Source organism: Dipodomys merriami, unplaced genomic scaffold (genome assembly GCF_024711535.1).
Source record: "Dipodomys merriami isolate MVZ:Mamm:240054 unplaced genomic scaffold, mDipMer1.0.p SCAF_82, whole genome shotgun sequence".
Classification (NCBI taxonomy): Eukaryota; Metazoa; Chordata; class Mammalia; order Rodentia; family Heteromyidae; genus Dipodomys; species Dipodomys merriami.
This window is the reverse complement of record NW_027206424.1, coordinates 556,068-628,156: the sequence shown is the minus strand read 5'-3', so window position 1 is coordinate 628,156 and position 72,089 is coordinate 556,068.

The window sequence follows — 72,089 nt, the reverse complement described above, 5'->3', positions numbered from 1 at the left end:
ATCCTCAGATCTCAGCCTCCTGTGGAGCTAGGAGTACAGGAGTAAGCCACAGGTGCCTACGTTGGAAGGTGGCTTTGCTAGGGCTGCATGGTCTCAGAAGGCTGAGTGAGGTGGCAGTGACGGCCCTGACTCTCCTGACCTGAGGGAGGCCGTCAGCTCTGGCCCTTGTGATAGTCCCATTCCCAAAGCCAGAATGCGAAGGCCTGCCACTCCCACACCCAGTGAAGCCTGGACTATAGGCCTTTGTGCCCAGATGGCTTTGCCATCCGCAGGCCCTTCCCATAGCCATCGCTACCTGCTATGCCACCCTGCCTTAAATCCAAACAGTGGTAATTGCCACTAGAGGGGCCAGGGCTGGAGCCTGTCCCCGCCGCTGGCCCTGTCTTCACACACTGTTGAGGGAGGAGGGGGCAGAGAAGAATGGTCTCCAGAGAACTGCACGGCTGATGATAGATCTAATATTACAGATGTGAGAAAGATATCATTGTCTCTTACCATGCAACGTGCTAAGGTGCTCGTGGGCGCTCAGCGTGTCAGGAGAGTAATCACGAGATAATTTTGAAGGCCAAATCATCCCATCAAAATTGGAACTTGTGAAAGGCATGGTCTGTGCTCATAAACATTTACTATTTTATACTAATTTTTACTTTATGTCTATCATAAAAGTGATGACGTGTGTTGCCTCATGTGGGAAAGGTTTGGAAACATTTACGCTTGGACTATCACGTTTCCGGCTCTGCGACACTCACCCGGAAGGAAGTCATATCTCAGTTCTCTCCTTCTTAGATCTCAGCAGTAATGACATGGTCAGAAGGAAGGCGCACCACACTCTGGGAACTTAAATCATGGAGGGCAAATTCTGGTCACGGGTTCAGATGAAACCCAAGGTGTGAGCGTGTCAGCACTTCCCAGGCTTCTGTTCCTCATCATTTATTTTGACAACAGTCACACCAGCTCCATCTCCAGGGGAAGCAGAGCTCTAGCTTGCTGGGGTATCTGAGTGCCTCCCAGATGTACAGAACATTCCAGCAACTGTCAGGTGGAGCCCTGAGGCACAGGGCAATGTTTAGATCCTACCTAAAATAGGCAGTGAAAATACAGACCATTCTCTACCTCCTCAAGCTTTTCTTTTTGTCTGGTTGGGTCAGCTTTCAATGTATTTTTAAGCTGCACGGCTGGGGGAAGGCAGGACTGGGGCAGAGCCCCCAGGATTAGGGAGGCAAGTTCGAGACTCTTAGGCCCCATCTGACCAGAAGTGATCTGCATGCTTGGGTAACTCAGACTTGAATGGCCACTGGCCTTTTGCAAATCCCAACCCAGGGACCCGCCTCCTGGCCACTGTCTTTGCTCTGGGGCCTTCCAAAAAGAACAGGGCCTCTGCTGCCGGTCTGTGTGTGCCATGCTAGAGTCCCTCTGCGCAAGTCCAAGGGGCACACGGGCAGGTGAGTGAATGAAGGAGAGAGAGCGTAAGATAGAGCCACGGGGATTAGGAAAAGAAAACCTGTGTGCCAGGCGGTACAGAGGTGGCTGACCCATGTCCTTTATCACTTCATGTCGAAGCATCCAAGCTAGTGCGAAGGGACCAGCCACCCACAGCAGCGGACCTACTCCCCGAAGTCATTGTGTCCTTAACTTGTTCTGAGATTCCTCTCCTGTTCTCTTCTCTCCTCTCCTCTCTTCTCTTCTTTCTCTTCTTGTCTCTTCTCTTCCATTCTCTGCCTTCCCTTGATTTTCCCCTCCCCTCCTCTCCTCTCCCCTCTCTTCTCCTGTCCTCGTTTCCTCTCCTCTCCTTCTCTCTTTCTCCTCTCCTCCTCTTTTCTTCCTCTTCTTTCTTTCTTTCTATGTCACTCTACCACTTCAGCCACAGCTCCACGTCCAGCTTTTTGGTGCTTAATTAGAGATCAGAGTCTCACAAACTTTCCTTCCTGGGCTGGCTTCAGGACTCATCCTCCTGAGTAGCTAGGATTACTGGCATGAGCCACTGGCACTTGGCTCTCATATGCTTCAGCAATCTCTATCTCTTGGACTCCTGGAAAGAATTAGAGAACTAGTCTCCATTACAAAATCAGCTCACAGGCACTGGGGTGGGAAATGTTTAGATAAAACCTCAAATCTTCAAGAGGAAAGAGTCTGTGTTTATCAAAGATAGAAACAGATGAGAATTCAGATAAAAACAGTGGAGAGTACTGAGTTCCATTCACCCAAGAAAACAACCAGGGCTCCTCCTGCTCTGCCTTGGGGGGCTGCGTATGGAACTGTACAATGGTGCACATGTATCCAACACAAAGCTCTGCCCTTCATCCCGAGCTCTGCTCTGTGAATTCAGATACACTGTGCTGGGTTGTGGGGTGAACCGTCTCTCTCTCTCTCTCTCTCTCTCTCTCTCTCTCTCTCTCTGTCTCTCTGTCTCTCTGTCTCTCTGTCTCTCTGTCTCTGTCTCTCTGTCTCTCTGTCTCTCTGTCCTGTCTCTGTCTCTGTCTCTGTCTCTGTCTCTGTCTCTGTCTCTGTCTCTGTCTCTCTCTCTCTCTCTCTCTCTCTCTCTCTCCTAGCAATTGCATGGAGTAGTTCTTTGGGCTTAAGTTTCATAAAACCCAGCACTGGGCCTACTCCAGCCACTCCCTTCCCTACTTACAAAAAACGAACTGGGCTGGGAGGGCAAATTAGGACCAGCCTAGGTTGGGTTTTTTTTTTTTTTTTGAACTTCTTTTGGCGACAAGCCTAAAAGGCCATTAAAACTAAAAGCCATGTAATTTTTTTCTGCTGAGCAAAGAATGGAGTGAGGGTCTGGTTCTACTTAGGAAGTAAGATTTCTGCTTTTGTGGGAAGTTTGTGGTCAAAACAAACCATGTTGTGTTTTTTAGTTTAAAAATTGTTTCCTCGGCTCTGCTAGGTGAATAAATAACTGTGCTCCATTATGACAGAAGCAGTCATTTGGTCCACATCAGAAAGCCCCAGGCAGCTTGAAACCAGCAGCCAGGAAGCACTGGTGCTGGGTATCAGGCAAGAGCCCTAACGCGTCCAAGCTTGTGTCTCTGAAGAATGTTAAGAATAAAGACTTCCGGGAAAGGTCAGATGCATGTTCTTAGTTAAGAATGGTGTTCATTTGACATTTCAGTGGAGGAAAGACAGCCTCTCGCCTGCTCAGAGAGGAAGTAAAGGTTGTTTAATGGCAGCTGCAGTACCTGTGTTAAACAAAGGCCTGATACAAATCCCTCCTGAGTTCTGAGTCACTGAGGAGAGAGGAATAGCCTCATCCTAACCAGATGCAGGAAGACCCTCCCCAAGCCCTGGAAAGACAAACACAAAAACTGTTTGAAATGAAACAATTTTTTGACAGATGTCGTTTAGCTTTAATATGCGCATGTGCACTCTCTTTCTTTCTCTGTCTCTCTCTGTCTCTTTCTGTCTCTCTCTGTCTCTCTCTGTCTCTGTCTCTCTCTCTCTCTCTCCAGAAAACCCTATTTGGGCAGCAAAAGGAAACCAAATGTTGACAGAACAAACTATAAGCCTCACAAGTGCACAGACTCACAAGGAGTCCGAGCTGGTAGCTCACGTCTGCAATCCTAGCTACTCAAGAGGCTGAGATCTAAGGCTGGAGGCCCAAAGCCAGCCAGGGCAGAAAAGTTTATGAGACTCTTACCTCCAATTAAGCAGCAAGGAGTCAGAAGCAGAGGTGTGGCTCCAGTGGTAGAATGTCAGCTTTGAGTGAAAATACCAAGTGGAAATGTGAGGCCTAGAGTTCAAGCCCCAGTACCAATGTATCACACACACAAAACAAGAATAGCAAAAACGACATGCAAAGACATTTCTGAGGCTTCAGACCACCTAACTGCATGGAGACTTGACACTGTCCTCAGAGCCCCTTAGTGAAGAATGGCCTTGCCAGCAAAGCCTGGAATTGGCTCCTGCCTCCCACTCCGGCCCCTTCCTCACTGTGGCAGTCACCAGAGGTCTGAGGGCCTGGCTGGTCACAGCAGCTCCCAGCCTCTGCTGGCCTGTGCGTGCAGTGCAACATACCAGCCATACACAATGCAAACCCCATCCGACCTGCCTGCTAGTGCCCACATTAGAATCCTCCCTGCTCTTCCCACAGTCCTGTGAGCCACACTCTGCCGGATCTGACTTGTTTTCCCTCCGCAGAACGCATTTAGGCCTGCCTGGCAAAGATAAATGTCTCTCCCATGTGTTGTTCACAGCTTGCCAAAGCCATCATTGTCCATGGAAAACTCTGTGCCCACGTTGACCTCCACTGCTCTCTCTTCCAGGCTGTGTTGGTGGGTGGAATTCTCCTTAGTAAGAATCCTCTGTCCACTTGCCCTCTACTTGACAGTTCCAGCTGAGAGATTTGGCCACTGCCAGATTCCTTACTACAAAATCTTTCTGTCCATCTGCTGTAAATAACTGTCTTCAAGTTGTCAGGAATCTTCTTTTATAAAATGGCTACTGCCACATCTTTCTTTCAACCATATTCTAAAATTGTTATTTTAAAATTTCTGAAAAGTATTAATGATTATTTCAAAAGTGATGGCTTTGAGCGTGATTTTAAAAATAGTTTTCCCCAAGTTTTAAAGAGTAGGCCCTGAGAACACTGTTGACTCAAATGTAAGAGTGTTTTCTCCTTCATGAAAGAAAGTAGCAGGGATGCAGTCTTGATCTGAGCAAGGGCCTACATCATGTGAGACCTTCCATGCTTTTGGGAGAAGAAGGAAAAGGAATAAAAATATCTCATCTCAACTAAAGTGATAAAAGACTCAGCTCTTCTGAGCTTTGTTTGATGGGGGTCTCTGTGTTCTTGATTCCTATGGAAAGGATACTTTGTCAATGGCTCTTCATGTACTTTTGAGATTTTGGAGAAATATGCATTTTATTGGACTCTTTTCTTTCTTTTTCTTTTTTCTTTTGTTGGTCGTAGAGCTTGAACTCTGGGACTGGGCACTGTCCCTCAGCTATTTAGCTCAAGGCTAGCATTCTACCATCTGAACCACAGCTCCACTTCTGGTTTTCTGGTGGTTTATTGGAGGTAAGAGTCTCACGAACTTTGCTGCCCAGGCTGCCTGTGAACCATGATCCTCAGATCTCAGCCTCCTGAGTAGCTAGGATTACAAGCATGAGCCACCAGCGCCTGGCTTTATTGGACTCTTATTTTCTATTAACCATGTGAAAACCTGAAATCAAATACATCCCATGGAAACTCCACTACGGTTAAGGGAGACAGTGTTAGTGGACAGCACCAGTTCCTATCAATCCTTTCCTTTTTAATTCGGCGAGGATTTATTGAGTAACTAGTGTCAGTGGACACTGGAGGGCACAGAGACTTTACCAGACAAGTTTCTGCCTCCATGTAGTTTATCCACTGGAAAACAAAAAGGCAATAATACGTCGCATAAGGAGAACTTTGGCACATCAATACCCTAAGCAGGGTACCCAGCCTACAGCTAGGCTAGGCAGGGCCCTAAGGATGAGGAAAGGCCTCTGGCAGACCCAACAAATGTGCTGGATTCAACCAGCAATGGACGTCACGAGGAAGAAGTCCAGGCTACAGCAAAGGAGAAAGACAGTCATGCCAAGGAGAGATAAGGTTGTTCTGCAAGCTGGCTATTATGGGGATGGAGGGGGTGGGGGAGAGAGAACCAGAGCTAAAGGGTGGAAAGCCCACTGAAGAAGTTGACTGCCAATTCATATCTCATGAGAGCTTCCAATTAGACGTTGAACATGTACTGTTCAAGGCTTAGATCCTCCAACCTCGTGTGGTAAGTGTTCTGTGAACAGAGACACAGACAAGTGAAATGAGCTAGCATCAGGTCACCTGGACAGGACGGTGCAGTGTGAGGATTCCAACGCTCCATCCTCACATTGTCCTTGTGAGACTCAAGTCACAGAGCCCATGTGTGGCTTTGGAAGTTTCTCATCCCCAAAGGCATGTCGCAACCTGTCTGGGGCACTGTAGATCTAGGCATCAGCCTCTGGAGAGTCTTCCAGTGGTCACATTCAGGGATTCAATGAAATGGCAATAGTGAGATATGGAACCTCATCTTGGGCCCTGCTACATGCATAACCGCCATCTTGAAGGATCACTGCCTGTGTACCTTTAAGGGAAGCCCCCTGTTGGTCTCCATCCTTGCTGAAGTACGGGACAGGCTGAGCATGGAAAGGGAGGCCTAGTGAAATGGACCAAATTAGCAGAGTCCAACCCTCCAATAAAGACATGGATCTTTCACAAACATCTGCTTTAGCTAATGCTGGCCTTCGGCAGTATTAAATTATGTATTCAGCTCTTAAACTATCACAGATTCGTGTTTCAAGAACATAACCGTGAGAAAAATATTGCACCACTAGCAGAAACAAAACAGCTCTGCTCGTTTTGCATTAAATTTTTTTGGGTGCAATTCTATAATAATTCTTCATCTTCTCTCAAATTAAAGGCCACAGTGGGAGACCACGTAGGTTAGAATGCATAAGAACTTTCTTTTCTGTATTGACTTATTGAAAAAATAATAAAAATTACCTCTTTTGCTTACTATTCAGTGAAGGGGGTCCAAAATAAATAACAATAAATTACATGATGAATTAGAGGCAGAGAGACCTTAGGGAGCCTCTCTGTATGTTGTAAAGCTTGAGAATGGAATTATATTTATAATGAAGTGTTTGGTCTTCAAAAATCTCAAGTCCTTGTTTTCTTGATTTGCTCAGTGAACTGTCAGACTCTCCTCACTGGCCTAGGGTTTTCTAAAACCAGGAAGGCTCACAGACAATGAGGACAAAGATGTGATGTTGGTGCTGAGGATGGAGCCTCAACTTCTCTCATTAACCTTGACATATTTCTTGGTACCCACCATTCTCCAAAGCATCACTATTTTATAGGAGGAAGAGGTCACAAGGGAAATACTGGAATAAGATAGGAAGAGCAACAACCATGCGATAACTTTGAGAGCCGGGACTTCAACTCTTAATAGATGAAAGAAAGCATTGATTGGTCTCTGAAGCAGGGCCAGCGTGTGTACTTTGAATCACTGTGCCAGCTCAGTGCCTGGTCCATTATTGGCAGCTCTCTAGATATTTCCCCTAATCATGGTTGTGAACTTCTTTTCTGAGAACTTGAATATCCCTCTTCTGGCCTGCTATCTCCCAACAAAACTAGAAAATCAGTAGATTTTTGATGATGATGCTGTTGTCAACTCTTTTTATGGAGGGCAATAAAACGAAAAGGAAAGAGGCTTAATTCAAAATCCTAGGCTTTCAGGGTCCTGATTGGGTTCTCTCCTCTGTTTTCCACATGAGAATGGGGGGCTGAACAAGAGTACCATGACTAGATCAAATCTACAAAGACTTTTCCCTGTGAAAGGCAAGAGGAGCAGCAGCCCACTGTCACACAGATGGCTCCTGGTGTGATGACATGACAAGAGGTACCACAAAATTGCCTGAACCTTTTCCCAGGTCCCAGCCTTGGTCAAGGTGTTACTATGGTCTCTGCGGACCTTCAGCTTGGCCTGCTGATGTAGACCTTGATGTTGAGTATGCCCTCCCGATAACAGCACAGCGTTACGTAGGGGAAGCCAGCTGAACAGAGGCCTCTGCTCCACAGGTTCCACCCAATCCTGGTGGACACATTTCTACAAGGATTGGGCCTTCATGTCAGTCTTCTAGAAAGATGATCTCGGAGCTTGCCTGAACATTGACTGCCTTCAAATGTCTGGAAATCGTCGAGAGACTTTTGATCCCAAAGCAAAAACTGTTCCTTCTGCTTAGCTTTCCCATCTCCAGGCTCTGCCTTGGAGGTATTAAGCCCAAGCCAATGACAAATCCTGGCCAAATGGCAGAGCGGAGCTCACAGCTGTGCTCTAGTAAGGCTGAGACACCCCTGGAAGACAACCACGGAACTGGCCCCGGGAGACAGGCGTACACGGCCTGCGGGCTGAGCACGGAGGGGGCGCGGTGAGCTCCCATGCGCAGCCCGGAAGCTACGGAAGCTCAGAGACTGCAAGGACCCCAGGGCCCATTGTCTAGACTCCCACGGAAAGCAGCTAGCCTGTGGGAAGGTGGGAAAGGAGACGAGAGAATGTTACATTGGCATCAACTAAACAAAGAAATGAAAGACAATGGACTTTCAGGAGAATGAGCATTATTGCCTACAAAATGCTAAGCTCTTAGATGTCAAAATTTGATCTGAAAGGCCTGGGGTCTCCCAGAGAGGTCTGCACACACAGAAGTCCGCGTAGCCAGGATTACAGAGACTGCTGTAATCGTGTCACATTCTCTGTGCTTCCTCTCTCTGGGAACCAATTCCGCATTATGACAGTGTGTGAGCAAAATGTAGCTCCAGTGCACAATGGCCTCATCAAAGCCATCTTCCTCTGTGTCCAGGCCTCCAGATTGCATTACAATCTGCCTTCAGGCACATTATGTACGATTAGGAAGTCTTCTTTAGTGGCTCATTCTTTTTCCAAATATGTAATTTTGGCTGAGTGATATTAAAGGGATTTAAAAAAAAGATATCATTACATTAACTGAAATTATTAAAATTTTAATTTGCCTGCAAAGCCTTTATTTCAAGTATCATTTCTTATAACGTGCAACTCAGTGGGTATCATAATCCTGATAGAATTTTAGCTACTTGATAGCCTGCGACATTTGGGAGAACCATTCCCAACAGAAAATCAGGGTAATGAACACTTTCTGGTGTTAACTGTGAACAGCTATTTTCCACACTCTTAAAGTACATGGCTAAAGCAGGGACCTGTGCCACCTGGTGTTCAGTTCCTCCCCACTCCTGACCCTAACAATCATCTTGGAGTCACGCCTAGCCCATTTATAGCATGGATGGACTATAGAAAAAAGCAGAGGAGCTGAGCCAGCTTCCGGAAATAGCAAGTTTCGGGATGAATTTCTGGAACCACCACCGTAAGGTACAATACAATGAAACTTTCTCTTATAATTTTCAACCAGCCAAGCCCTTGCCAAGAGTGTGTCATTTGTTGGAGAAAGTGGCATGCCTGGGAACAGAGAAAGCAAATTGTTGATAGCCATGGGAATATCTAACCATTCACTCTATTATCCCTTCCTCCTAACCATGGTGTGAGCCTGGGTGTGGGGCTGCGAGCGATCTGGGCTGTGTGTGTCTGATGTGGTCTTGGCTTGGGATTCCTCTCCTCTGCTCCAAATACAAACCACAGCAAACTCTGCAGTTATTGTTATACAAATTCAATTACATACTGAATAGATAATATAAATTTTAAAAGCATGGCTACACCAAATAAAAAGAACAACAACAAAGAGTAGAAGCTCATTAGGGCCTAGAAGACTACAAGTAGAGCTCCAAAGCAGGCAGTGTCATCAGGCAGAGATGGGCAGGGTTCTGGGTGTGGAAGCTGGTGAGGGAGCAGGGAAGATCCGATTCCTGTGGAGTACGCTTGGCAGCAGCACTCTGAGCTCAGCAGGGAACAGAACTGGGTTCCCTTCATGCAAGTGAGGGCTGGCTCAGGCGAAAAGGCTCTCGTTGCCGTGGCATGGCTGCAGGAGTGGTGAGAACCAGCAAAGGGAAGAGCATCTGGGCCGTGGTGCCCACTGGACCAGGACGTGGCCCTGAAGCAGTACCCACAGTACCACAGGGCTAGACACTGAGGGACCAGGTGGAGATTTGCAGTCCTAGAATGCTTCCTAGCATACACCAACAGGTAGTCAGGGCAGTAAGACTCAATAGGAGCCTGCTAATTAAAGCAGGAAGTGCAGCCAACTGTCACAGACACAAGGCATATTAGTTTCCCGTGGCTGCTATCACAAGTTACCATAGCTTAGTGGCTTAAAACAGCACAAATGTATCAGAAGTCTATACTTCAGAAGTCTAGCTCAGCAGAAACTTAGGTGTCAGCGGTCCAGATCCCTTCCTGTGTCTCTACAGGGAGTCTCTTCACTCTCCCTGGCCACCTATCAGAAGGCCCTTGCAGTCTGCCATCTTTACAGTCAGCAACAGTAGGCCAAAGCCCTCTTACATGACCACATTGACTTCCTCTTCTATTCCCCACTTCTACATTGAATAAAGACCCTGGTGCTTACACCGGGCCCACCCCGATCATCCAGACAACCTCTGTGGTAAGACCATCAATGAACAAGCTTCTTTCCATCTGCAAACTCAGTCCTCCTTTTCCATTCCAAAGACTGGGGTATGGTGTCTTTCTGGGAAACATTAGTCCACATAACACCCCAGAAGATCCATGCACTCCTGAAAAATGATAGTGACAGAGTAATCACAAAGTGACCTTAAGGTAACTATGTACAAGAGCTTCAGAAAAAAAAACTTAAAAAGCACGAATACCAATTTCAAAATAGACTTTGAAGAGGACTGCACACAGGTCATTAGCACCACAGGATAACTATAGATGTTGGGTACAACTAGTAAAGCATCTCATCTCTGTTCTAACCTCCAACTGGCATCATATCCTGGGCTGAAAAGAGTAGAAAAAAAAATTTTTAATTGTACTTTCCAGACTCCCTTGCAGCTAGAGAATTGGATGTGATTTAGTTTGGACCAATCAGGTATATTCTTATGAGCCCTGAGTACAAGTCCGAGCTTCCTGGAGGATAAAGTCACAAAGCAGGAGACACACATCTTTCTTTTGTAGATTTAGTGAGAACAGCATATCTCTGATGTTCACAATCCTGGCTGCCATTTTTCATCTGCAGGGAGTAGCCTATTTGCTAACTCTCTGGAGCCAACGATTGAAGCAGTGGCCTCCCCATTTCTAGAAAGGAGCTAGCCTAGGATACTTGGTGGCATCCTGAAGATGGAAATCGCCATGTCAGCTTCATGGCTCAGTGCCCTTCGAAGACAGGTTCTGCAGATTCCTGGAAGCCACTCCTTGAGCCCATTTGAGACAGACTACTCCTTCAAGCCTTGAAATGAGTATTTAAGTTATTAATCCTCTGGGTAGCATCCCTTTCTGTTAAAAACAAAAACAAAAAATACATTCTATTATTTAGAACAGTACCCGTGACTGATAAATATGCAACACACATTCTCCAAAATTGAAGGCAGAATGTTATTAACTGTACTTCCTATACACGACTTAGTGAAATTCAGCTCTTTTTCCCCTGTCATTTTCAAAATTATTTCCATCTATGGGTATATATAAGCACATGTGAAACATTAAGTTATAAACCAATGAGGGCTTTTGCCAAGTTAAAGGTATCACTGGAGATGTCTTTCTATTTAATTTAAATAAATATCTCAGAATTAGGAAAAGTAAAGGCAATCTTTAAAGAATAGATGGAAGCCACAGAAACACTGGCAAATGATCTCCTTCATACTCCTGATGCTCTGTGCTAGGGTAGCAAGAAAGAATCTGTTTCCTTGCGACTCCTGTCCTCCAGACAGGGTATTATAAAAGAGGAAGCTTGCGGCCTCGGTTGGCCCAGATGTCTGATGTCACATAGTTAGATGGTGACTTGGGAAGGTCTTCATTTTTGCCCCTTTTTCTCCTTGGACTAACTGATGTGACCATAGGAGCTCTATCTTCCTTCTCTCAGTGGATTCATCGGTGTTGTAGAAGAAGATAAGAGCCTCGCCCAAATGTGTGTCTGTTCGCTTTGGGTCCGGCTGTTTAGAAAACACTGATGGCTCCTTGGACTCACTGAGTGGAATCACAATAGCTGCGAATGTACTCGAGAAAATTCAGATTCACCAGGTGGAAAAGTTCACTAGAGTCCATCTCCAAACACAACCAGCAGAAAGCTGGAGTCAGGGCTCAGATAGTCGAGCACCAGTCCAGCAAGTATCATCAACATAAAAAATAAAATAAAAAAAGAATAACAAGAAAGAGGAGGCTCTGTGGGGCGGAAATGAGAACCAGCAGAGGTAAGAGGATGAATGAGGGTGAGGATGGTCTAAGTGTTTTATGTACGTACGTAAAGAGAACAATGAAACTTGCTGAAATCATTTTAAGAAGGGAGGAGGAGAGAGAAGAGTCAGTGCTATGGGGGTGAATTTGACCACGGTACATTGTATTCATGTATGCAGATATTACAGTGAACCCCCTACACAACTGATGATAATAAAAAAATCTTTATAAAATATGTGTGCCTTTTATATACCATGCCCAAAAGAATTCTGCAAGTTTGAATAGTCATAGGAGGGAAATATGCAAAAATCCTCATTTAAGCAAAGGGCTCCTGGTGGGCACGGGTTGGGGTGGGGAAGGGTGGGGTCAGAGAGTAGGAAGAGAATAATAAGGATGGGTGGGTAAGCATAAAAATTACAGTCAAGTGCCTAATTAGGCAACGACTTCTATCCCTTCAACTCTTGAATTTTCCTGGCTACCTGCACAGTGTTGTTAAAAGTAGAATAAATCATTTGACAAGACTAGGGTTTAAGAAAATATGTGAGAGTCATTCAGGCAAAAAATCAGTTTGAAATGGATGAAATTTTCCATCTGAGTGCCTTTACCAGAAGAGAATGTTTCTAGGAGTTCAATATTTTTAATCTTGTTTTAAAATAAATACTTTAATGTATAAATCACTCAATTGTAAAGGCACTTCAATTTTATTTTCCTTTAGTTTTGAGGTTTGGGGATTGCTCTGTGCAGTTTCAAGTAAAAGCTCTTAGATAAAACTTGCATGCTAAAAACCACCATCACAAACAGGCAAGTACAACTATAAATTTAATACAATGCTCAAGCTGTTTGTAGTTTGCAAAATTTGCTAATAAAATGCAGGAGTTGGGTTTCTATTTAACATTCTCTGATGCCACATGTACATCTTTGGTTCAGACAGAAGATGGAAAATTCCAGACATCGAGGATCTCTTGTGGATGTGACAGTTTGCTAATATCTTAATGAGCAAATTATGATAATTATGAAAATCTTAGCTTTACATTATTTGTAGTGTGTGTATGTGTGTGTGTGTGTGTGCGCGCGCGCGCGCGCCTCCCCAAGCCGACACAGCATTCTGATTCAGAGGCATTTAATGAGGGAAATTTCTGTGCTAATAATACAAAGTGGATCTTAAACTGCTGCATATTAATCAAATTCATTTAAGTACATTCATTAATTTGTGTGCATAACAGCCAAACTGGGAATGTGGAGTATGCTGATTTTGCACAAAATACATATATTAATGAATGCTAAAATGTCAAAATGAGTAATAGCTTTAAAAATATTTTCACAAAGCACATTCTAAGGGGGTAATACTGAATAATTGTTTTCTTTTTAATATTTTCATTTCCATTTCATTTTGTTTTATTTGGCTTTAAGTGAAATATATATACCTGGGAAGAAGACAACTATTAAGTAATGAAAGGTGAATCCAAAAGACTATAAAGAAAAGAAAAATAATACCAGACAACACTGACACTAAATTTCCTACCTGTCCTTCAAATCATTAAAAATAGGTTCAAGGCACTTTAGATGTAGATATTTATGATGTAGAAAGATGTATGGATTTGGAGCTTATTGGGAAAGTACTGTATGGGAGGAGAGGAGAGGAAGGACCGGGAAGGCGAATTCATCATTGGAGGAGATGTCTGTCAAATTGACTGTCTAAAAACAATGGAAATCTTTCAAGTTCCCTCCCAAGTCAGAGGATTTAAGACCTGCATATCAACAACTGCCTTTGCCAGGGATTTCTTTACATGTTGCATACTGATTGCTACAAAGGCTTCCCCTTTGGTAGCATGGGCCTGGTAGGGAATCTGTGCTCAAAATTACATTAAAGAACTATCTTACAAAACAAAACACACCAAGAGTTAATAAATGGGGTGTAAGTGTAGAATACACAGGCTCCAAAGACTCAACAAGGGGTAGGGGGGAATTCTGGAAAGGCCTCAGGTAGAACTGTGTGTTAGACTGGAAGCTCTCAGGTCAGAGGTTGTGTATTAGACCAGAAGCTTCTAGCGAGCAAGGCCTCCAACATCTCTTTCCCATTGTTCACTACTCTGAGCTGTGTGTGGCCAGCAGGTTCAGAGGGGATGCTCTCAGTGAGGAAAGTCACCTCAACAGAGGCAGGGAATTTCCAGGTATCCCTGGGTATGCAGAGACGGTTGGTGTATAAATACACACACACACACACACACACACACACACACATATGAATATACACATATGTATAAACACAAACAAATACAAAGTCTCAGGAGGATGATAAAATTGTTTTCAATAACAACCAAACGGAAATGGAATTGTTCACCTTGTCAGAAATAAATCTAGATTTGGGTGGTAAAATCACCCTCATACCTGGACTCCAATATATTTCCTCATATGGGAAAGGTCCAGATATGGCAGGCAGCCAAGGAGCCCACACTTCCCGCAGCTCTCTGAGATTGGTAAACTGTTTAGCCCACAGGGGCATGAGCCATCTGGCATCGATGGCCCCAGTCATGGAGGAAAGATGAGGTAGGAAAGCACATTCCTTTAAGTACATTCAGCTCATCCTTCTTAGGCTCTTTCTCATACTCACTGAACATGTTTTCCTGGGTCATAATCATGATGAAATACTGGGAAGAAATGCTGGAATCAGAAGACTTGGTTCAGATCCTTGCACTGATGATTCAATAGCTATGTGGCTATTGGAAAATTAATTGATACGTGTCCCTCATCCATCCATAGACTGGGATGACACAGAGCCCTTGCATGAGAATGAAATTCGACCACCAACGTGGCAGCCGTCTGCTCCTAGAGGGCACAGCATGTGTCGGTACTCTCTCAACTGTGCTCCAGGAACATCACAGACCACATGAAAGGGTGCATTGGCCATGGAGAGTGCCAGGAAGCCAGACTCCAAGCCCATCACCCCCACCCCAGCCATACAACTGCTTTGATTAGAGTAGAGCCACCTCAGTGTTTGCAAGCTGGACTTCCAAGTAAGAATTCCTTTGAAGGGGTTCACCAGCAATAGAAAGAGAGTGAGTTGAAAATTGCTGATATACAATGTTAATCCAAGTAATTGCTCTAAACACAAAATCATTGTTTTGATTTGTGCATATAACACTCACATTTGCCCATGACACACATAGATTTCTACATGTGTACACGTGATACACAAATACTAAAAGTGGACCTCGGTTGCATGCCAAAGCAGTGGCTGTTCACAATATTGCCATGAAAACCTATGTTTTGACTCTCAAAAGATGATGGCTGGGTTTTCTGTTGTTGTTATTCTGAACAAACCTATCAAGCGATTCTGTTCATTAAATTGCATGGTATGAAGCAATGTCGGGCGCGACACGTATACATGACCAGCCCAACCAAACATTAAGCCACACAACATGAGCTCTCTTAATTATTAGCTGTCATATTGAGGTTAAATTGGGCATTAAATTAAGTTTAAGGACAGATTAAATTGTGACATGAAGTGCAGTAAAGATACAATAAGCGTTGGAAATAAAAGGCAATTACTCAGACTAAAATCACAGTATTAAGATTCTGAATACTTGCCCACTTTCAAATTTAAGTTTATTTTGGCTTAAAAATCGAGATACAAAGGTGAATTTCATCTTCTTAGTCCTGAAATTTTGGAAATTATGGTTAGTACAGATTTTCATTCATCGCTACGGTTGAAGTGAATTTAAATGTTAGTTTTAGAACGTTTCTGTCACTTTCTTCCGTATTTTACTCTTTTACATGATCATGTTCTCTAAGTTCCTTCTTTGTAGATAAATGATTTAATATCTCAGACAAGTTCTCCATGTGAAGGTTTTCTTCAGTTAACTTATCCTGTTCCCCTTTACACTTTGCATAGCCCCAGTTTATTGTCAAGCTATAACTTCTATTAGAAAAACCAGACATTCTTCAGACACTATGGAGTTTACCTAGATAACCCAACACTCTGCTCACTGGATCTGCTCGTGAAGATCCACAAGGTCCACAGATCTATAACAAATGCCTGACACTCTTTATACACTGCAGCCCACGGGCGAGGCCCCTGGAGCCTGTGGATTCCATTTCATCGGGAAAGTCTTCTCAAATACAAAAAAAGAGCACATTAAAAATATGGCCTCATTCAAAGACTATTTCTAATGATGTAAAATTATCCTCTTTCCTCAATGATAACTTCATCACTTTATTTACAAAATCAGTTAATGCTGAGAATACTACCTTAAAAACTTGAATTCATCCAAGATGCGGCTCTCAAATTTCCTCCCCAACTTTTTCCTCTTTTTCTGGTGATGGAGGTCAGCATTCAGGATGACGACGTGTAGTTAGGTCTGCGATGGATTTTGAGAATTCACTAACAGGAACAACTCCAGTTTCCCTAGATTGCTTCAATGCACCTGGTAACCTCCATAGTGTGAATGTTTTAGCCATAGCAACGCTGATGGGTTAAGCTGGTGAAAAGCAGAGCTTGTGCTCCTGTGGAAGGGGCCCGGGTTCGGAAACCCAGTTCCCTCACTGTACTCAGGAAACCAGACGTAAGACGGCCCAAGACGGGCCCGTTTACACAGCGCTCCCATGCCAGCAGTCTCTGCCAACACTTGTCTGTCAAATGTCCAGCCTCTGAAGCACCACAGTGGACCGGGATACCCACGCTTCCCAGGCCACGCAGCCTGCGGGAGGAAACAGCCACACTGACAGGCACCAAACATATTTCTCTCATTCCACCCCCACTGAGTCAGGACAGCCCTAGGCTGCTCTCTAGGCCTCTCAGCCCCCTTTTCAGTGGCTGTGGGTGAGGAGGAGGCCTCCTGCAGCTCTGGGGTTTTATTCTGTTCCAACCTCACAGGGGACACCTCTGATATCAAGACAACCCGGCCTGGGCCTCGTCCTACCCACACCAAAGTGACCACGATGACCCATCTGGGGTCTGGGACACAATCTGAATGACACACTGTACTGCTACACCCAAGTCCCCTTCCACTACCACCTAGCGCAATCCTGGTGATATCTTGCATTTACTTAGAGGTGAGACAGAACACTGGGGAGTTGGGGGGGGTGGAGGAGGAAGAGGAATAGAGAGAGCACAGAGACACAGGACAGCAGCCATGGTCTCCCCCTAGTTGGATGAAGTAGATGCTTTCTGTTATCCCTCCCCCTTAGGCCCATCAACCCTACCAGAACAAAAGTAGTCCTCCAACTCTTGCTTGAAGATGTCCTTTGGTAAACAAAACAGGCTCTGAATGGCATTAGCATTCAACCAGGATTACAGGTTGGCATTGTGGCACCTGCCTGGGTAGCCAGGTTTTAATCAGCCCCATCCCCACCCACCAGGGGAGAAAGTACACTTTCTACCCCTCCCTGGAACCCACCAACTCTCCAAATCCTGGGATCCCTTCAGTAAACATGCTGTCTCCCTCTGGAGATCACAACCCAGGCCCCTAGTCTGGGCCCACAGCTGTGAAAGGATGTCAGGTCAGAAGAGAGATTCTACAGCCAGCTCAACCCGCAGGCTGGGGACAGCTGCATGTTGAGTTGCTAGAGATGCCCGCTCAATGGCTTCTGGGTAATGACAGCAGGTAGACTCCTCATGCCAGTGCCAGTTACTGACGGTGCCAACCATGGCTGCCAAGCAATGACCACAGGTCTTGACCAGCAGTAGCTGGCAGGTTAAGAATCCTGTCACCTGTCCTGGGCATCCCAAGGTCACTGGCAATGTGGCCATGGGTGGCCTATTTCCTCACAGGGTACCTCCTTGGTAAATTCTTACCACCAGGAAAACTGTTCACTGAACACACCTGTCCTTGGATCTTGGAAGGAAACAAAGTCAAGCTCTGGACCAGAACCCATTTCCTCATTCTGGCACTCACATACCCCCTGCAGGCCTCTCACTGTGGGGTCACATCAAACCGAGGGCACCTCAGCTACAATCAGACACGGCCCAACAAGCGATGATGCTCTCAGCCCAATCGTCTCCCAGTGTTGTAAGGTGAATCATCCCAGAAGCCACATGCAAGTAGATGGAATACTGGAGTCTTTACTACACAGTTAGCAGGCTGCAGGCCGCGTTGTTACAAAGGCCTGCAGCCCCCAAATACACATAACACAGCTAGGAAACAGGCCAGAGAGGAAAGAAAGAAGGAAACAATACCAACAAACCAATCCAGCTCTGATGAAGAGCTGAATTGGGATGCCATGATGAACGGAAATGAGTCAGGACCCAGGACCCAGGACACGATCATGGAGACAGGTGGCTAGGCCTAAATAGGAAATCCCCAGTCCCAGGCACTGGACTGACAGGTTCAGTAACCTATCAGCCAAGTGCCTGCTCCTGCCCCAATCTACCGGGAACGCCCATCACCTGTGAGGCAGGTGATGGGCAAGGGGGCCTTTATCCCTCCCACAGCATGAAGACAAGATGAGAGACCCTACCATCCACCATGTGGCCAGTATGGCGCCAGCCAGACCTGGCCTCCTTAATGATTAGCAGTCTTCACGACAAGCATTTGAAGTCAGTGTTACCCAGCTCCCCCCTACATCCCGTCTCTTAGCCAACTACATACCAAATTCCAAAAGAAAAACAGATATCCTATCAAAACCAATTCCTATGGGAATTTTTCTCTGTATCCAGTCTTTTTAGTTTTTAGGGGAAAAAAATTTATCACTTTTTTGGTGTTTCGGAAAATTATTGTTAGATGCAATGGTTAAGATAAAGTAAGCCTACAGAATTTAGACATAACTCCCCAGAGATAAAAGTATTGACCAAATTTAAAATTATTTACCAAATTATTTATTATTAGGTAAATAGTAGGCTAAGACAATATCATGAACGTGTTATTTCCCAATGCAGGGCCCTCCCCTGGTATTCGTGCAAAACAAATACAAGTTCAAGCATTCTTTACTCCATCAAAAGAAGTGAAAAACGTTCCAGAGGCTGTGCCTCCATTAGACAACTCGATGAAAATCAACCACAACTTCTCTCTAAGCAAAGTGTCCTAATTTTATTCTCCTCACTGGCTGAGGAAAGACTGTGATTGTGGTGCATTCACCCTCGGGCTGCTTTGATCTCTTTGTACAGCTCTCTTCTTTACTGTATTAAAACAATTCCCTCCATTCATCCATCCTTCTTTGTTCAACCGATCAGATTGATTTTCTTCTTCTTCTTTTTTTAACCTTTTTTATTTGGTTGCAGAGGGTGCATTTGGCCTTCTCTAGGATTAAATGTTATTTTCCCCAGTTTTTGAAAGAGTTGTACTGCATGAGATTTCCTAAACTGAGGAGCAAGCTGGTGATCTCCCCACCTCCCACTCCTGCCCTGGTCCAGTCCTGGGGTTTCTTATGGACAGTAAGTTATTTCTTTGCTCGGATTCTTGTTACTAACAATGCAACAATGATCTTTTTTGGAGATGTATGGAGAAACTGAGCAATCCATTTTTATGACCAGGGGGTGAAGATGTTTGGATTCGTGACAATCTCTGGGTATCCTGTTCTTTTTCTCTCTGCCAGGGGGAACTGTGCGTTTTCTTTCTCTTCCTTGCTACTCTGTTATTTGCTAGTGGAAGCTGGAAGGTGGTACTACTTAGCATGTAGACAAACCAACAGTTTTTCCAGTAAATAGCTGGGTCTAGCGCTATATGCCAGGGACTCTCATCTGCACAATGATGAATTCAATTGCTGTGCTGAGCTTTCCTTTCCTGTCCTTTCAACGGAGCGAAAGGTGATCACATGCAATTATGTAAGTCCTTTCTATTTGGTTTTCCCATTGTGCCCCCTGATTTTTCTAGTCTCCTTATAGGCACCATTTCCCACTGCTCAGATGCCATTCCAAAGGCAGCTTTTATAAATTAATCTACTTCCCCTTTTTCCAGGGTTTTCCTAGATGATGTGAATGAAAGATGTGGCTTGCAGATCTATTTAGAGAGACACGCTCCTACTTCACTGTGCTGGCCAGACAAGTGGGCACATGCCTTTGCATTTTTATTTGAACTCCACTGAAGTTGGTCATTATATTTTGAATGCCCCAGCATGTCTATACCATTATTTCAAGGATCTTGTTCATCCATCCATATAATGATTGGCACAGACTATAACTTGATGCAAAGTTACACTATTTTAATCCTTTCTCAGGCAATGTTATCTTTGATCATTTCCCATTCACTGGGGGGGAAGAAAACCTCACACAATTGCATCTCACATTATGTTTCTGTGTAAATGCCAGGCGCTCCCTGGAATACAGCTATTCAAGACGGGTTCTCCACCCTCAGGTTGCTCATTAAAGGGATGGCAGTTTCTAACTTTAATGAATAAGGTAGAGTGAAAATTCTGCTCTCACTCTTCTTCCAAAGAACCATCATGGGTTGGGGTTTGTTTTGTTTTGTTTTAACGAAGTGTTTTCTACTGCTGATTTCATTTTCTTGTCAGAATTCATGCTCATTCCCTATAACCACAGCCACAACTTAGTATGCAAAGTGTTTGCATTATTCTTTGGGATTTAAGTGTGTATTTTATCAAGGAATTCTAGAGAAAGACTCGTATCATCCCACACAAAAACAAATACCCCACTGGTCACATGCACTACATCCAAATTTTCATCTCCTCTGTGTATAGATTGATTCCTGTTGTTGGTTTTTTTTTCCCCCTTCTTACCAAACACTGCTTTAATGTATTCTTTCAAGCCAGGGACATTTGGGGCAGCCCCAGAACCCCATTGAAAAGTTTGAGCAAGAAAGAGCCAAGTAAGAAAGAATGACAGGGACCAATTCTTCAGAAAGCTGCCTCCTTTCAAAATGTGGCAGCCAAAGACTCAGCCAAACTTGAGTTCATTTCCATGTTTAAAGGCATACATTATCTTCGGTCTTTTTCAATACCTCAAATGAAGTCTAAACTCTTCTATCACCTCCTGAATCATAACCAGAAAGCAACGTTGAAACAGACAAATAGGAGGAATTTTCTGATTGGAAGCCACATTGGTCTGTCTGAGGGGTTACTGCAAAGGTGTCTGCCTGGTGCTGTATCTCGGCGGAGTCTTTTCTGTCTTCCATTCCCACTTGTCCAGGCTCCAGCAGATTCACAGTTCCTGAGCAGACAGAAGAGAGCCAGGGCTCCTGATTATTAGGGTAGCTGAGGTCAAGCCCTGAAGAATTAGAGGTGAAAACAACTTGAAAGGCAAACCCTTGCTCTTTGGGATCATGTATTTAGCAGTCAGGAGGAACTAAGATTAGAATGTGATACAATTCATCCTTCTTTGGAGATTCCAAAATTGTGGAGGAGACCTGTCTAATTGATGAAGAGAGAGCAACAGAAAAAAGTTAAAACTAAATACCAACTTGTGTTCAGTTAGCACGAGATGTGCTTATGCTAAAAAAAAAATATTCACTGATATTTGAAATTCAGATTTAAGCGGGCATCCTGTATAGTATCTGGCAACCCCAGCCTGGGGTAGAGCTGTTCAGAGATGAATGATGGCCCAACCACTGCCTGCTGCCAGAGAACACATTCCACAAGTAGCACAGCCACATTTCACACGTGCACACCAGTCCGTTTGCAGAGTGCTCCGTGGACATTTGGATTCAATCTTGACCACCACTCCAGGAGATGGATAGCATTCATGCTGCCCACCCCCTACCTTTTGCATGAAGAAAGTGAGGCTCAAAGACATTATCTGGTTTTTATCTCGAGCATGGAGAGCCATACTCAGCCGACATTTCCTGATTGCCAGGCGGTTGCTTTTTTTTTCTCACAGCTCTGCGGTTCCCGGTCTTGTTCCGCAGCTGGTGGGCTTTCTTCGCTCCACAAAGCTTCCATTCGTTCGCTTTCTCTGCCAAGTTTCCTACTGGAGTGGCAACTTCCTGTCCAAAGCTATTTATTCATCACTCATTGTCTCTGGCTAAGCCACCATCCGCCTGCTAGGAGAGGAAGGACAAGGCAGGACATTGGTGATGGTTTTCCCTCGGGCATTTCTCCTAATCCCGGGCTGGAACTTTCCTTCGAATGCACTGACACCAGAGCTGAAAACTGAGGTTTTCTGTGACACTGAACTCATTCAGCCAGTTTATCACTCCAGCTTTTTTCTTTGTTGTTGTTGTTGTTCTGGTAATTTTCAGTTTGCTACTAATGAAGAATATGAAATTGAGAAAAGAACGTTAAGAATATTAGAGTTACAAGGGACATTTGCAGTTTAAAGTTACTTCTCAACTTCAGCTGTTATTTTCCTTGATGGTATAATGCAAACTGTAAAAATATGCAAATTGCACATAAACATAGAAAATAAAATGAAAACATCTATACCCTCAGCTTCTTTCTTGCTTCTCTGAAGTTGTCCTTCAAACATATTGGTATCTATTCTTTTTTTTTTTTTTTTTTTTTGGTCAGTCATGGGGCTTGAACTCTGGGGCCTAGGCGCTTTCCCTCAGCTCTTCAGCTCAAGGCTAGTGCTCTACCACTTGAGCCACAGTGCCACTTCCAGCTTTTTCTGCTTATGTGGTGCTGAAGAATTGAACCCAGGGCCTCATGCATGCAAGGCAAGCACTCTACCACTGAGCCACCTTCCCACCCCCAGATTGGTATCTATTCTTTCAAGATCTTTTTCTGTATTTGTACAAAGGATCTTACAAAAATTGATCAAGTGGAGAATGATAGAATGGGTAACATTGATCAAGATACATTGTACTCATAACCTGACCTAGGGAATTTTAACCTCTTTGTCTGTACAACTACATAATAATTTTTCTTAATTTGATCAGTTTGCTATCCAATGCTTTTTCCACTTAACTATCTTCCACTCTGGTATCCATGAATTTGTTATTTTATTCTCTGGTGGTTGTAGAATATTCCATTTCATGGACACACCACAATCTATGGAGTCAGTTCCCTGGTAACATATATTTGGGTTTTCCCAGGTTTTTCTTATTGCCACCAATACTACAGCTCTTACATTTCTAAGACAGAGTGAACGCATTGTTGCATGGCTTTCCCTAAAGATTTTTACCTCTTTCCCCTCCTGCCACTTCCTTTGCAAGTTTGAGTTGGGAATTTTCACTACTCATTTCTTATCGAAGAAATAGATTCTTATACTTTATACAGTAGTGATTTTCCTTCTCCTTCTCCTTTGTTCTTAGACTTCATTTTAGGGACTCAATCATCCATTTTGCATGAGTTTCATAATTCTAGCAAAGCCTTCTCCATGCCAAGATCCTGTGCCCCTCCTTTCTTCTTCTCATGCTTTCTAATTTTAGATATTCCTATTTTAATCTTGTATATGTGTATACTTATATTTATTTTCCAGAATCCTCTCCTATCTTTGCTATGTTACCTTTAAGTAGTTGTAACAAATGAGTTTATGAATACAATGCATCTTGATTGATGCCAACCCTTTTATTGAAGATCTATTTCAATGCCAACAGTGCCAGAGTGATTGAACTGCATGTATTCCAAATGGCTAACATTCTGAGCTAGTGATCATTTACTCTTGTATTTGAAATGTCACTTCTATTATGTGTTAAATTTCTACATATATTTGAGTCTATTTCTGGGCTCTATGTTCTGATCTATTGACATTTCTTCCTAATCCTGAGTCAGTATGACACTTCTTAAAATGCTAAGATTCCAGCATCCTTGATTATCTGTCGGAGTTACCACTTAGCTGGCTAAGGTCTTCTGCTCTACCCAGCTAAAAATCATGGGTGGCCCAAAGAAGCTCTGCCAGGCCTAGCTGTTGTGGATCCTTGAATGCGCCAGGACAAGGACTGCCAGGCTGAGAGGCTTACAGCTTTAAACTTTTGTGTGTGTGCATGCATGTGTATGCTGGTTCTGGGGCTTGAACTCAGGACCTGGGTGCTGTCCCTGAGCTTTTGTGTTCAAGATTAGTGCTCTACCACTTGAACCACAGTTCCATGCCTGCCTTTTTGGTGGTTAACTGAACAAAAAGAGTCTCACAGACTTTTCTGTTTGGATTGGTTTTGAACCGTGATCTTTAGATTTCAACCTTTTGAGAAGCTAGAATTACAAGCATGAGCCACCCACAGCTGTCTGTTATGTGATGCTAAAGTGTCCAAATTTAAGTTTAAAACTCACTGATTTGTGTTGCTAGTAGGATAACGTAGTTTATTAAGATGAAAATGGAAGGAATGGAAGAAAGTTTTAAATCAAATGTAAATCCAGTCATGTGCAAGTAATGATAATGTCCCAAGATATTCCCTTTCTGGCACCTATGAACTTTTCTTTAATACATATTATGAGTTATTAAAATCTCTTTTTGACAGAGTTAATATTGTGAAAATGGCAATACTGCCCAAAGCAATCTGCAAATTCACTAGAATACTCATTAAAATCCTAACGTCTTTTTTCAAAAAGATAGAGAAAACAATCCAAAATTTCATATGGAACCATAAAAGACACAAATTGCAAAAGAAATCTCTAGCAGAAAAGTAATGCTGGACGTATAACAATGCCAAAATTTCAAACTCTGGTATAGATCTATAGTAATAAAAACAGCATGGTAATGGCACAAAAACAGGCCCAAAGACTAATAGAACAGAACAGAAAACCCAGAAATAAACCCACAGACCTATAGCCATGTGCTATTCAATAAGGGAACCAAAAACATAGCCTCTTCAACAAATAATGCTGAGCAAACTGGATTTCCTTATGCAGAAAACTAAAACTTGTTCCTTATCTATCACCTTGCACCAGCATCAATTTAAACTGGATCCAAGACCTCGATATAAGACCTGAAACCATGAAAGAGTGGGAGAAACATTAGGACTCCTCAGCACAGGAAAGATCTTTCTGAGTAAAGATCCAGAAACACAGCAAATCAAAGAAAGACTTCATAAAAGGGACTCCATCCAAATAAAAAGTTCCTGCACAGAAAGGACATAGGTCACAAGCTAAAAAGACAGCCTATAGAACTTTAAAAAGTAAACCCTCAAAAAACCAACAGCCTGATTAATAAATCGCCCAATGAGCTAAATGAACTAACGAAGTACAAATAGCCAACAGAAGAAAGGCTCAACATCTCTGGCCATAAGCCCATAAGATTGGCCCCCTCTGGGTTTGCTGACTGAGGGATGCCTTTACCCTGCATGGCTGCTTTCCTACTCTTGTTTCTTCTTTCTTGGGGTTTGGGAAGGAGGCACTACTGCTCGTGTTCAGGTTAATTCCATGGATTTACAATTTTGCAGGAAGCTTTCTACTACCAAGATGCAGACCAGCTTCCACTGACCGTTTTCCAGCCAGCTGAGGCGGCTTTAGAGTTGATTAGCTGCACTCCACACCTGTGAGAGTAGCCCTGAGGAACTCAGGGTAATTTTTTTAAATTGCTATATGTTCCTGGAGCCAACCCAGCACTCCCTCCGCCCCCACACATACAGGGCTACTTTGTGGGTGTGTGTTAGTACTAGGACTTGAACTCCACACTCACATGCATTTTTTCACTCAAGACTGGTGCTCTAGTTGTCACTGGAGCCACAGCCCCACTTGGGGGCTTTGGATGATTAATTGGAGATAAGATTCTCAGTTTTGGATCCCTGGGATGGCTTTGAACCTTGAGCCTCAGACCTCAGCCTCCTGAGTAGCTAGGATTACAGGCCTGAACCACCAGTACCCTGCTGTTAATATTTTTAAATTGACACCGTTGTATATATTATGGGGTACACTATGATAACTTAATATGGATGTGCAATGAGTCATGACCCAACAGAGCAATTGGCAGTTCCATCTTGAACATTTATCATTTGTTTATGGCTGGTTTTGATTATAACTTTTATCTCTTTTTACATTTTTTAAAGTAGGTCCTTTCCCTCCTTCTTGTTTTCTTTTTTGGTTAGAATTGCCAGAGGTGGGTTCTTTTTACCTACCATTTTGGATGACCAAATATCGATTGCATTTATCAAGATTTCTTTTTTTGCTTCCTACTTCAGTAATTTATAACTTTATGTTTGAGAGGAGATATGAGTAAATTCATTTTTATGTGATTCTTTCTTTTTCTAACTTCTTAAACCAAATTCCGTCATTTAGCTTTTGTGCTCTGTGTTTTCTAATAAATGTGCTTAAGACAAGACATTTTCCTCTATTAATACTATTTGGCCACCTTCCAAGAACTTTGATTTATTGTACCTTGGTTTGTGTCAGTTTTTAAATTTCCTACAATTTAATTTGTATTTTTTTTAAGTTGTGTTATCTAGAGCAGAGTGAAATGGCCCAAGTTTTAAAACTATTGATTTCTAGTTTAGTTGAATTATTGTAAGACAAAAGTGGCATTTATAATCCCTGCCCTTACAAACAATGTCTTTGAGGCAATAATACATGAACTTGTATGGTTAACACTGAGAATAACTACTTCTTGTTTGTTGGGCATATGCCTTTGTATATATCTACTATGATTGGGTTACTCTTCCTGGTAAGAGGATCACAGTCCCATGGCTTCATTTATCTGTCACTTTATGAGAGTTGTGTTAAATTATTTCATTACTTCTTGTTAGAATTGCTTTTATTTTTTTCTAGGTGAAAAACAGAAGAATGTATTAAGTATTTTCTTTTCATGGTTGATTGTTTCTCTATTGAGCTCAAGCATCTTTGTTCCATTTAATATTTTCTTTTCTGATTTACCTTAATTTTTCACTAGATTTCTTCTTGTATTTCCAATTCATATAGGTAGAATTCAGATTTTTAATATTAAACATGGCTTTTTTTTCTTTGTTGCTGACTTTGTTTTGTTTTGTTTTTATCTTGCTTATTTATTTGTCTCTGGGAGGGTAAGTGGGCACAGAAATGGAGGGATAAAGGGTGAACAGTGAAGCGGTGGTATTCACTAGACACTATGTTGAAGATGAACTTCAACATGGGCAGAGACAGGAGGGAAAACTGGGAGAGCATGAGGGAAAGGGTGACATTGTCCAACAAGGAATGTACTCTTTACCTAACTGTGGTAACTGTAACTGTTGGCCTAACTTCCTCCACCTTAGGAGTCACTTGACTATCTTAGGCCATGCTTAAACATGGCCTCTTCCCAAAATCTGGTGACACTCCCTTTGGATCCTTGGATATTTTTCCATTTTTATTTCTAATTTGTGTGTGTATACTACTTTGCTGTTTTTCTTGATTACTGCAACAAGTAATTTGTTTTATTTTACTATAGGTTTCTTCCTTCCCTCTTAAAAATCAGGTCTTGATTTTATTCAGCCATTTTTGTTGTTGTTGGCTAATTCATTCACTCGGTTGTGCTTTTATCTTTATTGATTCCTTACTTTTGCTTTTTGTGTTTATTTTATTATCACTCTATACACTTGGTTGCATGCATAGTCATTTCATTTCACTCTATAATGACTAGTAGTGAAAGAATTTAAAACTCCATTTTTTTTCCCTCTGAGTACAGTGTTAAGATTTAATGTGTGTTGATTTTTGTTTTCATTTATTTGATTTCTTTTTTGGCAAATGAGTAGATTAAGAAACATTTGCATGTGTGCTGAGTAGAGTTGCCTTTACTTCTTTAATATTAAAGTCAGTTTTATTCACAGTGCTAAAAATGCTTTAGAAAATGAATGAGAGGAAGGCAAGTCCTGCAAGGTATGGATGTACTAGTGGTGAAGGGGGCAGGTAAACAGAGGATGAAGAAGGGTACCTAAGATCAAAAGACATCACATACATAGTGAAAATCAGCCATGAAGTTTGTGGAGGCTGGCTTGGGAGGGAGGAGGAGGAATGAGGGAGAGTGATGGAGGGAAGGAGTCTAATCAAGGTACACGATGTGGACATATGGACACGTCAAAATAAATCCCTTGGATGGGAATATGGCTCAATGGTAGAGTGCGAGCCTTAAGCCAAAGAAGCTTAGGGATAGTGTCCAGGCCCTGAGTTCAAGCCTCAGGACTGGCATACATACATACAAACACACACACATATATACATACAAAAATTAAACTCTTTTGTATGATTAATTGATGCTAATCCAAATAAGACAATACTTTATTTATCCTAGGCTTCACTGAGATTTTACTTGCTACTAAATTTTTACAAATATATAGCCCTTTGAAAAGAAATTCTCATTAATTTGTAGCGGTCAAATTGAGTAGGTCTCTTTTGTTTGGTTTGCTTTTTGTGTGTTTATTTATTTGCTTACTTTAAGTCTGTGAAAGTTAGTAGTGATAGCCAGGTGCCAGTGGCTCACACCTGTAATCCTAGCTACTCAGGAGGCTAAGATCTGAGGATCACTGTTCAAAGCCAACCTGGGCAGGAAAGTCCATGAGACTCTTATCTCCAATAAATGACTCAGAAAACCAGAACTGGTGCTGTGCTAACCTTGAGTTGAAGAGCTGAGAGACAGTGTTCAGGCCCAGAGTTCAAGCTCTATGACCAACCAAAAGAAAGAAAGAAAGAAAGTTAGTAGTGACTACGAAAAAAAGCGTGTGACAGTCTGCCTTTATTATCTTGTTTCCAACAGCTTTATCCTTTGATTGCCTGACATTTTCTCTCTGTGTTGATGTTAAGTTGGTTGGCATGTAAGGATGAGCCAAATACCTATTTCCAGTACAGGTTTTATCTCAGCATTCAATGTGGATTCAAATGCATCTAATGTCTATGTTGCAATCCTGCCTTCTCTTCCCCCTTACCTAGTGTGTGTGAAAGCTGTTAGAGTTGAAATGGAGTTACATGTGTCAAACCCTAATAAAATGGAATCAGAAACCAGGAGGAAAGGAAAGACACACATGCCTATGACCAAAGCTGGTGCCAGGAAGCTCTCAAGAAAACAAACTCATCCAGAGATCACACAGAATATTTCTCTTTCTATGATGACATTTGCCTGGCAAGTGTCCATTCAACTTCTGACAGACTGCCTTGTTATGGATACTTGTGAACAAAGATAATCCTTTCCAAGCCATTTATCAAACCTCTGAATGATATTTTGTCTTCTCTTTACCTCCCCAAACATGCCTACAATCTATCTTAGTACTCCTGTCCCAGATTTGCACATTTCCTGCTCATTTCCAAATAAAACCATTTTCTTTATAGTCTGTTTGTCATTGAGGTTGACGGTATCATTGGCCATCCTTCCATTTTTCTGAGTATGCTTCTGATGGCATCTCGCCGGATTCAGTCTTCAATCCCTCATGCAAGCTCTTTTTTAAAAATAGAACCTAACTTTCATCACATTTGTACTTGTTTTTGTAATAGCTATGTTTAATTTCAATTTTGAAATCTTATTTAATGTTTCCTGATGTTTTTAAAATTCTTTTTGTCTTTCCTTTTTTTTAATTCTCTCTTTTTGAGTCAGATCTTTTTCTTGTTTTGATTGATTGATTTTCCTGGGGTATATGGAAGGTACCTAGTCTGTTTTAGTTTTTAATTATCTTTACCACTTAAAACAATATACTTAAATCTCTCTTTCTCCTTCTATTAATTTAGGATATGAAACTGTCCAGGGGAATTAGTAGTTTCACTCTCTTCAATCTTATTCTTCTAAATATTTATATGTTCTGGTATATTTAATTAGTATATATTTTTATTCTGGTCTATTGTCATTGTGTTTTTACTTTTGCACAAAACATTTACATTCTTTTTGTCATGACAAGTTTTATTAAGAAAATTTAATTTTTCACTGTTTTAGTTTTGCATATACACGTACATTCCATTTTAATAACATGATTATAGACTTGTTTAGCTTTATGAGATTCAGTGCTCACTTCTCCTTTGTATCCATAACATTCCTATTCTGCTTCTTCTTTTAGCTCACTGGCTTATTGAAGATAGTCCCTAAATTGTAAGTAGACTTTTCTGATCCACATCTAAGAACAGCATAGCCCTTGCACACTTGTAGATGTCTGGTCTTGTCAAACATAGCTTTTGACTACATAAAGGAAGTCTCTACTAGTTCATCTCTTTCCCCAAAAATCTATAAACAAGTGTTGACATAAAATATTACTCAGATGGATGCTGAGGCCAGCTTCATTTTTCCCATGTAGGGGCTTCTCCAGTTTTTAATGCATTCAACATTCTTTCTTCATTTCCAAAGTTCAGTATTTAAGCCAGGTACCAGTGGCTCATACCTATAATCCTAGGTACTCAGGAGGCTGAGATCTGAGGATCTAAGCTCAAAGCCAGCCTGGGCAGAAAAATCCCTGTGAGACTCTTGTCTCCAATTAACCACTCAAAAGCCAGACATGCCACTGTGGCTCAAAGTGGTAGAGCATTAGCTTTGAGCAAAAGAGCTCAGAGACAGTGCCCAGACCCTGAGTTCAAGCCCCATGACCACACACACAAAAAAAAAGTTCAGTGTTTACTGAAGGATTGGTTTTCTGGTATTGATCATTGTCTTTTGGTGAACAGATTCAATAGGTGATTTTTTTTTCTGTTGTTCTTTATGTCTTTCTGTTCCTTTTGGTAAGTTCTCTGTTCTAGAACATTAATTATTTATGGTATTGATCTCAGTTGTCTGCCCTCTTTATCCATCATTGCATTTCTTTTTTATTGTTCCTATTTCTTTCTGCATTTTCTTCACTTATCCAAATTTCTTCATGTCTCCAACTCCATTTTCTGCAGAGTCAATTTCTCTTCATGTTATTTGCAATGGATTGATTAGTTCTGCAATGGGATTTATTTTGCTCTCAATTTTTCCCCTTAATTTCCCATAACCTTATTCATATTATTCTTATTTCATCATCTTACTGTTGGTCTTAAGTTTCATGGAGTTAATTCTCTGAGAATGTGAATATTTCTGATGCTGCTGCTATAGAAAGGGAGACATAGTGTATAAGAAAGAAGTCCCCTTTGGTTGAGGCCTGGGGTCAGAATTGCTCCTTAAATACTGGCATTCCTCAGGAGTCATCTTCATTCTCTAAGCTCTCTCTTCCCATTCTTCACACCTAGCCAAAAAAGCAAAGGTAACCACATCTTTGGTTTCTCACTCAATGAAGATCATCTTTAAGTTAGGTGTACCAAATGCATAATGCTAGACACAGAATAAATGGCCGCTTCTATATTTAGGTACTTCAAGAATCAGTTGAGATGTCCTCAGAGTCTTTTTAGATGAAAAGCTCATTTCCGTGGCCATCACTGCATTGTCAAGCTCAAGCAGCAGAGAACAGTAATTAAAAACACCATGACATATGGAAAACCTAATTGTGAAGTCTAACCTTGGCTTTGCTAGTAGCAGCTGGAGGCCATATGCATTCTGTGTTGGTATTTAGCACAAGCTATTCATTGGAAGATTACTCCAGAATCCTTACAGCTCTCTGCTGATGCCTGGCTTTCCTTCAGATCCCAGGAAGGTCCCTTACCCTCCCTTTCTTGAAGAATCTTCCTGACTGCCTCTGATCACAGAGTCTGTTCTCGCTTCCTCTGCTCCATTCATTCACCTGCTCTCAACATTCAAACCCTTCCTTTCTTCTGGGTCAGCCGCGGCAGGGTAGTGACTTAATTAAGCATCTCTGCTCTTCGCACATATTGCTTTGAGAAGCCCCATCTGGACCCAGTCCCAGCTTTCCAGTCATCAAGGATCAGGGAAGTCTTCTTGAGGAAGACTCAGGATACATGTTGAGTCCCCAGAAGAAAAGCTATACACATTCCCGGTTTTTCAGTGAGTTGTTTGGGGGACACTAGTCATGGGCTGCTGACTCGAAGGAATGTCCCAGGGGTCTGAAAGCATACCTGATGCCTGACTTCCTGCTCTGGCTCTCTTTTTACCACATGATGATTCGAAAGACTGAGAAAGCAAGCCTGAACTCTTTGGTAATGGAGGCCTTCAAGTTCACAGGGGTCAGTTTGTTCTGACGAAGGCATATTCGATGTCTTTGGGTATCAAATCCCACCAGGGCAGCGGCTGTCAGCCATTGGATCCTGTGAAATCATGAAGAACTTAAGCTCAAGTGGCCAGGTAAACAAAACACATATTTTCTCAATTTACACAATTGTTGCATTCCTGGACATTCCGGTGCGTATGAAAAGCACACAAGCATTCTGTACTCGCCTGTTGCATGGGATTAGGCTGCTAGGGTCAGATCATTACAAGCAGGTTTCTCACCTACCTGAATGTCCCATGGGGCATTACAGCCTTGTGCCACAAACAAGAAATACTTTGTCGCGTGGGACTGTCCCTTCCATTGAAGGCCTTCTAATTAAGCATCAATAGGGTCCACCTGTCCCTGTAACAACCAAAAAAGAACACTGAAAATTTTACACAGTTCCCCCAAGGGGGCGATGGTCAGTTTCACGGAGAAGGACTGGCTTTGAGGTAAAGGAAGTCTTCCTCTAGGAAGACTCTCTGGTGTACTTTAGGGAGAGGCACTGGCCTAGATCACAGGCAAGAGAAATATCAAGTGGGTTAACACAGACAGAGCTTAAAGTGTAGGTGCTATGTGTGTATCATGTACATAACAATGCAGTGCGTGATCATTAAAATATGCCCATGTTTAAGTTAATGAGCAGAAAAACGATAGGGACTCAGCCCACTTGCTGGGTTTTTTTTTCAGACATAAAATACATTTAATTTATGTTGGGCCATTATTTGTACAAAAGGAAGACATAATGACCCATAAAGTTCTTTTATAAACAAGATGCAAAAGACTAGTAGTGGGGTCAGGAACTGAATGGCTGAAGGGAAGGGCAAGAAGAAGACAGCACAGTATATACTTTTAAACTCTCAGTGAATAGAACTAAATAAATGACTTATTTAAATTGTGTGTGTGTGTGTGTGTGTGTGTGTGTGTGTGTGTGTGTGTGTGTGTGTGTGTGTGTGTGTGTGTGTGTGAACTGTGGCTTGAACTCAGGGCCACAAGCTCTTGCTTGGCTTTTCTCTCAAGGCTGGTGCTCTACTAGTTGAGCCACTTGGATTTTCATTTTCCATTATTCCCCAACATCCTATAGCTTAATTCTCACTGTGCACAGAAACATCCGTCTCTTTTTGGCACTCAAGCCCATGCTAGTGACAGGTCTGGATTCTAGCCTTGGCTTGTGTTGGGTTTCCTGATTGCATAGGACTCTATGGTCACCCCACATGTGGCCGGTGATGAGAGGAGCAGACAGGACATGTAACACATGTAGAAAGCACCACAAAACAAGGACAGAGGGCCCTGGGACTTTTGGAGCCATAGACTTCCAAGTTTGGAAAGAAGTTTTAGTGATGATTCAGGTTACTCCGATTTCTCCTCCCTTCCCACCTCCCATTCCTCCTTTCTTCCCTTCCTTCTTTCTTTTCCTCCTTCTTTCCTTCCCTTTTTCCCTTCTTTCCCCTTGTTATATTCTAATTCTCCTTCCTGGAAACATGGTTCAAAGTAAGTAAATGGCAGAACTGGAATTCAAGCCCTGTCTCCCTTCTCAGTAAAGGGCTGTGGAAGCCAGAGGTGGCTGTGCTGGCTTTGTGCACCTGCTGGGTTTTTTCTTGGTTCTGCTCCAGACAGCATGGTAAAAGGGATCAGTGAAGGCGCTGGGCATGTGTGTCTGTCCTGCATGGAAAGCATTTGGAAAGCACCTAAAGCATCATAAAGTTATCTTCCCCCACTTTTTTTTGAAACAGGGTCTTGTTATGTGTCCCAGACTGGCATAGAACTTAATATGTACTACAGACTGGCCTCAAACGCTTGACCTCTCACCTCTGTCTCCTAAGTGGTGGGATGGCAGCCATACAACATCATCCCGCCTGGCTTCCTTCCCGTGGCCACCTCTCAGGGGAAGGTCTGTCTGTTTAAAACAAGCCAATCACGACCTGATAAATTGCTGAACATGTGGGGAGGAGGGTGGGGGGGTGGGGAGGGACAATACAAAAGAGCTGGGCCCTGACCCCACGGTGGTGGACAGCCAGTTTCTGAGTCTCACTGCTCACTCTTCCGAGCAGCAGTTATTCCTCTTTGGTTAATCAACTCTTTTCTACTGTACTAAAAACAAAACAAAAGTTTTGTAAGCTGTAGCAATATGATTGCATCCGGGAGGGTAATACACAGGATAGAATCCCACTGGCTGGAGGGAGGAGGGACACAGAAGGACCCAGAACAGGGCCTTCAGAGTCTACTCCATGCTCAGCGAGGAGTACAGAGCAAACAGGGTGGCCATTTTGGCTCCGGTGCCAACCTTTGCTGTCGGTGGACGTGTGGGAGGACTCGTCATCCTTGGCTCCCTGTCCCTCTTCCAGGCATTCCTTGTATCTCAGAGGGTTGTCCTTATAAATAACCAGTACGCCCTTTATTTTCATCACCAGGGGCTTTGCAACAAAGAAAGGGACATAAACCTGGATTCTCCTGCCAGGGTCAGCGTGGCTTTGGAGAACTGCGTGCTGGCCTTTCTGGTGAGGGACCGTGGGGGCAGCAGAGATCACCCCCTGTCCACACAAGTATCCTAAAAGAGTTTTCGTTTTCCTCTTCCTCCTCCCTACCAAATTTTTTGTTTTCCTCTTCCTCCTCTCTCTACCAAAGCATAACATGATTTAAAAAGAAAAAAAGATTCCCATGTCTATTTCCAAATTATGTCAGAAAAGTAGATTAAAGGGTTTTATGCCAAGGAAAACCCAGGATAAATATTCAAACATAAATTATGGTGGTATTAATAATTGCACATTCGTGCTAAGTAACTAGAAAATTATTTGAGCATTAATTCCATTTACATATGTTCATTCCGATTTGTCTTCCCAAAGCGTGCAAGTCTTTGGGGTTTGGAACATTTAATCACTTAGTAAGCAGCCCTCACTGGGGTTGCCACTTGCTTGTTGTCTTTATTGGATTTTCTGAACAGAAGAATGCTCGTGGTGTGTAGAGGCTGGCTGCCAATGTGCAAGAACTCTATCTTACTAGTGCAGAACAAAAGCAAATATATATATATATATATATATATATATATATATTCTATTTTCCTCAGATGCTTGGGGCAAGCCAGATGCTAGTGCTTTGTTCATTGGCCAGCAAGCTCCTGTCCCTGGGAGGACATTGTACTGTGCTAGACACACACCCTGAGCGGCACTGGGGTGTCTGCTCAGGTTGCATCTGCAGATTTGGTGCTCAAGTCTGGGAGACAAGCTCCCAAGGGTACAGCACTTGGTCCTAGTGGTACACAAGGACCCCATTCCCTACCAGGCTCTTCACTGATACAAGTGCCTCTCCCCAAGACAGAAATCTAGGGCTATTCTTCCAAATGTCTGACTGGTACTCCTCAAAGCTGTCCTACTCTACAAAAACAAGGAAACTCAGAAACAGCCATAGTCTTGAGAGGTCTAAGGAGATCTGATGCCTGAAGTATATCAGGGGATCCTGGGAAAGAAAGAGGACTTTAGGGGAAAATGAATCACACAGGAATAATGGGTGAAATTCAACTGGTCAAAGCGTTGGTTTTCCAGAGATAAAGTTGGCTTTGGGGCACCATCGAAATGGTGTCAATCTCTCTCCTGCTCCATGTGTCTCTATTGGTTTTCCTCGGGCAAGCAGATCTCCAAGTAAGCAGTGTGACTGTGGCATCTCACGCCCCCTGAACCCAGGGGAACAGGTCCTGGGATGGATGCAGCCTCATTCTGTGCTTGGGCATACACATGTGCTTGTCCACCACAGGAGAAGAACACAGGTTCCTTCCTAGACTCAGCCGTGCTCACATGCAAGCTTCCTGGGCTTGAGGAACAGCTAGCGGACACAATAAGGAGTGGGGAAATTGTGTGCTATATAGGCTGTCCCCACCTAGTGATTCAGTAACAGTCCTCTGATGGCATCTCACTCAGACAAAATTCAACCCGTCTTAAACAGTAGGGAGATGAGGTTGAAGCCACATCCCCACCACACTGTCTTTCCCTCCCTGGTACAAGGGGAGAGTATCTAACCACATAGGACCCACAGAAAGACAGAAGGAGGAATCATTTGCGGCCATGATATAATAGTGTTCAGAGAATGTAAAGCTGAGCCCTTTCTATTCACAGCCACAGAATGAACATGAGTAATCCTATGTCTTTATGAAGAGTTAAGCAATTATTATAAGAAGGTCATGATCACACGTTTATAGAACTACATTCCTGCCACAAAGTAACATTGAAGAATCTCTTATGCTATTAGCCTGTGCAAAATTTAGATTTAAAAAAAAAAATAGTAAGTTATATAAGTCATTGCTCTACACCTGTAACTAATTGCAACATTAACTATCAGATCCTCATTGTTGGCTAATTTATCTTTAAAGATCCAAGAATGCAACTTGAAGTAATTACTACCTGTGTGCCATGTTTCATTTATGGCCTCTATGAGTCATGAATCGCCCTTCTATAACTGAAAACATTTAATGCAATTAATTCCAGAGGTCTGCCATAGATGTTGTATAACCCAACTTAACACAGATTGCCTAAGCGCGTATTGCATTTTATGATCACCTCCTAGAAGCTCACAGGAAATGTGACGTACCCTGGGGAAACTGCTTGGAGAGGTGGGAGAGGAGTTGTGTTGTTCTTTCTTCACGGGTCATCAAGGTCTTATTAGTTATCTCCCCTCCCCCTGCCCTTCAAGTTGGGCCTATCAACCCTTGACATGTCTTTGCAATGCGTTTCCCGCCTCTTTGTGAACCACTGATTTATATAAACATACCTTCCTTCTGTTCGATTTTGATTGCTTTCCTGGCCTAGTTTCCCAGCAAGCATTTGCTATGATTGAATAGTTTTTAGTTTGTGTTTTCTCACCCTGCCTATGCTAATCTACTAATGGGCTGTTTTTCTGCAGCCTGGCCTACAATATACTGTCTTTCTCTTTGGCTGCATTTTTCAAGGGGCCTTTTATTGACCGCAGTTACCCTTCACAATAGCTTCTGGGCACTGTCATTTCACCAGCCAAATGGACGTCTCCCCCTGCCACTCACAGGGTCTCTGCTCTCCCAGAACCTCGGTGCCTTTCCCAGGGGCCACCTGGTTATTCCTCCAGCAGCCCCGCTCTTCTGCACATTCTTTACTTTTCATTTTCCATGAGCCATTAAAGTTTCAAGATGAGAGATAAGTGCCACTTGAAAATGAGGATAAACTCTTGGATGGCTCAGGTAATGTAATTTGCCCAGCCTTTGCCTTGACTTCAGCATGGCCGATAATGTGGCAGCCTGCCTCCGGGTGGCCAGTGTGACCCTTCAGGAATTCTCTAGGAATGGGACTGTGATGGTGAAGAACCACGTCTGCATGAGGCCTCGCCTGTGAAGTGACAGAGCGGCCACCTCCTTTTGTAGAGTGTGCACTGACACCTTCCCACACAAGACACCTGAATGTAGGTCTTCAGGGTGGAATGGGGTCTCTCCGCTGCACCTGACACCACTGAACAGGTGGGCAGGGCCGCCAGGCCAGGCTCAGGGCTGTGAAGAAAGGGTTCCAGCAGCGCACCTGCCCAGACCATAACGAGATGATGACAGAAAGCAGAGTCCATACATGCAGATGAATTCCACAGCCACTGATCACCCACTGTATACTGACCATAGGGCTGCAAAGCATAGATCAAAAAGAGTCCTCCTTGCAGAGCTGATGTTGTCATCTATTTGCTGTCATGATGCTGTCTCCATTCTTGTTCCTTCGCTCACTCAAGACTCATGTGCTGGGCTACAGAGCAGAGCCAGCACGGGGCTAGGTGTTACAGCTACCAAGATGAGCAAGGCTCTTGGAGTTAGTAATCTAGTTCCAATTCCAGGTGAGGAAAAGACAGAAATGACAGCAATAGCCCTGCAGCCTGCATGCAGTCTTCGAGCAACTGACAAGGGGAGAACAGAAATGGACTTGCACGCCTCTGATGGCCTACGACCATGAGGCCAACCTGGAATTCAATGTTACAATGAATCTCTCTCTTAATCTCTCTTTCTCCTTCCTCCCCCTCAGATATGGCTAGCTCTGTTCCTCCACTTCTTCACAGGATTCCAATCTGTTGTTTTATTTTGTGAAACCATTGCACACCAGATAAATATATAAAACACCAAATACTTTCCCAGTTGTTTTTTTTTTTAAATAGATTGAGGGAGAAATCAACAGAGATTTTCCTAATACACATGTAAATTTGGTTATTGTAAACTATAATTAGTTTGTTCCCCACCCAGACTAATTTGGCTTTTTTTTTTAACCAAAATTACTGTTTTATTACAATTGGTGCTCTTTAAAGGATTAAATGTGTCTGATTGCAGGTGACATAACTTACTGGATCTGTATAGAGCATTGCTTTCCTTTATGGTAATGGCTTTCCCCAAGGGAGCCATTTTGCCCTCCAGGGGACATCTTTGGTTGTCATAATTGGGTGGGATAGGCGCTACTCCACCAGAGTGCTACTACACCACAGAGTTGAGGCCTAGGGTGCTGTGAAGCACCCTACAGTGCACAGGGCAGCACCCTACAAGAAGGATTGCTCTGAACCAAAATGTTGGAGGTGCCAACGTTAACAAATCCTGCTCTTAATATAACCCAAGCATCGGGCCATGCGCCGGTGAAGTTGCCAAAGACAGATGCATTCTAGGAAGCAAGTCCAGCTTTCCCCTGCTGCTCTCTGATGCTCTTCTTTGTCTATTTACCCATCATTTAGCTCCCTTGTGCCGCAAAGCTTTTTGTGGCTTTTATGGATTCAATACTTCACTCTATGAGCTTTTCATTACCCATTCTAAAACCATGACTGGATGTAATGTAAATTGTATAACGCATCTTTCTGCAGCTTCCGATTCTGAAACTTAAACCTCCTCCATGGCTTATCTGTCTTCTAACACCTACCTGCGTTTTATGCACAGTACTTGGCATTCTTCATTATTCTTTTCATATTAATTTCAATGGTGCCCGGAGGGTACCTCTCACCGTACAATAGATTGCTTTGTAACAATTCCAGTAAGAGAACCATTCTTCCCCAACAGTGAAATGCTCTGGAATGTAAAAAGGATACCCTCTGTGTCTCATTCACATGTATAGGGTACCACTGCATTCTACAATTGTGTTGAAATTAAAAATGGAAGATGAATCGTTTGTTTCTTCTGCCACTCTGGAAGTCTCCCCATTGTTCCAGGGAAAATGGTCACAACTTGACAGTTTCCAGTTGGACATGGATGAATATTTATCTTGCACTGAACATTGAACATCATTAAGTGTCCCTTGTCCTGAGATCATTATTTTTGTCATAATAGACTTATGTTGCACGCAGGTTGTTCCTGCTTCTGATTCGCCATTTGGAAGATAACAATTGTTTGTCACATTTCATCGGGTTTCAGTTGCCTTTACTTTGGATGTGATTGTCCCCCAAGTGTAGTTGGCATTATATTTTGTCTAAAGGGATTGACTCTGTGTTCTCAGAAATCTTTGTCCTAATGGGAAAACTAAAAAGACTTTCTGGAAGTGTTGGTTTTTATAACATGATACCTTGACTTGGCAGGGACAGTAAAACATTTCAGATGTTTCCAGGGTGCTGGATTTGAGCTGTTCACTTGAAAAATCAAGTCTGTTCTGTTACAGGAGTTGGTCGGCCCTTTTATCCTCCTATGGATTAAGAAAAGGCATGGCGAAAAAATAATAATAACAGATTCGACAGTCTCATGTTTTGAAATGCGGTCTTCCTTTATAGAATGACTCCATTTCCATCTTACTCTGTAAAATCCTTGAGGTTTAAGCATTTACAATGAATTTCAACACTGGTAGCATCCCAGACATCAATACCTGGTGTCTGTGAGCCGTGTTTCCATCTTCCCAATCTCACTCAGAGACCACTTACCCAGCCACTGCTGGCTTGGCTCCTGCCTGCCATGTGCCACATAACCTCCATGCGTCCAAGTCATCCTGTATATACGGAGATCTGAGTGGTCCTTCTAAAACTTTCACTTCCTGCCCCCCTCCCCAAATAGAGTTCTACTTTTCTGGCCGATCCATCAGAGTCTTTTGCAGTTTTGTCTTAGCTACCTTTCTCTTCATTTCACTAGCCACTGGCTAGAACATCCTGCTCCAAGTGAAAATCTGTATTTTCTATGCTACAAAAGTATCTTTCCATTTCTTATGTCCTACCTTTTTTTTTTTTTTTTCAGTCATGAACTCTGGGCCTGGATGCTGTCCCTGAGCTCTTCAGCTCAGGGCTAGCATTCTATCACTTGAGCCACAGCACCACTTCCAGCTTTTTCTGCTTATGTGGTGCTGAGGAATCAAACCCAGGGCCTCATGCATGCAAGGCAAGCATTCTACCACTGAGCCACCTTCCCAGCCCACGTCCTGCCTTAAAATGTATCATTCTCTAAGAATATCCTAAGGAAATTCAAAGGTAAGCTATTTCATGAGTCTTCCCCGACCCCTTGTTGGAAGGAGTGTTTTCCTTTGGAATTCCTAGTCATTCGTTGTCAAGGTTCTTCATGGGGTCCAGGCCTCCACTCATCTTATCTTCTTTATGAAATAACACCTAGTTCATAATTCTGCCCATTCACCTTACTTAATCTTTCTTCATTACTTCTTTTACTTCCTAAGGTTACAGTTCTATGTTTGCCTGCTTATTGTTGGTTTTGATTATTAGGCCTCATGGACTATTAGATATCTTTACTGATCTGTGAATATATTACTACTTTCTGATTAGATTATAGATATCTTAGAGGGATGCATGTGTTTTTACTACTTTTACAATAAGAGAAAAACTTCAAGTACCAGAGGAAAGGTGACACATTCTATACAGAGGAACAAAGCTAACAGAAGACAGCAGATTCTTCTGATGGAAACTATGCAAACTAATAAGACTATGGAGTTAGCATTAAAATACTGAAATAATGAGGTTGCAAAAGAGAGGTTGTACAGGAAACAAACAGCAAACTTATGGCAGTTATAAATCCAACCATATCAATAATTTAATCTGGATAGAACACTCTAATGTGCAGAGGTCATCTGACTGGAATTAGAAAAAATTTAAACAAGACCCAACTATGTATATCTTTTTGCTTTTAAAAAAAATCATTGTTAAGAGAATGAAAAGATGAGCTACAGACTTGTGGATAATATTTGCAAATGACAGATAACTAAAATGTAAAATCCTGACCATAAAAAATAGAACCAGGAATAACAGAAACTCTCCCTGCTGGTGGACTGTATCAGTGTAGTTGGGAAACTTAGTGTCTTCTAAAGTCATGCATACTCTTACCATATGAACCAGTCATTACACTGCTAGATGTTGGCTCAATAAAAAGAAAAAATTAAATCCACACAAAATCTTGTACACAGATATTCACCACAACTTTGTTTATAATAAACCCAGACTAGAAACACAAATGTCTATCAACAAATGAACAAGTAAGTTCTGAAACAGCCTCTCAGTAGAATATTTCTCAAAATAAAGGAAATAAACTATTGATACATGTAACAATATACATAAATCTGAAGGCAATTATGTGGAGTTCAAGAAGCCATATGCTTCTTGTTATATGAAATTCTACAAAATACGTATTTACCCATAATGACATAAAAAGATCAGTAATACACTTGGGAATGGGGGTTTATGTAGAAAAGGAAGGAGAATTATAAAGTGGCATAAGGAGTTTGGGGATGATGGATATGATCATTATTTTAGTTCTGATGATGAATTCTCAAGTGTATATATAAACAGAATTCATAAGCTTGTACATTGTAAACATATACAGTCTATTGTATATCTAAATAAGTCTTTAAGGGCTACTAAGGGATACATTAAACTTCTTCCAGCATATCTACATCCCATAAACTTATCCAAAATAATTAATCCAAAGGCATCTGTTAGGTAATGCATAAATTCTCCTTGAACTTGTGAATGAGCAAATAAAACAAAGAATAGAAATGCATAGTTTTGTTATGCATTTTTAGTATTTTAACTGCTTTCTGAAAAATGGGGGGGTATATATGGAATTTATTATGTCAGGATAATGTTTCTGTATGGGTGAAACTCATCCCAAGTTCAGTACAATTTTAAAACCCAGAGTATTCAGTAAGTTTTTAATTTATGGCTGTAAAATTTGTAGCAAACACAGAGAAAGTGTCACAGTCAATAATTAAGGCTATTCATTTTGCTGTATGGAAGTGTCCAGGAATTGCTTCTGTCTCCAAACCTATTTGTTAAATCAATAAATTGATATATTTTAGACTAAGATTCACTTAAAATTAATCCATATGATTTGTGCTTTCACAATACTATTGTAGTTACCTGTTTGAATTTAAGTTTCTCTTCTAGTTATCCTCCTAAAAGTAATTCACAATGATGTTTATGAAACTAGAACTGTAGGACAAATAAGTCTGGAGGCTTTGCAATATTTATGAACTACCTGTACTGTGGTCTCTCCTGCTGGCTTCTAACACACCCCATGTCCTCATTCCTTTGGCTTCTGATAGATATTGGGCTCCTGCTCTTTAAAGAGCAGTGGATGATTTGTGTCCCAGGGTGATTTATGCAGCAGCTATTAAGCAATCAATAGTATTTTGCTTTCTCAAATGGTTCCTTAGCTTAGTTGGTTTCATAAAGTATCACTTTCAAATCACAAGGCCTACAGCCTCCACGAGAAAGAGCCAGGGCAGATTTAAAGTACACTGACATTTTTATTCATCAGGGCTCTGATGATGGTTAGGTTGAAACCATAAAGTTGGGTGGGGGGTGGTATGAAAAGAGCAGGACCCTTGACCTCTGACCTGGGTTCCAAGTCTGGCTTCTTAGCTAGTTGGTTGTGTGCTTGTGCCCTTGGGGAGGGTTCCGTGTGCTTCCCTGGTTGGTGTAGAAGAGTGATGTAGATTATAAATATCCTGGAAAACTTCTGTGAGGAAAAATAATGTAGCCTTATTTTTAAAAAGCCCCTAACAGTACATAACACATAGTAGGTTCTCAATAAATGCTACTTTACTTGTTCTCATGGGCTCTTTAATTTCCTTTCAGAAAAGGTAACTCTGAACCTTAGTCCAATCGCTTGCCAGTTGAGACCCTGAATAACTTAGGGTTTGGTTTCAACATCTGACGTTTTATTAAATTATACCTTCTTTAGGGCCGGGAAGGTGGCTCAGTGGTAGAGTGCTTGCCTCATATGCATGAGGCTCTGAGTTCGATTCCTCAGCACCACATAAGCAGAAAAAGCCAGAAGTGGCGCTGTGGCTCAAGTGGTAGAGTGCTAGCCTTGAGCTGAAGAGCTGAGAGACAATTCTTAGGCCCAGAGTTCAGGCCCCATGACCACGCCCCCCCCAATATATATCTATATATAATATCTATAGATATTTTATATATACATACACACACACACACACACACACACACACACACACACACACACACATATATATATATACCTTCTTTGTTTTAAAACTGTACTAGAGTTTGACCTCAGGGCCCAGTGCTTGTTAAGTAGGTGTTCTACACTTGAGCCACTGTGGCAGTGTACTTTTAATGCTCACAAGTTTTGAGATAAGGTCTCATTTGTTCCCCTGACCGGCCAGGATGCCATCCTCCTCTTTGTGCTTCCCATGGTCGGTGGGATGGGAAATGGGAGCATCTGTGCCAGGCCCCTGTGCTTCTGCGGAGCTGAGATGACAGGCCGCCCCATCACGCCCATCCCTGTGCTCCCCGCAGCACACCACTATGTCCAGATACTCATTTTGGAGTCTCAAGAACTTTCATGCCTGCACTGGCCTCAAACCTTGAGCTCCTAGGCTCCATCTTTCAAATATGTAGGATTACAAACTTGAGACACTGTACCTGGCTAATTACAATACCTTCAGGACCAACACTAGGGAGTTGGTATGGAAGTATTTGGTAAATTCAGAGGCTGGGTGGTTATTAGCTCTCAGAGCTTAGTCTGACATGGCTGTGATTAGAGAGGGAAAAGGATTTGATCCAAGTATCCATGACCATTGGGTCACATCTAAGCCACCAGGCCTAAATACAGACTCTACCAAGAATATTTCATCCCTTGGCTTGGGTATGAGGCTCTTCCAGGGCCTAGAATCAGGCAGTGAATAAGACAAGGTCATGCTCAGGCGAAGCAAGATCTCACTGGACCCTAAGCAATGTGGGTGATGTGCTTGGGTTCTGCTGGGTCTCGTTTCAGTCCTTCCCGCTGCAGCCACTGCCTCAGAAAATTGCCCCTCACCACATCTTTGCTTCTATTTACATAGATGACACACCATTAAATTTAAATATCAATTATAATAGCACAGAACTGATCAAAAGGATGAATTTTGCTCTCATCTTACCCTCCGATTGCTGCTATAACAGAACGCCACTAACTGGGTGATTTACAAAGAAAAGGGCTACCGTTCCTACAGGATGCTGGGAAGGCCAGGGTCAGGGGCCTTCTCCGGCCAGACGGGTGAGACTGGCTTTTGTACCACGCCCTGGACACACGAGGCCATGCCCGAGGCAGGCCGTTCGTCTGCTCGTGGGACGGCTCGCACTCATCCAGCCTCAGCTCCCCGCACTGTTACTTCACTGGGCATCCATTTCCATCCACAAACGTTGGGCGAGACATTCGAACCATAGCAGTCCCCATTTCCAGAGGCTCATTCCTCACCCTTTCAGTGTTCGATTTTTAATGCAAGGACTGGTAGCAAAAGAGGTCCCCACTTCTTGGAATTGGCTGGGGTTTTCTTTTCAGCTGAAATTCATGTTTTGTTTTTGTGATGGCTTTATGGATGTTTTGAAGTCACTGTTTATTCTCAATGTTGGTTCAGAAAATCTGTATTAAAATACAAGATTGAGCTTGTAACATTATGCCATCCCAATGTCTCACGGCCAGCTTGATCCACGGATTTCTCAGAAGTGATTCCCACTGCCACGGTCCCCTCCCATCTCATTTCTCAGTAAATCTCCAGCCCCACCTGCTTTCTCTTATTCAGGAAACCACTAACGTTTCTTTTCCTACTCGATGCTATGGAGTTTTTTTTTCTTTTTTAATGTTTTTCTACTGTGTTTAGAGTTCAGGAGCAGGAGGAACACCCCCTACCCCAGCTTGGCCCTGCACTCTCATTACTCTAACATCTGTTAAGCCTACATGGGGATTCTGGGAGAGCTTATGCTCCAGGCCTGTCCCATTACCCTGTGTGTGTGACCTGTAGAGCTGCACTGTGGGGCACAGTCTGCTTCTCACCCTAAGTCTGCACTAATTGTCACCTTGGCAAGAACTAAAGTGCTCTCTGCTCAGTTTCCCAGTCTGTGAAATGGACAGAATAGAATGGCCTTGTAGGGCTTGTATAAGATTCAATGGGTAATAGATATGAAACACTTCCAACAGATCTGTCCTTTGATCAGGAAGAGCTTGGGGTGAGTGCGCTGTTCTGAGAATCCCCTGAAGGAAGGCCAGGCTGAGCTCTGAAATCTCTTCATATATGCTTAGCTTAGCACTGGGTGTAATTACTTAATAGATGTATTTGATCATCAGGTTGAACAGATATATGGCTCCACCCTTAAGGAATGTTCACTTGGATGGAGAAAAGAAAACATGAGAAAATACAACTTCCCAAGAACACAGGTGAGCTTTCCATAAATTCACACACACACACACACACACACACACACACACACACACACACACACACACACACACACACACACACATACACACACACACACACACACCCCTCCCCAGTTGCAGGCTGAGGAGTGGCAAGGCAGAAGGGAGTTGAGGACATAACAGGCCTCTACCCAGGACTCAGGACCAGTTTTGGGCTCCTTTAAAGATGAAAGAGCTGAATATTGGCAGCAATTTACTGTGTATATTGCTCAAAATGTTTACGAGTGTGAGAGAGAAGCCGGAGCTTGATGAAGACACTAAAAAGAGGAAAATACAACATTCAAGCTAATTCATCACAAGCTGGCACCCACTGAGCATCACCTGAATGCAGCTTTGTTTAGCCAATATTGCCTAGAAATGGGTTGCCCATCATCCCGTGTGGGCCCTGACCACATTCCTCTTACCTGTCTGACAAAGTGAGTCTGTGATTCCTTCAACCTTTCTGTGACATAAACACATGCAGACATTTGATGCTTTTTTACAAATTCCATCTTTCTCCAGGCACCAGTGGCTCATGCCGGTCATCCTAGCTACTCAGAAGTCTGCAATCTGAGGATCATGGTTCAAAGCCAGCCCAGGCAGAAAAGTCCATGAGACTCTCAACTCCAATTAACCAGTAAAATGCCAGACATGGACCTGTGGCTCAAGCAGTAGAGGGATAGAAGCCAAGGGAGAATATGAGGTCCTGAGTTCAAGCCTCAGTACTGGCACACGAAAACAAAACAACAACAAAAAATACATCCTTCAACTCAGCAATGATAAAATAACAAGAGTGGCCAAGATGGCTGGCTCCTTCCATTTTGCAGTGAACATAAAACATGAGTGTGTTCTTATTACCAGAGTACCTGATTCCAGAATGCTCACCACATGCCCAGCATGCTTGTTCATATGACATCTTTTGGCAGTCCTCATACTAACATAGTTCCAGGAGGATTAAGGCCCTGCAGGTTTGGGGGTGGGGGGGAGCAGAACAAGCATTGGGCAGAAGCAGAATGCCAGTGCTACCAGCCATGTTGCCTTTGGTAAGTGATGAGACTGGTTTTCTTGTGTGACTCATTAACTGGTTTGAACCTGTGATCGCGCTGGAGCTCTCAGCACCAGAAACTGGAAAAACTACACCCAGTGATTGCCTTAGCTGAGTGGCCACTTTAAATGGAGATTTATACGGACATGTTCAGTGCAGTGCACCTGGGTTTCAAGATTATTGGGCTGCCTGCTCCTTTCTGTGGTGCTTTCCTTTTTGTTTTTTTCCCTCCTGTTTCTTTATTTAAAAGAAGCATCCAACATCTGCCCCCACTCCCTACTTTACGATGATGTGAGGAATAATTACACATTGTGTGCTTGGTTCTGAAGAGCAGCGATATTAGATGCATGATATTCATTAATTATGTATTGGCTTTTATTGCATACTTTATGCTCCTTCTGAGACTATATTCTTGACTTTCACTGACGTTGTTGTAGCAAACACGGTGGAATTAGTTTTCTTTGATCACTGCCTGTAGTGATCAGATAGAATTCTTTCCTGAAATACCTCTCAAGGGGCACTTGTCAGAGATGGGGCAGCATACCAAGTGAGTGGAGACACACTTCCCTGATTGAGGTGGACGCCAGGTCAAAGGAGCCCGGGCGTCCTGGAGGGAGCGCGCTGTGTGGGGAGGGCCTTGCAGAGAACTGGCAGGCCGCAGCTCAGGCTTGTGAACTTTGGGTGTCCAGCCAGGATGATGGCACCAATTGAGAGAAATCAGACACCAGGTGGGCAGCTGTGCTTAATCCTGAGGACCTGTCCACCAGCCCCAGGTGGGATCTGGGCAGGGTACAGAGCCTGTGGAAGGAGCTGAGCAAGACCTAGGAAGGCAAATGGCTAGGCTTCACCGGGCCCTGAGAAGGGTGGAACCCAGAGCTAGACGATCGTCTTAAAGAAGTAGGGGAAACCGAGTCAGAAACCAGCTCATGGAGCCCTGGGCCAACCCAAGTGGTTGTGAGAAGGATGCCGTGACTTAGCAGCTGCATGAATCCAGGGTTCAACTCATCCCCACAGGGCTCCGGGGCTAGACACCTCCAAGGCCCATTGGTACCAAAGAGAGGGCAGAGGCACAAGCTCAAGGCCAAGTCCCTAAGGCCAGCCAGAGAGGAGCTCCGGGCCCACTCACACCGCAGCCTGTGTGGGCACTCACCCGGCCACCGGGCAGAACACAGCCTGGCGGCATGAGAACGCATGGCTGAGCCTTGGTGCTTATGGGGGAACCATCGGAAGACCCATTGCTAGTGACAGGGTAGGAGGGTAAGCACACCAGATTGTGCTGACCTATCCATCCACAGGGACTTTTGCTAGAAGTCTAATATTTCGCTTTATCTCATTTGACCATATAATAGAGAAGACAGAACTAGATGAAGAGAAAGAGCAGCTGGACATTTGGGGCACAGAAAGGCAGGTATAAGATATTCTGTGGCAAACTGATTTTTACTATGGACTGAATTCATTTATTTTCCTGAGACTCACCTCAGATCCACTAATGCAGTGCCATCCCTGCTATATCAAAAGGACAGAGGTGGGAAGGACATATGCTATCGCAGTTCTGTTTATCCTGCAGTTTGGTTTTCATTTTATTTTTAACTTAAGTGCTTGAACACCAACGGCCATAGGAAATGTATTGTATAATCACATCTAATCCTCAAACTTCATCCAAAAATAATTCCTGGGCAGCACAGACCTGTCATACTCAATTGTGTTTCTTCATCACAACAACCATCAGGGGGGAGAAAAAAGCAATTTCATTTTCATACCAAGTAGAAGTCCAATTGTTCTTTTGTAATTAAGTCCTCTTGCATCGAGAGAAGAGACTATGTCTATGAAATGTGCACTGAACCCAAATGGAAAAGTTAATTCAGAATAAAAGGCAACAATTACCTTGTGTTTATTAATGAGATAAATATCTAATAAAAACAGCATTGCTTCTCATCTTTCTGTTGCCAACGTGGCGATTTGAAAAGTGATTTTAGACATCACAGCACACTGAGGACTCGAATATACTACCAATTTGATTAAATATTCCTAATTTCGCATCAAGCTCCTTCTTTTGGCCATATTTCAGACTTCTGAGAGTAACAAAAAAAAAATCTCATCAGACACCCTACACCCCTTTGCCTGTCATAAGGATCTAACTGGTGGGAATGTTACATGCTGGGAAATCCCAGGGTATCATGATATCAGATTTCATCAACTTATAATCCAGAATGTTAAAACACCCAAGATTTGGGTAAGATTTTTTTTAACCCACTTATAGTCCTGCTCTAAGTCACTCCTCTATAACCACTATCATTTCTACTCACAAGTTGTAATATCAGGGTTCTCCAAGGAAGAGAAGAAAGAGAAAATGGGGCGGGACAGACTTGCAAGTTTAAGGAGTTGCATTTCCAGCCCTAAAGCAGACTTACCGGTAGAGTTCCATCGTGCTTAGAAGAGGTAAGACCTTTGTCTGTAAAGACTTTCCACTGCTTGGATATGGCTCATGACCAGAGTAACATGTTTTATTCCACATCTACAGTTCATATATTGATCTCATTTGAAATACACCCTCATTGAAACATACAGAATAATTTTGACCATGTCTCAGAGCGCCACATCCCAAGTCAGAACTGGATTAGATCATAACTAACCTGTACAGTGGAGCCAACGCTTGCCTCCTGTTCCAATATGACCTGGGGCAAGTCGCTCAATCTGTGGACCTCAGCTCCCCTGGTATATAAAAGCAGATAACAAAATCTACATCCTAGAGCCACAGGGAGCTGGAAACAGATGGTCCCCAACTCACCAGGGCCAGCCTTATGAATCTTCAACTTCACAACTGAATAAAAGTGACACACGGGTGGTAGAACCAAACTCTGAGATTTGCGATTTGAGTTTTTTTCCCTCCAGATAGTAATATGCCATTGGATCCCCTCTCAATGCTGGGCAGTGGCAGAGCATCGCTGGAGCAGACTCTTGGTGAGGAGAAGCCCACCGCTCCACAGCGCTCTGTAGCACCAGGCTAGGGCTCTTGGCAGGTTCCGTGCACAGCATGCTTGCCAACTCATGATATTTTGATGCATGTATTGGAACATCAACCCAATAGAAATTAAGGACCCTGGAACACATCTGGCTCCGAGCTGAAGTGCAGAGTGGAAATCTCGGTGAACACCTTTGTTTTCTTCCTTATCTCAGCACACTGATTACTTCTTGTCCTTATTTAGGCTCCTGTAGAACTCACTAGTGTTTGTTCGTGCACACACTGGGGCTTGAATTCAGGTCTTCTCTTGCTTAGTTTTTTCGCTCATGGCTGGCACTCTACCACTTGAGCTATGGGTGTTTTTTGTTGTTGTTGTTTGTTTTGCTGCCTAATTAGAAATGAGTCTAAAGAATCTGTTCGCCAGGGCTGGCTTTGAACCCTGATTCATAGAGCTCAGCCTCCTGAGTAGCTAGGATTACAGGCGTGAGCCATGGTATCAGACTGTTGAATTCATTTGTTATTCAGCACCAGGGCATTCTGGGCTGGAGACGCAGTGTGAGAACACCTGGCCATGTTTCCTGTGCTGGCAGCTCTGACCACGCCATCATTAAATCACGGTGCCATCCCTGTGTTTATATCTGTGCCCTCGAAGACAGCAGTGGGCTAGCCTGTCCTTTGTACCCCAGTCCCCCTGGAAATGGGGATGTGGTCTGGGGCTCCATGGGGACTCTGTGATCCCTCTGACTCCTGGAAGTTCCTGCTCTCCACCTTTGATGATCCTGGGTAGGACTGTGTTTTCATCTTGACATTCAGAAATAAGTTCAGGATGCTCACATAGTAAGTGCTTACTAAATACTTCCTGGAAAATGAGTGAATGACCTAATACCTTCCTGTTTGGTCACACCGCAATTCACTTTAGAACGACGGGGGAAAGAAATGAATAAAAGGATCCTGTGTTCTTTCAGTGGACTTGAATAGAAAAATTTTAATCTCCCAAGAATTGAAGCGTTTTCAAGTCTCAGCGGGCAGAGGAAAATTTGGGGAAGCTATACACATTGAGTTTTTATCGCAGTACGAGTCGCCCGGCTCTGTGTAAAATGCAGATTGTGTTTCTTGATCTGTATGTGGCTTTCGGCTCTCAAAAGAAAAGCCTAGAGTTTTTCACTGAAGATCCTTTAACTCCACATCTGAGCAGAACGACTTCTCTCCTCACTGAAGGAAGTCTTTGAAAGGAGTCGTGGAATTATTGACCTAGCAGATCAGCACAGCTACCCTGGACATCCCTCTCATTATTGACGTGTGAGGAAAGCGCCCCGTCCTCCAGGAGACGCTCCAGATGCCGCTCTTCCAGCTGTGAGACACCTCTGGAGAGCCAGCAAAGTGGAGCCTGCTGCCCACGCTCCCAGCATCAAAATGCAGCCTCCAGGACGGCTTGAACCAGCAAATGACCCCGCACTGCGGTCTGCTCTTTAACAACCACTGGCTTGAGAGAGGCTGACAGCTTCAAAGTGATGTGCTTCCAAGGCAGCCCATCGCATGTCTCCCTAAGATGTTGGGTGGGGGTCCAAGCCTGCCGGAGACTCAGAGGGACACCAAGGCAGCCACGTGGGTGGCAGGGGCTGACTCACTCCTGAAGGGACACCAGGGGAGCCAGAAATGTCCCCTCTGACACTGGTAACTTTCTCTGCATCTCTGTAGGAGCCTTACTTTCTGTTATCTAAGTTCACATTGGCCACCGCAGGACGACAGGGTGATAAGGTGGTGATAAGGTGGCTTTGCTGATCAGGTGACTTTCCTCAGAAAAAGCCACAACAAAAAAACCTTCATTGTGCTGTGGCTGATTGTCTCAGCTTTCCTCTGTTGTTCTGACAGTGTGGGCCTTGACATTACAGATCACAATTGGGGGCGGGGGGGCGGGAGGGAGAGAGCACCACAGGATAGAGGGCTTCTTCACACCAGTCTTGGGAATACTGGAACCTAATTTTTGATTTAATGAGAAACTCTTCCTCCTCTTTCTCATCCCTCTCAATGAGGTCTCTTATCCTGGCTTATGGAGCAAAACACATCACTCCTTTCCATTTGGGCTTAATCCTGCATTTCCAACCAAATGATCACATTTAAACACAAAACCAAAATAGAGGAATCATTCCCTGAGCCTTTCTTCCCTTTCCTGTGGCACTCACGCTTCAACCACACCTGGCTGGGCTACTCGTTGGCATCTCAGCATGGAGATTGCAAGAGATGCTGATCAAAAAGACAACCACACATCAGGGATGGAAGAGGTGTCCAGGACCCCTGCCTGCTGGCCCTGTCTCTCCTGGGCTGTGCCTATGGACGCCGGGGGGACGTCTAGGGTGGCTGTGCTTCTCTGCGAGGTCAAGGATTTCATGACTCCTTTCACACTCCAACAGCTGGAACACCAGTGCAGCTCCTACCACTTGCCACACTGTGCGGACATGCTGACCACAGACTGGAGTCATTGCTTTCAACTCACCTGAATAGATGTTTGTGTGTTCCCGCTATGGCGCTTCTAAATCTACAGTGATGTGTTGTCAGAAGAGTGGGAAGAGGTCACAGATGAATGGAGAGAGAAAGGGTGGGCAAACACAGTCATGATATTCAATGCACACATGTGATGGGGGGGTGAGGTTGGGAGAGACAGGGAGACCCATGTGGGAAGGGGCACATTGGTCGAGATGCATTGCACTCATAAACTAACAGGTTGAAGTGACATCTCTTTGTGCAACTACTTAAAGATAATAAAACATTCTCATGAGAATATTTTTAAACTTTATAATGGCCTAGGAAAATTGAAAAATAGACCACTTCTCATCCAGTCTTGAAGGATGTGCTGCACACACACACACACACAAACACACGAAGTGTGTAATATTCGTGAGCACACATCTTGTTTGTTTCTGTGCAATCCCAAGATATCACAGCTGGTAACAGAAGAGGTGTTCAATAAGTACTATGGCATTGTCACCAATTAGATGAGTGGCAGTTCCCAGCCCTGTTATGCACTGAGCACACATCAAACCTAACTGATACAGGAAGGTAAGCAGAACCCAGGAAATCCACCAACAGGGTTTGGGCCATTTGGTTTCTGTGCTGAATTTTCCCCAGCAAGTAGTTCACTCTCCACCTACTGGAGCTACACAAAGTAAGCATCTGAAACACAAGTAGAATAATTCCATATGTCACACTTGAGCAATGCAGAGAGTAACTGAATGACTTGTTGGTTCCAAACAAACTCAAAAATGTTTCTCATATTTCTAGAAAAGATCGACAACTACACAATTTGTGTCAAATTGTGCTGATTTGTGTGGAGTAGATGTTCTTACTGATATTTAGTAACCTGGTACATTGAGAAAGTCCATTTCTTGTCTAGGATGTATAAAATTAATATTAATCCTTAATATTCCTAAGCATATATAAAATTAATATTCCTTAAGGTTATCAGTGTCCAACTCATATAATTGAGAAGAATCACACCAGTTGACTGCAGTATCCAAAAAGGGGGGTAGTTTAAAATCAAAACATATGAAACATGTCAATGTTGGGATATTGAACAAAATAATACATGCTGGTTATGTTTTCATTTAAATTTTCTTGAGTGGAGAGAGTGTCAAGCTTACTGGAGTAGGGATAGGGGAGTTAAAGAAAATCAACATATTTGAAAGGGCCTAGCGTGTACATATTAAAATACATTATTCAGTAGCATGATTTAGTAAGGCCGTCTTTGCCTCTGAAGTTCTTAGCTTTGCTATAGGGGAATGCTTTCTCTCTTAATCTATTTTCTGCTGTTTGACTTTACCCAAGGAGTTCTGACTTCTTCCACTGATGTAGCAGGCCGAGCAAGGTAATTATCTATGCATGGCAGCTTTGAAGCAAAAGGCATCTCAGAAGTGGTTCAACTTTCTAATTTTTCAAAAACAAAAGGGGCCAAAGGAGGGGTGAGAGAAAGGGAAGGAGCAACAGGGCTTAATAGGCAACTAATGAAATGCTAATGTGCACAAATGAATTTTGAAAGAACACAAATATTGCCTTGAAATTAATTATACCTCTCCCATTGTCTTAAAAAATGGGAGATTAAAACTTGTCTTGCGATGTTTACTCTGTTTAATTTTCAATTGTTTCTTTTGATGTTTCTGAGAGAAAGGTTTGCACCTGCATTGGAAAAAAAAGCCTTTAAACAGATTGCAAGCACTCGGCAAACACTTCATCAGGAATGTTAGTTGTCTGACTCCCTTAGCACAAGGGAGGCTTGATGATATCTTTGTGTGTCTTTGACTCCTTTTGATTAATAAATGCAAACAATTTTTCTCAGTAACCTCTGTTGCAATCTATGCATGACAATTAGGGCCAACCTCGCGTGGAGGGAGGTGCAGGAGTCTGCTTCCGCTTCCTCTGCTACAAAATAAATGTGTGATGTGTGATGTCTTTTGACAATTAGAGAATGAAATCTCGGCGGTGATGCAATTTCAGCAACTGTTTATTATTTCTGTCCCTACAAGGAAGGACCGATGTTTATGACAATTTCCCCCCACTTCTGGATGGACAATTTGATTATTTCTTTCCCGGAGTTGCATGTCCTGTTATTGAATTCTTGGGTTAGAAAAAAGAGACATCGGCTTTTCACAAAATTGATACGGTCTGTTGAATGAGCGTCCTAAGGAAAGCAGGGCAATTGTCCTGGAATACTCCATTGGTGCTCTCCGGGGCAGACACGGCTGCCATGCTTTGCGAGTAGCCAAGTCTGAGCTCTCTCTCGCCACTCTGGCCTTCCACTGAGGGCCACCCAGCAGTGCCTTAGAAGATGCAGCCGTGTGTTGCCACCAGGGAGTACAGTTACAGAACGTAGACTTTTCTGCCAGCAGGGAGCCTTTGCAAAAGCCTTGGGTGTGGCAGAGGGAGGGCAGGGCAGGGTCTTTCCATCTCTCCAGGAAGCAACATCCACATGGAGTCCAGGAGGGACAGCAGCCTGAGGCTATGCAGTACCCTCAGAGACTGGCATTTGTGCACGCAGCATGATAAGCAGCCCAGGGCATGGAGAAAGAGGCCATGCTTTGGAGATGGCTGTCTCCTACAGGTCTGTAGCCACAGTGTCTGATCTGCCCATGACTTTCTATCCCACAGTGATGCATGTACTTACTTGCTCAACACATACACGGTGGATCTTTGCAATGACCATGTCCCCCGGGGGGAGGGGGGAGTGGAGAGAGAGCTGGTGGGCTTGAAGAAAAGGGGGTGGGCTGGCAGGTCCATTGAGGTCTATCGGTGGTGGTAGGTCCCAACAGAAGCTTTCCTGTGACCAATGGAGGACAAGTATTTAGGGCCCCGGTGGGTCAGGCAGTGTAACAGGAAAGAAGACGCCAGGCGAGAGGAGTCATCAGAAGACAAGCAAGGGATCTGGGGGGGGGGGAGACATTAGCCCCAAAGAACAGAAGAAGAAAGAAGCAGGTAGTCAGGAGGCAAAATCCGGAGAGAGAAATTCTCTGAGGTGTTGGAGCAGGAGGCTGTAGCATAGAATTTTGTACCATGGTGGAAGTTGACTCTGCTACATCGTTGCTCTGGATGTGAGCTTCTGGCAAATTCCCACAGCACCTGCATTGTCCGTTCATCCTGAAGTGATGCACAAGAATACCTGCCTTCAGGCCATTTCAGCTCTGATCTCACGTAGAGCTCAACGAGGAGACACGTTTGATAGACGCGTCCTTGGGCAACTGCATTGCCACACAGGCAGTTATGCATACCAAGCTAAGCCAGCATCGGCCACCACCCATCCGCACCGCGTTGTGCAGCCACACCTGCAGTACACCTGCAGAGCTTGTGTGTGTGTTGAAGACTCTGGGTGGCTGCTTGCACAGTGCCTAGGTCTGGGGCAGGTGACTGCCCATAAGCACTTGTGTTGAAAGCTTGGTCCCCAGCTGGTGGCGCTATTTTGGGAGGTTATGAAGTCTCTACCAAGGAAGCAAGTCACTGGGATTGTGCCTCTGGAGATGGTATGGCTGCCTGACTCCTGTCCTCTCTCCTCCTCCTCCCTCCTCTCTCCCCCTCCTCTTCCTCCTCGTCCTGCTCCTCCTCTTCTCTCTCTCTCTCTCTCTCTCTCTCCCCCCCGACCCCCTTATCCTGCATGAGGTACAGAGCCACCTCTTCCACACACCCCCTCCACCATGAAGCTCTCTCTGTCTCACCATGGGACTAGAATTAAAGGAGCCAAGGACAACAGACTGAAGCTTCTGATGCCAAATAAATCTTTCCTCCTTTAAGTTATTCTCTGATATTTTGGTCATAACTATGCTAAATCAGAATTTTCAGTTCTATGACAGCCATAGGCTGTCCTAGGGGCCATAGGCTATCCTAAATATGACAGGTCATCAACCAAAACACGCGATTGGTGCAGGACTAAAGTTTCTATGAAATGACTGCAATCGACTCTATATTAAGAAATACTAGATGCCTGTAAGCTCAATACTTAGGAGGCTGAGGCAGGAGGGATTTCTATTTCAAGCCAGTCTGGGTGACATAGTAGGACGCTGTCTGAAAAAAACAAGAGAAGAAAAGAAAGGAAGGAGGGAAGGAAATGAGAGAGGGAAGGAAGGAAAGAGGGAGGAAGGGAGGAAGGGAGGGAGGGAAAGGAAATGAGGGAGGGAATGAGGAAGGGAGAAAAAGAAAGAGAAAGAAGAGAGAAAGGGAGAAAGAAAGAAAGGGAGAAAGAAAGAAAGAAAGAAAGAAAGAAAGAAAGAAAGAAAGAAAGAAAGAAAGAAAGAAAGAAAGGAAGGAAGGAAGGAAGGAAGGAAAGAAAGAAAGAAAGAAAGAAAGAAAGAAAGAAAGAAAGAAAGAAAGAAAGAAAGAAAGAAAGAAAGAGGGAGAGAGAGGGGGAGAAAGGGAGAGAGGGAAGGAGGGAGAGAGGGAGGGAGGGAAGGGAGGAAGGAAGGGAAGGGAGGGAGGGAAGGAAGGAAAAGAAAGATTGAAAAAGAGGAAAAGAAAGAGGAACAGAGGGAGGGAAGTAAAGAAGGAAGGAAGGAAGATGCATAGGTAGTCATTGCTATTGTAATTAATCATCTCCATTGGAAACAGCACTTTTGTGAGGATCTCACTTAACTGAATATCACACACTCCTCTCCATATCTATAGACTAATTTTTTACTTGCCTTTATAATCTTGGCTTCTGTATAATCCGTTGTTGTAAGTTACCTCAAATAACTTTTACAAATGATGGGGTACATTATAAATAAATATAGTTATCTAGGATAATAAGAAGCTTTCATAGTCTCCTGATGAATTATCCACTCATCTTATTTTCAAAGTCCCTTAAATTCAGAAAAGGATAAAAATATCTTAGGGAAAAGTAAGGTGGAACAGTAAAGAATCTCAACTTTAGATGACTATTTTCAGTTGAATGAAGAGAGGGGGAAAATTTCCCAAATTTTGTGTAAAATAAGATTGATGTGATAGCAATGGACCTTCGCCAGTAGATAGCAGCGAACGATGTTCCAGCTGGGGGCCAGCATGACAGGGGGTCGATGTGAAGAATGATGGCAGGGAATGAATTCTTCATCCTTCACCCACAGAGCCGATATTCCAGATCCTTCCACTCTGCTCTGATTCCCGGGTGCACTGTGACCCTTGTTGTGGCAGCAGGACACCAGGCATGGGTGGGAAGCCGGGACCAGCCTGTCTGAACCCACGCGGAACCGTGTGGGGTCAGGAGATGCAGTCCCCTAGCAGAAGGCAGGCTGAGCACCTACAGGAGGAGTGGCCGTGTTGGGCCTCGGCCCGCCTACAATTTAATTTCTAGCTGCTTCACCCTCAGAGACTCCTGGCCTCTCTGAGCTTCCATTTCCTGATCCGTAGAATGAGTGACAATGGTGTTCACAGTATGGGGCTTTAGAAGTGAGGAATCGTGGCTGAGCACCTCAGACTTCACCTGGAATACAGTTAATGGGTAATATATTCATTTTAAAGAAAAGTAACAGTAATAACACTCTTGAATCTGAGTCTGCTCCGCGGTACCGTAAGACACAGAGGTGATTTGGGGAGATCAAAGTAAATTTGGTTGAAAAAAACGAAACAGAAAGGTGGTAATTCCTGAATCCACAGAAGCTCAGAGCAGCCTTGCTCTCGAATGAGACATTGGTGAGGAATGCCCCCCTGTCCCGTGAAGAGACCCACCTGCCCGGGACCAGCTCTGGTGGCTCGTGTAGCAGGCAGGCAACAGCAAAGGTGGGTTTGAAACTTGAGAACAAAGGACAAACTGAACCGGAGAAGGGAAATGGCCCATGGAGAAAGGCACCTCTGTAGCCCCTGGGTGTGAGCCAGGGAGCAGCAGGTGCTGACCTAGCGGACTCATGCTGTTCTCAGCGGGGGGGAGGAGCTCCTGCTGTCCTATGGCACTGCTGAAAAGGGAAACTGAGGCTTGGAGAGGAAGAGGTCAGCACAGGTTAAGTGGTAGTGTGTGGACGGCCCATTGTCAAGTTTCCCCAAGGGCTGCTGCCAGCCAGCACCCCTCCCCCATCCCCCCCCCTCCCCATCTCCCCCCCCATGCCAAGTCCCTGAACACACAGTCCAAGGTGGCATGCTAATGAAGACGTTCCACAGAGACCGATTTTATTTCATATTTATGAGCACTAATGTAGAGAGAAATAATATTAAATGCATAGCGATAGATTAAAATACCTTCGGAGACGAGAGGTAATTAAGAAGCAAGGGTGGAAAAGCCTTGATTATTTACAAGAAAAATTGTGAAGGTGGAAGGAGCTATCCTTGGAGCAGATGGAGAAGATGGAGGAAGCGGGGTCCCCGGCAGGAGAGAGGCGGGGGGGGGGGGTGGGGGGGTGAGGGGGGAAGCATTTTGCAAGCGTTGATTTGGGATGCCCTCATCATGGAGGAGTCTGTGGTCTTTATGGATGGAGCCAGCCACCAGCACCTAGTGTGAACTTGTTATCGGAGTATTTTATAGTCCACCTGACCGAAAAGAACAACTGGCCTGTGAAATGATAGAGCAAATAAAAAAAGCCGTAAAAGAGCCAGAGTGGTAGTAATGGGAGATTGTAAGTACCTGAGCTCGGGGCAGAGTGCATTAAGTGAATGAAATAAAGCTTGAAGTGTGGGGGGAGGGGGAGGGGGAGGGCTGGACACCGCAGGGAGGTGGGGAGGAGGGAGCGGGAGGAGGGAGTTCCTGCAGAGGGCACTAACTCAGCATCTAGCATGTCAGGATCCCATGCCGCAGAGGTGATTAAGACGAGCATCTGTATTCACTGACTGGTCCCTGTGGCACAGTCTGCCCAGTTCCTTCTCCTGGCCATTGCATGCCAGGCCTGTCTTCCGCGCCCAGCTTCCTGCCACCTTGGAAGGCTCCCGTACAACCTCCAATCTGTCCAAGCCACACACCAGGGGTTCACAGACAAGAACTGGAAAACCAGGGTGAACTGTCCCACCTCCCTGCATTGTTCAACGTGGCCTCAGCATGGAGAATGCTTATGTGAAATTTAAATTGCATTTTTGGATTTCCATTTGAATGCACATGTCTGAATAAGTACCAAAGTGAGGGCTTTCTATACCAATAGATTAACCTCCATATCTTATAAATCACTTGATTATGATCACATGAAATATAACCATGTATTTATTTATTAAAGTCACACGTTTCAAGAAATTACTTCATGACAGCTGTCCAGCCAGGACTGCTTCAGGTCAGTGATGTCTTGAGACCCAGAGCATGCACAAAGGCCCGGTGGTCGTAGGAGAGACCACGAGAGCTCAGCCACCCAGAGGGTCAGATGTGGCCACACAAAGTCCAGCCACAAACCCACACAGATCTACCAGTCAATGCTGTGGTTTATGGTGGCACCAATTCCACACAGACTGCAAGGGAACTGGAGCAAGACAAATGCCAGTCCTCCTCTGCATTTCCAGAATGTTCATCGCTAAGCTGCCCCAGGCCTCAGGATATGCTGGGTCCAAACTCTCAGCCTAGACGCTTGGAAAATAGTTTCATAACAGTTCGCTAGTTCAAAAGAGGAAGAGGACAAGGAGAGCCTCCAACCCAGCTGGGAGGGAGAAGGCTATGCACTGAGAATTTCGAGCTTGCAGGTAGAAGACACAAAGGTTTTGGGGAATGACAGGCCAGGTCATCCTGGGCCAGGCCTCCCCTCTGCAAGGATCAAATGCCCTTTCCACCAAGGTCAAGACCCCTGAACCCCAAGGCTGCGGGGAAGGGTGAGTCCTGCAGCTTCTCACCCCACTCGGTTTAGATTCCTTTGTTTCTAAAGTATGTTTGTTTGAGCACGCGGAACTCCAAAAGGAAGGGAAAAAATGACTTGATAGCCTACTTCTTTCACAAGGCAAAAAAAAAATAAAGCCCTGGCAAAATATTATTTTAGCTATTTGTTCTGAGATTATGCCTTCCATTTTCAGGATGTTAATAATGGACTCTGGAGAGAATTTTTTCCCCCAGCCCAATAGCAATGTTGTAAAATTAAACATCCACGTGAGTGAGGGAAATTGAAGTAATTATCTTGCAAAGTAGAGGAAAACCTCTTCTATCCAAGAGCACCCCAGACAAAGAGCCCAACGGAACTCGTAATAACCGTTACTCCAAAATTGTAGCTCCGCGTAAGTGCTAAGCACTCACCAGCATTTTGAAACATCGTTCCCTCCACATTATGCCCCCCATTCGTCCTCTGCCGGTCCCGGTGGCTCTTTGGAGTCTTGTAGAGCAGAGGAGAACGCAGGTAGGGATTTGCCTGATGGACAGGGTCCCCTCCCACTGCCTGCCCAGCCCCTTCTCAGCGTCCACCTACGCTGCCATTTAGGGAACACTCAGGCTGAAGACAGAGACCTCACAACAGTTCAGGGAAAGGAGCTCGCTAGTCTTCTCAGGCCTGTCTCTACAAGAGGTAAACACTCCAACTAGAGCTCTAACTGGACCAGAGCCAGGGCCAAAGCCCAGGGCCCAAGGTGGTGCCCCAAGCCCATCCACACTGGCTCTGGTCAGCACAAAAGGTGCATTCCTCCAGGGCTGGTTCAGTGTTTCATTCAGGAAGGGGAGCCTCCCAGTGCCTCACTGTGAGATCACAGATAATTTACTAGGTGTCTGTGTCTCTCATTCTTTGTGGATAGGGAGGGTAAAGAATTGTCCCTACTTCAAAAGGTTGGGAGAGTTAGACAGACGCGGGTAAAACCAGTTTTGGTGCGGCATAAACCCCATTATGCGTTACCTGGGAGCTGACGGATGTGGCCGTTGTGTCGGCAGGAGTCGGGTCAGGGAACCAGAACATGATGTGAAGCACAGGTGAGCCTCCGAGAGCAGGAAAGACAAAGGAACACAGAAGCCACAGAGGCAGGAGCTGCAGGCAGCAGCCCTCACCCAGCTGGGCCAATGGATTATTATTTACATTATATTATGGGACTATTGTGCTATACTGTGCTATTCTGTTCTATAACCTGGGCCATTGGAGGAGAGATCCTGAAGAGCTGAGGCTCGGGTCTCTGAGCCCTGAGCAGGAATGGTAAAAACTTCTGGAAATGCAGAAAGAAAACAAAACAAAACCAGTAACATGCTAAGGAAAGAAAGAACCTTGAAAAGTATTGTTCAGGAAACTGGCCAGAAAAGCCATCAAAAAGAAGCAATCATCATTCTCCTCCTCCCCCGTGCCCAGTCTCCTGCCCCCCTCCATGCCCTGCTCAGGGCCAGCTGGGTATGGAGGACACAGAGTGTCACTATGGACACAGAGCTCAGGGAAGGGAGAAAAAGCTTACCACAGAGGTCCCAGAGGGGTCTCTGTCCTGGGGCAGTCTAGGGCTGCTGAGGTAGACAAGCATTGAAAACAAAAATAAATACACAGTTACACGTTTTGATTCGTCCTGAGGATGATGGGAATCCTAGGGACAATGTTTGTGGGAGGTCACAGAGAGGGCCTTTGAAAGATTGTTGAAGCCAAGATATAAAGTATAACACAAAGGTTCCACTTGCAGAATACAAGGGCCAGGGGAGGTGGGAAAGGGTGATTTCCTAAGCCAAGGAGACATCATGAACACATGGCCAGAGGCCGTTGGAGAGGAGGGTGTGGGCTCACGGCCCACACATGGCAACAGCAAGCCGGCCTGCTGCTACATCTGACATGGCCCGCTGGCTGACCAAGGGGCGCTCACACACTGGGAGATTCAATCACCGACCCTCAGTTCTCACAATCCCTCACTGTGATGCACCAAGCAAGCACTCGGGCAGCTCTGCTCCCAGGACCCTCTATTTGTTTGCTTTGTGTAGACTAGGTTTAGTTATGTTTCTGTTAAGTAGGTCAGTTGCAGTATCAGGACAGAGTGCTCCACCCCATCCAGGAGGGTCCATTCCTAGGGTCAGGATACATGCATTCATTCTTCCCATAGATACTTGAGCATCCATCCAGTGTCAGGTCAGATTCTGAATTATCGTTCTCTCTTACTACATCCTTACAATGTTTACACTCTAGGACATTTTCCTAAGCTGGCCCTTTATTGACACATTGGGGTGGAGGGACGCTGATGGCTCCTGTTTCATCCGGGTACTGTGGATGGATATACGTGGAGAATTCCCAGTGAGGCCTCAGGAATGCTGTCTGTGTTTGGGACTTGACTGTTCATTGTTCCGAGACATCCCTTCCTGCACCAGCAAGCATCTTGAGAAGGTGGGTGGTCCGCTAGAGGAAGGCCTGCACCCAGGGCAATGGTACCCACGGACTGTAGCTGCGATGGCTCATTTTGAGTCCAGAAGGAGGGCTGGGGATTGAGAGCAGGTTAAGCCGGCAGCACCACCTTAGGAGAAATCCAGGGCAGAGAATGTACTGGGTTCTTGCACAGCAATCATCATGAGGGACTCAAGAAAGAGCCAGAGCCAAATACACGCGCACCAGCTTTCCATCCTTGAGATAATGTAATGCAAGGTGCCAGCGGCTACTACCTGCGTGTCTGTGTGCTAGTGGTCACTGCCTGTACGCCTCTTGACCTTCGGTGCATTCCGGTGGCATTGCCCCCAGGCAGTCTCCAGCTCCCGGGTTGTTTCCATGGTCTGTTCTCGGGGCCACCACATCTGAGCTGAAACCCAGGCACAGCTTCGGTGCCCTTCTTGGGCACAATGGAGACGAAGCAACGATGCCGGCAGCTCTTTGTTTTCCCACAGTTGGGACATCTGCAGATTCGCTAATGGATGATGTTCCCATCTTGCCAAATGTTAATGGTGTAAAATGTGATCATTTTGCTGACAAATGTAAACAGGTCTCATTCTGACTTGCAGTGAAAATAATCCCTCAGTTTTGCAAAGTGGGAATAGTAGATTTTTGTGGCTGCTAGGTATTCCACTTCCAACTTCCTCCTGTAATGCGGTCATTCCTTCCGTTGCAGCTTTCAGGTGATGCATGTGAGATGCTTTCTCATTAGCACCCTAACGACAGATACGGTGCATCCTACGTCTGCATTGCACCATCTCAGACCCTGGAAATGAATTTGTTATAGCCGTGGCTGCAAAGACATCCACTTGTCTTACTCTGGCTGGGTAAGGAAGACTCTTTCCCTCTCCCAAAGTGGGGAGAAGCTCTGAGCTGGTGTCCTGTCCCCCCCATGCCTTCCGTTTCAGTCCCATGCAACTTGCCAGAGAAACAGCTTTTAGAGCATTAACATTACTAGTCTAGGAGTTTTCTCAAGGGATGGTCTCTCATACATACCTTCACTTCTACAAACATATATGTAATGTACCCCTTCTGTCCTTCCCCTTATGACACATTACCCCAAATTTTAGTAAAAGAACTGCTTAAGATTTCATAGGAATTTGGCATCCAATTCTATGCTGAAGAAGCCCATTGGCAGGGCTCAGCTTGATGGCCTCTAAATGAATAAGAAAGAATTCATTAAGAATTCATTGCTTTTAGAATCTAGTGTCATTCATAATACAACATCATTTGGAAAAGCAGATAATAGAAACCTTAAATTTCCCAGGCCCTATGTAAAAACATCTTGCAAAGGCTAGAGAAATATCTTGGCCAAGAGAGGAGAGAAAATTGTGTACACACACACACACACACACACACACACACACACACACACACACACACACACTCAAAACTTGTGGGTCATTTGACCCAGGGAACAGGGTCAAATGGAGTAGAGTTTAACATCAGGACTGAGGCGGAATGGAGGGAAATGCACTGCGAAATGACTGAACATTCTGTTAATGATGGTTGTGACAGTCTGTCATGGAAAAGTCATGAAGAAAGATGGGATGTTTCGGCAGAAAGGAGAGGAGGAAAAGGAAGAGGAGAGGAGAAGGGAGTGGAGGAGAGAAAGGAAGAAGGGAATGGAGGATACCAGAGGGGAGGGGACTGGTCCTTGGATGTCCCTTAGAAGACAATCTGGGCCTTGTCTGAAAACACAAGCAGGTGAAGGGGTGCATTTTCATTGGCCAGTGATGAGCTAACTGAGCCAAGACAGGAGGTGACAAGGCCACAGCCCAGCGTGCCATGCAGTACAAAGCATGGGAAAAGCATGGGATGGGGTCTCTAAAGGGGAGAAAAGCAAGGGGGAAACACAGGACAACCAAAACCAAAGCTGCCACCACACGAGCAGAACCAAACCCAGCAAAAACAAAAACAAAACTAGCCCTTTTAAATGTATACATTACATATATTATACATATTATATAATACTAAGATATAGTATGTGAATGTAAAGAAAATTTGAATTGGAGACCAGTAACATTGTTTACCCTCTGTCTCTATGAATTAGAGTATTGATGGTTACTCACATACATGCAATCATACAATGTTTCAAGAGTATCCGTATCTTCTCAGACATGGTTACACAAATCTTTAATCTTAGTTTCTCAAGAGACAGAGACAGGATCCTGGACTGAAGCTGGTCCCTCAGCCAAAGACAGTTCAAGATCCATCTGAAAACAAATTAAAAAGCACAAGGGCAGGGAACGTGGCTCAAGTAGGTAGTGCATTTGCTTATCAAGGTCCTGGGTTCAATGCTCAGTCTGGATAATGTTTGTATTGATATAAATTATATGCGTGTATACATATAGATCACACACACACACATATACACTATATACATGAGAAATTTTTATTCATCCTGTATCAGATCCTATCTGAGAGCCTGGATATCCATATTACCAGAACATGGAGACTCAGGAACTCGCCTGGAGCAGAATTTCACAGTTTACAAAGCACTTTCAAATGTCTAGTGGGTGTTCTAGGAAATATAATGTGAAATGAGACTGGAGGACAGGTGGGATTCTTTTAAAGCAGAGGAAATGGAGGCAGGGAGAGCAGGCAATCATTTCCTGGCATTGCTAAGATTTGCTCTCAGGGCCATTCTACTGAATGTCAGACTCCTTCCTCCCCACCACACTGCAGTTAAACCCCAACATCTAAACAAATCCAGAAATATGGTTTGTACATATGGTCCTATGTAAATATTTACATACAACTATGTGTGCACACGAGCACACACACACACACACACACACACACACACACACACACACACACAGGGACCTATTCTGGGCCTAGGGTAGGCTTTTAGAGCTCTCTTATAGGAAATCTGTGGTCAAGATATTACATTAGGAAATTAAATGTGTAATTTGAGCCCTCACTAAAATCTGTGCACCTCTGAATTAAATTAATTGTAATGTTCAAGGAAAATATATCATTACACAATAAAAATGGATAGGAATGCTAAAAAAATTAAAAGTCAACCAGTTCTGAAACAAACTTAAACTTGTATGATGGCAGGTGAGAGACAAGTATACTTCATCAAAGGCATCTAGGTGATCGTGTAAATTGGAGCACATGCAGACAAATCATTATTCGGCCATTAAATTGACACATTACAGGGACCGCCAGCATGACACAGGGACAGGTACCAGGGGACACTGCTGCAGCATGGCAGCAGACCTGATTAATGAAGCAATAGCAACCTGTGGTCCAGGCATTCCTCCACCTTTCAACCCCTCCCAACCACAGGTCCCTCCCTCCTCTGTCTCCTGAAAGAACAGACGTGGACCAAAGGGCAGGGATGAATTTGGAAGTCAGGGATGACAGGAAAAGGAGAAGCAAGGAACTAGAAAGAGAATGCATGGGTTATGGTCAGACTGCAGGCCTCATCTCAAATACTGCGTTTTCCAGGGGCTCCAGCTCCTCACTGAATCTTCAGATTTTCCTTTGTGCCAGTTCTCATACAAAAGGTCCTTGATGAGTTCAGCAATCTTGGCTGCAAATTGGACCACCAGCCAACAGGCTCCATGACAGTGGATACTGCAAGTTCAGGAAGAATTTTCTCTACTTCCCTCTACCTGATTTATAAAGGCATTACTTAGCTTTCCAGAGTATAATAAATATTAATTAATTTGCTGTAATCTTGCTTAACAGTTTTACAGTAGCTTCATAAAGCATAATTAAGATAGCAGACCAAAGACTATATCCATGGTAGGTATTATTATCTTGCTATATTAATTTTCAAAAATACAGTGTCTAAGCAATACCTTAATTATCCACACAAGTAGAGCCGGCCACAGCCACCTCCATGGGACACCTCCCCCGGGATACGGGGGGTCAGTGTGTTTCTGTATCCAGGGTCAAAGGTGGAGGACACGAATTCATTGTCAGCTCTTCTCAGAGATATCATGACACCCCATAATCAGATGAAGAAGCTCAGAGAGGCCGCTGCCTCTCTGAATGAGTGAGGAGTAGAAGACTATGAACCAGAGGCCCTGGAGACCTTTCTCCAGGGAGACACCGAGGACACAGAGACACAAGTAGAAGGAGGGTTGGTCTCAGGGTGTGAGGATGGAGAAGACCGGATGGTTCTCCTCCAGGCAGGAAAGGTAATTTTCACGTGGCCACAACTTTGCTTTGCTGCTGTCGTGCCAGGAAGTCGAGGAGGAGAAGGAAGAGGATTGGAGCACAGGGATCTGGACTGAATCTGGAGGAATTCACCGGCGTGGACGACGGGAGACGTGGGGTGGGGTCCACTACCAGGAAGAGTCCACCTGCTCCTCTTCGGGCTGTCAGAGTCAAGTGCTGGCACTGGGGTAACCCTGCCTAGAGCTGTCATGCGAGGCAGGAGGGAAAGTTGTAGGTGTCAGGTTCCTTCTAAGCTGAGGTTTACGAGGGCTGCTGTTGTTGGCAGAAGGGAGGAGCAATCCACCACTGATCACCATGGTCAGGAGATGTCCCTGGAGGAAAACCCCTGACACGGCACATTCTGGTGACAGTCACAGCCTGTGACTGTGTCTCTTGGTCTTAAGCAAGAATCGGCACATGGTGGGACCTCATCGTGAAGTGGGTGCTCTTGTTTTTGTTTTGTGGTGCTGGGAATTGAATCCAGGGTTTTGCAAACACTACCATTGAGTCACACCCTCAGCCCTTCATTGGAGTTTTCATTTGCTTGTCCGTGCACCTTTTGTTTGCTTGTGGGCTCTTCGTAGATTCCCTTTTGTAAAGCATGGGTCCAAGAGTCCTCTATATACTCTGGATACCAGTCTTCTGCCCCACACATTGTACCAATATATTCTCCCAAATGCTGGCTGAGCTATTCGTTTTCATAACTCTGTGAAAGAACAAATGTTGTCCCTTTGTGTGTGTTCTAAGAAGTCTTTTAGCTGAAGATTAGATAGATGTTCTCTGATGTTGACTTATGCAACGCTTGTAGTTTTACACTCACATAGATAGGTCTAAGATCTATTTTATGTTGATTTTTATATGTGGTGGAAGGTGAAGGGTATGATTCTTTGTTTTCTATACAGCTATTCAGGCTGTGTCGGCACCAATTATTGCATACAATTATTATCAGCACCAATAATTTACATATGATTCTATATGGTAATTTACATATTCATTTGCAGGTTGCATTTCCTTGGCCCTTTATGGAAAAGCTGTTAACTATGTAAATGCTGTGGTCCATATAGTTGTCTCTGTGTCAGGATTGCTGTGACTCTACACGAACCCTACAATAAGGTAGGAAGAGCACTGTCTTTGCTCTTTAGAAAAAACATTATTGCACCCTGCATTCTTGGCATTTTCATATAAATTTTACAATTGACTTGTCAGTTTCTAAAGGAAAAGTAAGGCGGTCTAAAAGGAGATGTTTCATTAGAATCACATTCACTCTGGTTCAGTATTGAGTCTTCCAATCCAAGTGTATATTACACGTCTCCTTTCTTTATATTTTATCTCATGGATATTTTGTAGTATATGGATGCTGCACAGATTTTCTTAAATGCATGCTTCATATTTTTATGCTTCAGTAAGTGCTATTTAAATGTTTGACTTTCAAATCCTTCATTGCAAATACATAAAAATCTTACCCATCAATTCTTGAATGAATCCATGTTTGGGAATCTTGCTAAAATCACAGATCAGTGATAGTAATTTTGTGGTGGAGTCCTTGGGATTTCCTGTGCACACAATCACACCTTTCAAGAATAAAGGTGACTGGTTTCCATGTCTCCCTTTCCAGCCTATAAGGCTTTGCTTGGCCCCTCCTGCAACTGTTAGCATCCCGGGAATACTATGAGAAGGAGTAGCACAGTGGACGTCGTTGACTTCTGATTCCAGAAGAGGAAATGCTCACTGTGTCCTCATTACCTGTGATGGCTGCTGGAAGTTTCCCTCAAATACTATCTGTTTGAGCAAATTTCACTCCTCTTGGTTTCAGAGTTTTCATGAACAGATGTTTAGTTTTAGTTTTTTAGTTTAGTTTTCAATTTTTTCTCTTTTTCTATGGAGATGATCTGATGGTCTTCCATCAATATTGCAACTTTCAATGCTTAATTTTCCAATGACAAATCAACTTTTCACTTCTAGTGCATTCTTTTCCTCCTCCTCCTCCTCCTCCTCCTCCTCCTCCTCCTCCTCCTCCTCCTCCTCCTCCTCCTCCTCCTCCTCCTCCTCCTCCTCCTCCTCCTTCCTCTTTGTGGGTCAAGGAGCTTGAACTCAGGGCCTGGACACTGTCCCTGAGCTCTTTTGCTCAAGGCTAGTGCTCTACCACTTTGAGCCACTTCCCGTTTTCTGCTGGTTAACTGTAGATAAGAATCACACCAACTCTTCTGCCCAGGCTGACTTCAAACCATGATCCTCAGATCTCAGCCTCCTGAGTAGCTAGGTTTACAGGTGTGAACCACCAGCACCTGGATTAGTGTAGTTCTTTATACTAAATTTTACAATTTTTTTCTCAAAGATCATTGGTCTTGTGAATGTTTATTCATGATGGTGGTTTGATGATTTGGCATTAGTATCAGGACTGGCCTTCTGAGACAAGCTGGAAGTATCCATCTCCCTCTGTTTTGTGGAAGTTTCTGTAAGATCCACAGTTTTTCTTCCTTAAGTCTTTTTTTTTTTTTTTGGTCATGGGCCTGAACTCTGGGCCTGGGCGCTGTCCCTTAGCTCTTCAGCTCAAGGCTAGCACTCTACCACTTGAGCCACAGTGCCACTTCCAGTTTTTTCTGCTTATGTGGTGCTTAGGAATTGAACCCAGGGCCTCATGCATGCAAGGCAAGCGCTCTACCCCTGAGCCACCTTCCCAGCCCTCTTCCTTAAGTCTTTACTACAACTCACCACCAAAGTCATAAGTACCTACAGTTACACTTGAAAGATCTTAAGTATTTAATATTTTTCTTAATATAGATCTATTTTCATATTTTGCTTCTTCTTGGAATCTTTCTGGTGTTTCTTTTAAAAAATATATACATTTCATTCATTGGTATTAACTATGCCATAATCCCTAATTGTTTGAATGCCTACAGCGCCTGCATCCATGTTCCTTCTCTCAGTCATATTATTAGTAAATTTTATTTTTAATCATCCATTTTAATCAGTCTACATCAAGGCTTATTAAATGTACTGATATTTTCCAAGAATAATCTTGGTTTTCAATTTTTTTCTCTGTGTTCTTATTTATTTTTTTATTTTTTAATATTTAAAAAAAAATTTTGGGGTCCAGTCATGGGGCCTGAACTCTGGGCCTGGGCGCTGTCCCTCAGCTCTTCAGCTCAAGGCTAGCGCTCTACCACCTGAGCCACAGCACCACTTCCAGCTTTTTTCTTTTTGCTTATGTGGTGCTGAGGAATCGAACCCAGGGCCTCATGCATGCAAGGCAAGCGCTCTACCACTGAGCCACCTTCCCAGCCTCTTCTCTGTGTTTTGTATTTTATTTATTTCCACTTTTCATTATTTCTACCCTGCTACTTCCTTTGAGTTTGATTTGCTCTTCTCTTTCTGGCTTTCCAAGGTGGAAGCTAAGATCTCTGGTTTGCAATTTGTTCCTTTCACACCTGTAGCTGCATACCATAACATTTGACAAGTTGGGTTTTTATTTTTATTCCATTTAAAATATTTTCTAATTGCTCTTAAAATCTCTCCCTTAATCCATGCATTATTTAGAAATGCTTCTTATGTCCCTAAATGCTTGGGGACATTCCAGACCATCCATTATTGACTAATACTTCTCACTTTTTACTAAAAATGAATACCTTAGTATTACTGATCCTAACTTTTCTTGTGATCCGAGAACATACTTTCAAACTTTTTAAACTTCGTAAAACTTCTTGGACAGCACAGCAAATAGTTTCTCTTAGTAAATAGCATATGTGTCCTTGAACAGAATGTGCGCCTGCTCTCATTGCCTGGAATAAAACGTAGCCTGAGCCTAATTGGCCAGAGGGTTGACTACGCCTTCTGTGTTGAAATCTGCAGGTACAAGAGTGGCGTCCTCTGGCTTTCCATTTCATTCTGTCCATTTTGTTTTATGGATGCTGCAGCTTTTAGCACACAGAATTACATTTATAACTGCCATGTCTTCCTGCTCTAATACCCTTGTTGCCATAGCAAATTATCCAGCTCAGCCATTTGGAAACTCTCTTTGACTTAAAGTTGATTTCATCTGACATGAATACCGTCACTCCGGCTTCCCTATGCTTCCTGTTGGAATGCTGCATTGATCAGAAAGTGATTTCCGAAGTAACAGCAACAGTAAGAATCACAAGGAACGAAAGAGAATACACCATTTAACACAGTCTTGACTTATGTAATTACGGGAGAGGGTAACAGTGAATGTCTGGTTTTGTTTTTGTGTTCGCTTCCGCAGCTTCAGATAGAGTTCACCCAGCACTCAGAGAAGCTGAAGGAGATCTTGAAAAATGCTTGGAGGCACAGACCTGACTCAGTTGCTTCTTCCATTAACAGTCAGCAACAGCATGCATGAGCCCCAACAGTTCCCAGTGCCTTTGCACAGACCGTCCACACCATCAAGGATCATGCCTGAAGGGTGAGCAGTCAACAAGTAGATGTGGTGGAACTCACACTTGGGGCTCTTCTTGGTGACTCCTTGAACTTTCATTTACTTCACCAGGTTCAAGTCCCCCCATCTGATGCACCGAGCCGGTGCGGTTTCTGCTTGGTGCGGCCATGCTCGGGGTGGAACTGGGAACCCAGCACAGCTCACCACATGCAGTCTATCTTTCAGAACACGCTCTGCCTCCAGGTTTCTGGCGGCTTTTCTGCTAGGCCATTTGCCATCTCCATGAAGATAGACGTGATTGTCATTGAAACTGGAGTTTCCAGACGCCAGGCCTGAGCTCCAGCAGTCTCTCCACTTGCCACCACATGCCAAATAAAGACACATGGAAAAGGGCAGAGAAGGGACATTTTATTACTCTGCAGCCACAGGTAGACAAGGAACAGAGGGAAGGGGGAGGGCCCTGGCTGCTCCTTATTCTGGTCCTTGGGGAAGGTTCTGGAGAAGATGCTATGGTGGCCATCACTGGTCAGGATAAACAAGTCAGCATTGCCCGGTGGGTATTCAGTCCTGAGGAGGCCCCATTGCTCCTCCTCGCCATAAAGATGTCTATCAATCAATCCTGTGCTTCCTGACAGGATCGCAGGTGATTGCAAAGCGACTGCAGATACAATGAGTTCGAGGCCTGTGTACAGTGGAGGCAGAGATGCCAAGCTTTTCTCCTGCTTTCGGTTACTTTGTGGACTCGAGTAAGGAAGTGAGGTTCCTCAGCAAAGAGCAGTGTGTAAGAACTTCCTGCAGAATCATCCAGAGCTCTGGGCAAAGTCAAGACCCCAGACCATCTGTGGGTCTCTCGTGCCCAACATTTACCCTGTAGGGGTGCAGATGTTCGGTTGCTCTGGTCTCAGCATCCGGCATCATGAGCCACAGGGCCATGGCCTTCTGAGGCTGATTGGTGAGACAGATGACTCCTATGAGCCCTTCTAAGTAGGCCTTGACCAAACTCAAAATGGTCTCAATTATAAGACCAGGAAAAATCTCCTGTTACCAGCTAAAGTCTTACAGGCATCCTGTCTGTACAATCCTCTTTCTGATGGAAGGATTCTGACTCATGGTCACTTCCTATTTATTCACAGTCAAGACCTGAGTCACTTAAATTACCCACGTAGGTTAAGAAGATGATGAGGGGAGGGGAGGAGGAGTTTGTCCACATCTCTGAACTCCTTGGCTATGTTCTATCCCCACTGTCCTGTCCTGCTGGGGGTCTCTGACATCCAGTAACATCCACATACTTCGAAATTCACTCTTGAAATCTGGTGTGTAACTGTTTTCCTCACGGCTAGGTGACTTTACAAGTGAACTGAGTTCTATCCTCTTATAAAAATGACAAATTCCAGGAATCCTACTGAGAAAACCACATGGCCACGGTGTGCTGACCTCTTGATTTTTCCCATGGAACAAGGACTTCTCCTGTCCCTTCGTTGTCATGTCCCATAGTAGGGGATGAAAGAGTCTTTCTAGGCCTAATTGTTTCTAAACAAATATACCTAGCGAT